The sequence below is a fragment of the Leopardus geoffroyi genome, chromosome B1 (assembly GCF_018350155.1).
Source record: "Leopardus geoffroyi isolate Oge1 chromosome B1, O.geoffroyi_Oge1_pat1.0, whole genome shotgun sequence".
Lineage (NCBI taxonomy): Eukaryota > Metazoa > Chordata > Mammalia > Carnivora > Felidae > Leopardus > Leopardus geoffroyi.
The window spans coordinates 167,500,337-167,572,425 of record NC_059327.1 but is presented as its reverse complement, the minus strand read 5'-3'; positions in this window follow the sequence as shown (position 1 = coordinate 167,572,425).

Below are 72,089 nucleotides of genomic sequence, written 5' to 3'. Positions count from 1 at the left end.
AAAAGAAGATTGGACCAATGACAAAGTTTTGGCAGTCAATAGCATATAGAATTAATAAACTTGAAAATTAATAAACCACTGCATTGATTATGTTTTTTTAATTTATAATTCTTTTATATTGTTTTTATTGCTTTACCCCACCTATGTTCTACATACAAATAGGAAATAATCACATTTATTATTTATTGAACATATGCTATTCACTAGGTGCTATATAGGATACTTTATTGCTCATTTAATCTTTAAAAAACCTTGTGAGGTTTTCAGATCCCTAGTTTATTGATGATGGAACTCAAGATTATAAATATCTTTCTTGTGTTTCCTAAGTAAACCACCTGAAAGATCTGGAATCTGGGACCACGTTTGTGTTATACTTAGGTCTATATTTGTCTATCAACGATACTGCCTGCAGTCTGTTTCTGTTCAGTTCTGTATTTTCAATAAAGAAATTTCTTCACTAAAACTATTATTTAAGAACTTGCCACCCATTGTTATGCCTGTTGTAGGTGATTAGAGAAGTTCATGTGGCTGAAAATGAATGATGTGGGAAAAATACAATGGAATCTCTTAGGGCTTTTTATTGCTTTTGAAACCTTCTTACTATTACAAGTTTACCTAAAAGTTGTCTCTCTATGCAGGTTTTACTTTGACATATTATCTTATGATACACTCAAAAAAAGGAGTCTGTCAAGATGGAGCATAGAGCCACTCTTAAGATTTTACTTTTGACTTACTATTATGCAAATCATTAACATTGATAAATAAATATTTGGAAATGTGGTTAAAGCTCCTAAAGTTCATACTTCTCTGTGTTATAGTCTGCAAATTCTGCTTAAAATAGATAATGTGCACATACACATACACGCACATTGGATACTAAGTCAATAAAAACATCTGGAATGATGCAACATCTAATAATACAATATCCAGAATTTCAAATTGTAAATCTTTATAAATTAGGAGATGGACCAATTTCATAATTAATAGGTATTCTGCTCTGTGGATGATATCTTTTATTTTGACTGTGAGCCCACATATGTCACTTCATACTTGTGACAGTGGTAATTGTCATTGACAAAGTTTCTGTGCTGCCCCAGATTCAACCAATTATTCATTTCCTCACCACCTTCCTTGCTCAACAGTGATTGAGAAACAATGACGTCATTTTCTGGAACCGCTCAATGAATAACAGGTGAGAGAATTATTAGATTAACAGAAAATCAGAGATTGTGCAACATCCAGAAAAGACTTTGTTAGAATATCCTTGGGCAATTACTACAGGAAGGTTGTCTTCTTACAGTCTAAGAATTAACTTCTAATTTGACTTTCCTAGATGCAATTTTCAGGAAGTTTCCAGATCCTTGATAACTGCATCAAGGACAAGAAGGTGTAGTTAACTAGGATGAAAGCGTCTAAAAAATGCATCATAAACTGGAAACCTATCTTTAATGACTTTTATTTCTTTGGTTAAATATAACTTTTCAGTGAAAATAAATATTTTCTTGGATCAGTGACAGATGGTTTCAATTGGCAAATTTGTTTTCTGTAAATCTGTAAGAGGAAAATAATCCCTCCTGTTTCAAAAGAGTAACAATAGGTCAAATACCAAGATTTGGATCTAATCCCTGAGCAGCTGGACTATGAGTGAATATCCCTCATCTAATACTATCTTTTAGAAAATTCTATTTGGGAAGATGTGTTGTATATCTTATTTCAAAAGAAGTCTTATTAATTTCCCACATACTGTGCAGAATTGCTTTTGGGTGCCAACTTTCTCTGTATATTAAATATGCAAGTATGTGCATGTGTGCATTTCTCTGTGTGTAAATTGACAATGAGGACACAACCACAATCCCAGAAGCTAAAATGTTCTTTTTATATACATGGTAGTATTGTAAATCATATTTTCATTCCTTTGACTTTATTTTGCAAAATTAGAAGATATCAGAAAAATAAATGAGAACTTCAATCTTGATTTATGAAATAAGGTTAGCTATTTTTTTCCCACAAAAATTAATAGAAACTAAGTAGTTCATGGACAAAATAAAACAAATTCCTCTCTAAATGTTCTTAGTTAGTAGTCTTTTGACTGTCACTCTATCATTGTTTCCACTTGGCTCTGATTTACACAAAATCCTACTGATACGACTTATACTAATATAGACTTACATTTCTCATGTAAAGAAATTCAGAAGGAGGTCATGCAGAGCTGGTAGTGTGACTTAAGTGTGCATTGGTAACTTGGTGTCCTTTATCTCTTTCCTTCACTAATTACAGCCTGTGATTTTGGCTGTCATGATCACACTGAAGAATGTGTCTCAATTAAATTCAGAAAAAGGAAAGTACCAAGGGAAGATAGGTCTTTCGTGGAGTGCTTCACGTGACTAATTATAGCTTCAAGGAAACGTTGGATAATATATATTTTAGTTTTATTGCTTTGTTAATAGAAGAAGACAAGGGAAATTAATTTGGATATAGCTTTTGAGAAATCCATATAATGTCTACTATAGTTATTAAGTAAAATGCCAACTTTTTAATTAGAAAGGAGTGAGTCACTTTCAGAAGAGAGTTGAACACTAGGGTAAAATTAAACTTGCTCCCTTGCAGATGTACAAAAATGTTTTTGTCTTATTCCTAGGTATGGTAGTAAACCATATATTTGCTTATATTTGTCTGTTCTTTATTCTGAAGACTAATACCTGTTGTAGAACCATAATAACTAAATTTTAGCTTCTCAGAAACAAAAATCACCACCTATTCATCTTTGTCTTGTAGCATGTGTCACTGCTCAGGGTATTAATAGACACCCTGTAACACTGATGGATTTAATGAGTGAATATTTTAACCACTTTACAAATAACTAGAAATAATTACTCAAGGTGATTTGGAGGGAAAATTTTATTTACCACAGCTATTATATAGGTAACATAATTTAGTTAATAATATATAGACTTTAGAAATATATAAAAAATATTTTATATTTATACCAAAATATCTTTGAAGTTATATTTTGGAGATACTCACTTTTATAATTTCATCCATCTTATCTTGCCACTCAAAATAGACCCAATAGGCCTTAGCCTTTTTTGACCTTCACAACCAGCTTGGGATTAATTTCTGCCCTTCCCAGGTCATTGCTATGCCAACCTTCCCAATTTCATTCCAGCTTTAAGACAGAAGGAATGGGCTGTAGTGACTAAAATATCAGGAGTATTTTTTTGCACTAAAATCCTAGAGGTTGGGTCACTGAAAAGATTTAATGAAAAGATGAATGAATATTTAGACCCTTTTAAATAATCAAATTTCCTACATTATTTAGTATGAAAGCCCTAGGCAATCCTCTTAGAAACTATGCATCCCCACATTTAATTTTTTTTAAATGTTTATTTTTGAGAGAGAGACAGAGTGTGAGCCGGGCGGGGGGGTGGCAGAGAGAGAGGGAGACACAGAATCCAAAGCAGTCTCCAGGCTCTGAGCTGTCAGCACACAGCCTAATGCAGGGCTCGAACTCATGGACCGTGAGAACATGACCTGAACCGAAGTGGGTCGCTTACTGGACTGAGCCACACAAGTGCCCCTGCTTCCCCACATTTATACTCCTAAGAAAGACCTATTCTGAGGACTGGAGAAAAAAGAACAACAATAATGAAACTATTGCTCCTGCCTTCTCACTTTTACTGATGAATGGAATGGTAAACTGCTAGAATATTAAGATGTAGACAAATGATATAGACTTAGGATTCAGCAGAGATATATTTAGAGTGGACTTTTTGATCCAACTTTTGCCTTAGGCTACTTATATTAAATTTGACTAGGCTTAGGTGATCCCAAAGGGAAGATTATGGAAGACAACACTAGGGATCATTGAAGTACCTGATTTTATTCTCTTTTGGGGAACATGTCCCTTGGAGACAATAATGGCCATATGATTTGTGTTAACCAATGAAATGTGAACTTGAAATGACATGTATATTTTCTGAATGGAAGTATTTGAGAGTTGTGAGTGATTATATGTGCAGTCTTACTCTGCACCTAGCAACAGCAAAAGCACCTGTTCATACGGAATGCCATGAAATCGATGCAGCCAGAAATGATAAGTCAAAACTTGGAAGATATCTGCCTTGAGGAGTCATCTAGACACAGTGGACTGCATGATTGAGAAAGAAGTTTAGAAGTTTCTGATCTTTTGTTGGTAGTACAATTAAACCTACCTTAGCTGAGCCTCTAGGTTCTAAAAAAATTGAGAAATAAGACAAAATATTGTAAAATATCAAGTTATTTTACTAATAGAATCTAAGGTGAGAGATAAAAGTCTAAGCTTGGTATGGAAGGCAAATGGACCTTTTAAATAAAACTCAAAAATAAGCCAACTCCTCCCTCATTCCAAGCCACAGGTAAAGAAAGCTCAAGCCACAACCTGGAACACCTTCCCAAGAAAGGATTAAGAATTGAGGTGATGGTGAAAAATTTGGGACCTTGATGGCAGATCCACTATCAAAAAGAAGAGAGGCCCTAAGTTGAATATGACTAGTTTATTGTTACCATTTTTTTTAATGAGGTAAAGTTATTCCATATCCCCTGGCATTTAAGAGAATAAGGGGCAGGGAAAGGCCAGGAATGCACCAGGAGCTCTACTTGTAAGCAATCAGGATGGAGTAGCCCCTACCTCCAGCTCCAGTCATAAATTGCATTCCCGTGTTTAATCTTGAGGGCATATGAACATGCTATTTCCATTGAATTAAATGGTCTTCTATTCTTATCCAGTCATCTCTTACTCCTCATTCAAATCTCAACTCAATAACAATTTCCCCAGTTAAACCTTCCCTGCCTCCTTAACTGGATCAAATTACTTTATTAAAAGCTTTTTACTGCATTATTTATCTTTTATGTACTTACCACATTTGTGATTTCATATTTATTATGTAATTAATTTTATTAGTGTCTGTCTCCCTAATAAGATTATGACTGAATGATATTATGCCTGTTTTGTTATTGTTTATTCTTTGTGTCTAGCATGGTGGAGCTGTTTCTCTCTCTCTATCTCTCTCTCTCTCCTCCTTGTCCTCCTTCCCCTTCCCCTCCTCCTCCTCTTCCTCCTCTTCCACCTCATTCTTCTCTCTCCAGAGAGAGAGAGAGAGATGAAACAGATAGAGATTATAGGGGAAGAAAAAATTCTCCTCTACCCCTTTAGAAACCCTGGCTGGCCTTAAGAATTAAACTGATGTAAGACAAATTAACGGGAGAAAAGCATACAAGGTTTATTAGAATTTTTTGTGTACATGAGGACTTCAAAAGAAAATGAGTACCTGGAGAATTTGCCAGAACATAAAGCTTTTATATCTTTTCAACAAAGAAACAATACATTTGTGAAGAAATGACGATACAAAAGGTTAGCGCTACGGGCAATATATTGTGGGGGATGACTAGGACATGTATAGGGGGAGGAGACTAGTGGAAGATAAGTCATTTTATTTAGTTAGGTTATTTGTACAGATCCATTACAGTGTCAGCCCCAAGTCTCTGGTGATAAGGATATTCATTTCTTCCTAGTACCGGGAGAAACCTTACTCATAGGAAATATTATGGCCCAGTTTCAGATAGAAAAGGGTAGATCAGAAATCCCTTATTGCATCTACTGTTTCTCAACAGCCTTCAGCTCAAAATAATGAATGTTCCAAACTTGCATACTTTGGGGATGCCATATCATAAACTCATTTCCTATATATTTCTCCTTCTATCTTTATCTATATGCATTCACATAAATCTACATACAATATACAAATATACATAGAGTACATATTTTATATATAATATGTTATTTATATATACTAAGGGTATAAAGAATGTATATGAACTAAATATTTTAAAGAGATATATTCATAATTATATAGGTGAAACAGTATTTGGAAGGTGAAACAGACATTTGGTGAAATGTCTGAAAGCAATCTGAATAAAATAACCATTTGGCAAATGAAATAAGATTTAAGAAAAAACAAGATGTCAAAAGATGGGGTGGAATAAAGCTGTGAAAGTGGACAGTCTGAAAGTAAATTATAAGGGAATACTTGTCTTCCAATGCTCTTATTTTGCTTGTAAGTAGGCGGGGGGCTTTGTTGGAATAGAGGCTAAGTTTCATGATAGTGTCTCAAATTGGTTTTGATATCGTTTAAGTCATAATCCAAATTTGGGTATACAGCCCATATTTGGGTGTAAGCTATGTGGCTACAACAAGGAATCACAAAGTATGCTGACAAAAAACAAATATTTCCTTTCTACCACCTTCCAGATATGAGTGGGTCAGGTTCTTGTGTGTGGGGAGGTGCTGTTCCACAGAATCACCCAGGGACATTGATTCTTTAATTTTTTTTCACTTAGTTTTTCTTGTTTTTACAACCTGATCAAAGCTGAGTTATTGTCACGATGATATTTAGGCCCTTAAGGAGGTATGAGTTTAAGTCCAAAAAGACTATTCTATTTTAATTGAATGATCCAAAATTACTCACAGTATGTGTCTATTAATTATAACTAGTTTCCAAGGAAGTTGAGGACTATTCTGTCTTTCTGAGCAGACAGACAGTTAAACCTCTTTTACTAACAGAGAAATCTATAATGGAATTTGGAGAACAATGAAACCATCTGCCTCACAGTCTATGTAAGAAAGATAATTCTGACTGTAAGAAACACAGAAATCTTTAAGAAATTATACTACTTTTTAAAGGTTTTCAGAAAGATCCTTGATCATAAGATTTTTTTTAAGTTTTACTTCGTTCTGAAGTCAGTTTTTTTTTTCAGAAATGTAAATAAATGTGAAATTTTATAATGCAGTTTAATGAAGAAAATAAAATCCAGGAACAGAATTATGTTATATAAAACTTGTGTTAATCCTTTCTTTAAAGAAGGATATTTAAAAAAAAAAGGCAAACAAAAAAATTTTAAGTTTAGGTAATTTGGAAGCTAGTGTTGATTTCCTCAAGGTACCTAATAGCACAGGTTTTTAAATTCTGTTAAGCAATTATAGGATTTTGAAAAGAAGCCTGAGGGATCACTTTGTGTGTGTGTGCATGTTTAGGGGCAAGGGAATGTAGCTGGTTTTTGTTTTGTTTTGTTTTGTTTTGTTTTGTTTTGTTTTTACGTTTGTTTATTTTTGATAGAGAGAAAGAGATACAGAGTGCAAGCAGGGAGGGGCAAGGAGAGAGGGAGACATGGATTCTAAGCAAGTTCCAGGCTCTGAGCTGTCAGCAGAGCCCGACCTGGGGCTTGGGGCTTGGTCTCACTAACTGAGTGATCATGACCTGAGCCCAAGTCATATGCTCAACCTACTCAGCGACCCAGGCTCCCTGGAGTGCAGCTGTTCTGAAGGAGGCTGAAAATACTGAGCTCTGAACTTCTTCCTGAGGTTTTAATTATTGCAAATAGACCTGCTAAGAACATTGGTAGATACATTTTTATATTCAAGATATATATTTCATATACATATATTTCATATATATTTATGTTAATATACATGGGAGTGGAATTGCTGGCTTGTAATCATATGTTCAACTTTTATAGAAACTACAAACAGCCAAGAAGTTTTCCAAAGTTTTTCTACAAGTTATTCATTGAAACCATCTGGGCCTAGGAATTTCTTTTTTAAAACCTTTTACATTTCAGATTCAATTTCTTTAATATTTATAGGACTATTCAGTTAATTTATTATATGTTGATGAAGGTTTGGCAGTTTTTAAGGAATTGGGCTACTTTCTCTACTTTTGTAACTTATATGCATACAATTGCTGGTAGTATTCACTTATTTTTTTTTTTTTACTAGTTATATCAATATTATTTCTCTTTGTTCTTGATAATTATCTTTGCTCCTAAGCCTTTTTTTCCCTAATGTTAATATAGCCACTTCTGCTTTCTTTTTTAAAAAATTCACTTTTTCATAGTGTACTTTTTAAAATATTTTTACTTTCAACCTGTCTATATCATTATATTTGAAGTGAAGGTCTTATAAATATAATGGGCTTGGGCTTGCTTTGGTACACCACATTTATTTTGAATACAGTTATTTCTAGTAAATGTGGCAGGAAATATATTTTCTATTCATTTTTTGAGCAGGCAAGAGAGAGAAAGAGAGAGAAGGAGAGTGTGCTGGAAGGAAGGGGAAAAGAGAGAGAGGGAGAGAATCCTAAGCAGGCTCTGTACTGTTAGTGCAGAGCTCAGTGTGGGGCTCAAACTCAGAGACCATGAGATGGTGACCTGAGCTGAAATCAAGAGTAGGATGCTTAACTGACCAAGCCACCCCGGCACCCCAAATGTGAAAGAACATAAAACCAATTTCACCAGTGTAGCATGCAGTGAGATTTTGAGAGACATCAATCTGAAATTGTAGCATATGCTTCATGGACCTACAAGGAATGAGAGTCATTCATAAGTGTTTTTTAATTTAGTGTAAAAAAAGAAGCACCCCTTAGGAATTCAGATTATGATACATATTTCATTAAAATCTTTGGGGTACTGTGATGGCTCAGTCAGTTAAGTGGACTTCTCGATTTCTGCTCAGGTCATGATCTCATGGTTTGTGAGATCAAAGCCCACATCAGACTCTGCGCTGACAGTGTGGAGTCTACTTGGGATTCTCTCTCTACTTCTCTCTGCCCCTCCCCTTTCTCTCTCTCTCTCTGTCTCTCTCTCACACACACACACACACACACACACACGCACAATTTCTCTAAATTAGTAAACATGAAAAACAAATTAAAAAATAAATATATGATAAATCCAGTGGAGAAAAATACTTCCTTAAGTTTGAAATATCATTGTATATTCAAGCAATTGATAAATTATTTGATGTGAAATTTTCTGATGTTAGATATATAATTTGGTCATATTTTGGATATTTTTTCAAATGAGTATTTGTTCTTGTTTGGACAATACCCCAGCTTCTTGATCCTTAATTACTGCTGAACTGCCAAGTTGTAACTATAGCAGATTAGTCTTCCTAGAGTGGATAAATTGCTTATGAATAGGCAACGTTTACAAATCAATTTCTAAAACCCATTTTTCATTTAGTTTAATTAATTTGGGGGAGGAGGATCATCTTTCATTTTAAGTTTGTGGTAAGTTTTCAAATTTCAAGCATTTTTCACCAGAACAAACAAATCACCTGCGTATTATTTTTATTAGGAGCCATGATTTTTTTGTCATTAATTTTCATCAGAAAGACTGAAGTTATATCAAGAATAAAGTATGCCGGCAGAGTTTCTTTAGACTCATCTTACTGCTTTTTTCAGTAAGAGATTTTTCCTAAGATCTTGAGTCACCAAGAGCAGCAATTGTTAAGTACCAGGCTGCTGATCGTATTAAAGAAGCTAAGCTGTCTTCAGGTCTCAGATAATTATTTAAGATCAGACATTTGCTTCTTTTGGGTAAGGGTTATGTTTAGAATTGGCAACCTGGGCTGGTTATTCCTCTTTGCAGTTAAAATAACAAAGTTAAATATTTAGGCAAAGTATTTATAAAGAGGAGTAAAGGGGTGCCTGAGTGGCTCAGTCAGCTAAGGGTCCGACTGTTGATTTCAGCTCAGGTCATGATCTCATGGTTTGTGAGTTCAAGCCCCACATCAGGCTCTGTGCTGACCACAGGGAGCCTACTTGGGATTCTCTCTCTCCCTCTCTTTATGTCTCTCCCCCACTCTGTCTCTCAATAAATAAATATTAAAAATGATAAAAATGAATAAAAACAATATTATATATAAGTATAGGAAAACATTGGTTATTTAAATTTAAAATATACCTAAAATCTAATAAAGTTTACTGTTGGAATTAAGATGGATAAAAACAAATGCCCTAAGCATGCTTAGGGGACAAATTTAGGATTCCTAATGGGAAGAGCTTCTGAAGAGAAAGTGCACAGATTGAGGTTCAAGTTTGCCACCCAAGCTTCTGATTGGAGACCCATGAGCAGAACACCCACAATTTGTTGGAGATCAATTATGACATCTAGTCAAAGGTATTCCCAATAATTGATGGTGAAAAGTGAGGTATGGTAAATGGAGGGCTATTTTCCTTGGTTAGTTTGCATAAGCAGAAACCCATTACAACCTCTGTTTTTTTTTCTCACAAGTTTAATATTTGCTCCTCTAGGTCTTGTCCATTTTAGTAAGTACTGGATAAAAATAAAAACACCATATTGTCAGATTTTTCTCCAGTCCCATAAAGATTCAAACACTGAATACCTTCAACTGGTATCCTTAGCTTTGCTTGGTCTCTGACCCAGATCTGAACAATGCAGGAGCACCCCCCCCCCCGCCGCCATTTTTTTCCCTATGTTCATAGTAATCTTTGTATGCTGCACTTCTAGAGTAAAACAGTACCTTTCTTTCCACTGAGATATCTGTTCTGTCTATATTCTGTTGTGTTTTCGCATTTCATTTGTCTGGAGTTCTGTTAGACAGTCAAGATCAAATTCAGTTTACAGGAGAAAGCCGTTTTCATAAGAGTAGAGTATTTTAACTCTTTTTTCATTACTATGCCTCCAGCAGATATAGCAGATCTTCCTTCATAGTAGATGGCACTAACTATTCATTGAATGAATCAACAAATAAATACCAATGTTAGTCCTCTGTGCCTTTATATATATTTTTGAGTTAAGATCTTATTCTGTTTAAAGTCAGGTCAATACTGTCTTTTAAAGATCTGGATTCCATATGTGTCTTTCCCCTGATTCTGTCTAAAGTTTTGTTCCAGACAGAATAGACAACACAAAATATCCATCTAATATAAAATGTTGTTTGCAAATTCTGTTGTCACAGTTTAATCTCCAGACTGGATACCTACGGGCATCAACTAACTAGGATTAAGTAAAACTTGCCTTGTTCCTTTGCCATATATAAGTTGCTACAACATAAAGTAGTGGAGTAAGGCTTGGTTTTGTAATAACCCGCATCAGGATTCCAGTACTGTTGGTGATACTGTAATTGTGTTGTGTCCATAGGCAAGTTTCTCCATTCAGTTAAAAAAAATAATTGTGTGCTCCAACTCCTCAGGCAATGTACTATAACCAGGGTTATCAAGATATAGTCATTATGCTTAGAGAGTTCAATGTATAATAGAACAGTCACATAAATACATGTCAAAAAAGAGAGTTTTCAAATGCATAATAGTGATTTAACACAGGATTATAAGAGGTCAAAAGAGAGGAATGTTACCCAGCCTTGAGAACTTCCTAATTCAAATTGCACCCCATAAGAAATTGCCAGTAAAAGATAGCACAGATATAAACATTTCTTGCTATATTCAGAGCTAGCATGTTAGTGTAATCTAAACTATCATCACCTCCTCTTTGAAAAAAAGAAGTTTCAAGTTTGTTCACCTAGATTTTATTGTCAGCCCAACAATCATACGACTCATTAAAATAAAATTATACCATTTTACTTTTCAAAACTCTCCCCTAGTTTCCCACATTATTTAGATTAAAAGCACTATTCCTTATCATGGCCAACACAAGTTTGGCAAAGAGTGCCCACCTGCTCACTATACCTACCATTTTCTTCATGGGCAGATCACTGGGCAGCCAGCCCCAGAATCCCTTTCAGTATGCATTCCAGGTGATGGAATTTTAGCACAATATGGACTTGGAAGCCATGTGTTAAAGATGATACTATTCTGGATACCTTAAACACCTTACGAGCAATGACACCCACCCCTCCTCATCTCCCTGATGGCATATTAGGAAAATGAGTTAAATTATGGATATCTCAGGTTTACCTATGAAACCTTCCTGAATTAACTTAACACAGGTCCCTGTTTTGTATCTTCTTTGCCCTTTTCTGCCTCATCTCCTACCATCACATTGGCCTTCCTTCTGTACCTTCATCCTCCCAAATTTGTTCCTGCTTCCGGACTTTGCTCTTACTGTTTTCTCTACTTGGCATGCTATTTCTCAAGACATGTGAGTGGTTTATTGCTTGCTTCATTAGTCTCTGACCAAACTCACCTATAGGAGTCTTTCTCTAACCAGTTCTACATTTAAAATAGCCATATTTCCATCATGCTCTGTCCTCTTTCCCTGCTTTATTTTTCTTCATAGCATAATAAAATCTCTTCATAGTATTTTATTTTTTAATTTAATTTTTAATATAATTTAATTGTCAAATTGGCTTACATACAACACCCAGTGCTCATCCCAACAAGTGTCCTCCTCAGTGCCCATCACCCATTTTCCCTCTCCCCCATGTCCCCCACCCACCCTCCGTTTGTTCTTTGTATTTAATAGTCTCTTGTGGTTTGCCTCCCTCTCTCTCTGTTTGTAACTATTTTCCCCCTTCCCTTCCCCCATAGTCTCCTGTTAAGTTTCTCAAGATCCACATATGAGTGAAAACATATGATATATGTCCTCTGACTGACTGACTTCACTCAGCATAATAGTATTTTATATATTTTGTATTTATTCATAATATAATTCCAGTTAATGAATTTATACTGTGTATTTATTTTCTTTTTTGTTTTCCTTACTAGAATTTAGTTACTTGAGGCACAGACACTCTATGTTTATTGTTTCATACATAAAATAGTATTTGTGTATGGTAGGTGATTGGTAATATCAGTTGAATGGGGATTGAATGAATATTGGTGTTTAGATGCCTAAGACATAATGATTCTTGCATTTGGAAGATCCGGGGCATGGTTTTGGGAATAGATGCCTAAGGTGAAGTAGATGTCATGGCCAAGAACATGAGATTTTCTATATTTATTTATTCAAAGTGGTTTATTGAGCACCAGGCTAATACATGATAAATTATGGGTATAGCAGTATATAAAGCAATGCCTCTGCCCTTATGGAGCTTGTTTACTAGTGGGGGATACAAAGAGCCAACAAATGCATTTAAGATGTAAGTTTTTCCACACTGACAGTAAAATATTTTATGGAAAGGAGGATTTTGTACCATGTGCCAATGTTTTCATTTTAAGTAAAGACAAACACCTGAGGGAAGATTTAATATTGAGGACAGGGAGAGGATGATAGGGCTGGAATGTATTAACCTCAAAAGAGAAACAGTTTTGAAATGAAGTCTCCAATTCTAGGCCAGAATTATTTCCAACAAATATTACTGCTCAGGGCTGGTTTTCTTCTATAGGAAGAGCCAGTAACTAGGGCTTTCCTGACATGGTGAAAAAACCACTGGACTTCTACAGGTCTCTGGAGAAAGAGCCATCATGTCTATTTATTGGATATCCTAAGGATCACAATCCCAAGATGTCAAACATAGCCTGTATAAAAATTTGTATTTAGGAAGGCACCTCTAGGCAGGAAAGAAAGCTGCTGTTTTTGCAAATGGTGAAACCAGAATACAAAACTGAAATGTATATGAATGTGAGTTTATGTTCTTCAAACTCAATGAAATTACGACCTTGTCTGCATGTGTGTGATCTCTTATTCTGCCTTCTCTGCTCATTACTTTAAAGGCTTGCGTTTTAAACCCTGATTATAGATTTGCTCCTAGCTGAGTGCATGGACTATAATGTAAACATTTATAAATGTACATTTTTCAAGCAAATTGCACTGCACATAACAGATCAAAACTATTTATGGAAATGGATTGTAGGTATTAAAGAAAATTGGCCCATATTCTTGAAAACTCAACTCAGATTTTTTACCCCCTACTATATTTAATTAGAGTGAACAAAAGTAAAATAAAACCTCTCCTAATTCTTTAGACTCATATTTTCCCCATTGATTATATATATAATGTATATTTGTGTAAGTTTCATTTTTCTGTGATTCTGGCTGCCAGTCTCCATGCTAAATTAAGCAGAAAGTTGTCCTGCTGTGCATATGTGAGTTGCAGGTGCAGGACTTCAGTGCTTAAGTAAATGTGAGGGAATTGGTGATACCCGTGGATTATTGAAAATGTATTCACTTCCCTGTTGGGTTTGAAATATGATGTAATGGCACTCAATTAAGAATGTGGATTTATAAAGGCCAAGTTTAGAAAGAATATACAGGTTTTTTAAAATTTTTTTTAACGTTTTATTTATTTTTGAGACAGAGAGAGACAGAGCATGAACAGGGGAGGGTGAGAGAGAGAGGGAGACACAGAATCTGAAACAGGCTCCAGGCTCTGAGCTGTCAGCACAGAGCCCGATGCGGGGCTCAAACTCACGGACTGCGAGATCGTGACCTGAGCCGAAGTCGGACGCTTAACCGACTGAGCCACCCAGGCGCCCCAATAGAAGGAATTTAAACTTTTTCAGGCAAAATAACTTTACAAGAGACTAGTCCCATGAAGAGCAAATACTTACTTTCATTTATCCTTTTAGGTTGCTTACTTTGATAGCATCATCTTTGGAGCTATGGATAATACCAGACCTATTCCCCACCATTAACTCTCATTATTTATGAATATATCAAAAAGAATGCTTGGAGGCACTTTGGTTTGCTGGGTTTGCTTGGGTTTGATGAGAATGTTTGAAGAAACTTCAAAACCCTTATCACATTGTCTAATTTGGATTTCAGCCAGAGCCAACTGATACTTAGTTTGGAATATATTTGATGTGAGGTAAAGTTTTTCATATACAAAAAAAAAAAAAAAAAAAAAACAGAAATAGCAAAATTAAAACTACCAGCTAAGTAAAATCGTATTTAGTAAGAGTTTATTGTGAATGTAAAAGCAAGTCACAAACTGGGAGCTCTCAAACCAAGAGTGGAATGAGGTACTGAGATACATTGTTGTAAGATATAGGAGTGAAAATGCAGAGACCATTTATTCTTTACAATGATTGGTTATAGGATTTGAATTTTTCTAGTGATAAGTAATTTGTTAAAGGTGTTTACCTCATGCCAAGTTTGAAGAACAGCTTAAGTTTCGTTTATGATTTTCAGAGGCAGGTACAAGAAGTGGCCCAAGTTAAGTTTCGCTTGTTTTGCAGAATAAGCTCACTTGAGTTTTGCTTATGTGGCTTAAATGTTTTTGCCTGCTCAGGAACTTTTCAGGTTTGTTCTCTGTTTTGTGTTTCACATTAGCACATGTAATTCTTTTAAAACATTAATAGCACCATGTCATAAACAACTTGAAATAAAGAACTTGAATCAACTTTTAGGTTTTCATTTTCCATTGTCTGGATTAAGAATGCCATGCAAAGAGAGATTTGGACTGAATCTGAAAAAATTGGGGGGGGATGAAGAATTTTGATATAATATTTGAGAGACGGTAATATCTTATTATATTTTACTTTTAGGGTGATACCAGTCTTATAGCATTGTAGAAAATAAATTATGAGAGGGATAAGATTGGAAGTGGAGAAACCAGATACGAGAAGGTTGTAATATATGTGAGTAATGTTAAGGACTTCAACTAGAGTAAAAGGATATAAAGAAAAGTAGTATCAGTAAGAGCACCTGACTGGCAAAGTCATCAGAGCATGTGACTCTTAATCTCAGGATTTTGAGTTTAAGCCCCATGTTGAGCGTGGAGCCTACTTTAAATAGAAATAAATGCATGCATGCATGCATACATACATACATACATAAATGGATAGAAGAATAGATGAATGATGGACTGACTGAATGAATAAATGGATAAACAAATAAGTAAATTTTTAAAAAGTGGCATAATTAAGAGATGTGAAGATTGTAGGTTAGGTCTGGTTGTGATTGGATATAAGGTGTAACTCTGACAACTACCTCATGGTCACTACATCGTGTGGTGAGGACTGAAAGTTATACATTATTAGTTAGGTATTAATTAAGCTTAATTAATTAGGAATATAAGAAATCATCAGTATGCTTATAAATATTAAAACTAGTAATCTCTATTAATACCTATAATAGTGATGATGATCCCAATGACAAGTGGAGGTCCCTTTTCATGGAATGAGTATTCTATATTAAATATAATATCAATGATGTGTACATTAAAATATTTGGAATCAATACATCAATAAAGCCAAGGTGTGTATCGGGGGGTGGATTTCAAGAAGCAGGATGTTGTACTAAATGTCAGCAGCTATAGAGGATTTAAATACGAATGTATGCTGAGAATTATCCAATGCAATTAATGACAAAGTTATTGGAGATCATGACAGGAAAAGTTGCTGTGGGGTGTGGGGACAGAGGCCAGGAACAATTACCTGAGGCATATTTTCGGACCTAAGGTGTAACTCTGTTTCACCGTGGTTATAGGAACACCGCTATGGCTACCAACTCACCATACACTTGTGGGATAGCTGCCTACTTGCCTAAGCACACTCTTAGAGTTGTGATAATTTTTAAAGTAGCCTAATAACTTGGGCTAGTAATCTGGCTCACTCAGTTGATTCTATGCTTGCTATCCCTTATTAACATGGAGATACCACCAGAAATCTGCATCTCTCAACCATGTAATCAACAACTTGTATTTTAGGTATTCTGAGATCTCCTGTAGTTTGTGATTAATCACCACTTGGTACCTCTAAGCATGGGAGAAGCCCACCAGGGACGTTCTCTGCATAGTTTAGCACAAATTTTGTGAGTCTGCACAATCAACTTTAGAAGCTTAAAAGCGCTAGTCATCTGGACCTAGAGTTAAATGCTTCCCTTGTGACAGTTTTAAATGGTGTGTGAGGATGTTGAACAATAAGTGTAGACCATTTTCAAGAAGCTGAGGCTATAAATAAAAGGACAGAGATAGGGTGGTAGCTAGAAGGATATGTAAGAATAAGGTAAGCAGATTTTCAATACAAATAGGACTTGAACATGCTGTTAATGCTTTTGACACATTAATTAGAAGCTTGCCTACATTTCCAGTATCAGGAAATTATAATACATTATGTTGAAGTAACCTTGTCATTTAGCTTTTTTCTTTATCTGTAAAACAAACGAAGTTTATACAAAATGGCCTTTTAAGCTCCTTTTATTTCTTTATTCCTAAACCTCTGAGTTTGTAGGCCAGTTTTTATGCAGAAGACATAATCCACATAATTTTGAAAGTTTAAGAGATTGACAACAATGATATTTATATGTTTGACAATATAGACAGGATGAGAACGTTCCCTTGCTACACATAGATTATATTAAATTAAGCTTATTTTTCCCCTCTGATTTCTATTGAGATAAAAATTAAAACCAGAGTTAAATATGGCTCTTTTTGCTTATTAACTCATTTATTTTTTTCAATTTAAGAGGAGATTACTGTTGGCTATTTAAATAATTACAATATTCTTATGTTGATGCTACTTGTGGCAATGGTTAGGAAATTTTAAATATGATTTTTTGTAATGTGTTATTGTTGACTTCAAGTTTTTGAAAGTTTCACATAAACACATTGTGAGAATAGTTGGAGGTGCTTAGGATAGAAATGTCCAAGTTAATAAACTGAAAGTATTTAAAAATGCTATCAGAGTAAGAAGAATGGCTATGAAAAGGAAACTTGGTGTATGCTTTGTCTTTTTTTTTTTTTTTTTTTAATTTTTTTTTTCAACGTTTATTTATTTTTGGGACAGAGAGAGACAGAGCATGAACGGGGGAGGGGCAGAGAGAGAGGGAGACACAGAATCGGAAACAGGCTCCAGGCTCTGAGCCATCAGCCCAGAGCCCGACGCGGGGCTCGAACTCACGGACCGCGAGATCGTGACCTGGCTGAAGTCGGACGCTTAACCGACTGCGCCACCCAGGCGCCCCTGCTTTGTCTTTTTTAAAATATGTTTATTTATTTTGAGAGGGTGGGGGGAGAGGGGAGAGAGAATCCCAAGCAGGCTCTGCACTGAACTCTCAGGAACTATGATATTATTATGTGAGCCAAAATCAAGACTCTGGTACTCAACCGGCTGAGCCACCCAGGTGCCCCTATGTTTTGTCTTGGTAAGTTTTTTTGCCCTATAAATTTATTGGACATAGCTGAAACTCACAAGGATAACTAGGTAAAGATCTTTTTGTTATACTTGGCATTGCAGTTTTGTTTTGTTTGTTTTATATCTTCGAATGAGTATACTGATTTTGGTCTTCATTGGTATAGGAAGTTCACAGGTTATTGAGGGTAAATACTGTTATACACACACACACACACACACACTTGGCTATATGTTTCTGATTGATTTAGTTAAAAATATAGAACTTAACAGAGAAAGAGTAGTTGTAGCTTTTTACTTGGTATATGTTCCATATAGGACATGACTGTGGCAGATGACTCCTGTTCAGGTATGAGCCATTTCTGAGTTGATAAAGCCAAATTCTTGCTACACCTGATTCTTTTACAATCAGGCTTACATTATGTTCAGGAACAATTAAAGCTATCTATATGCTTCCAATTAAAAATATTTTACGAAAAGTAGTCTGTGCTGATTCTTATGTATATTCAGCGTGAGCTTAGCTGTATAATTACCCAGAGAAAGTTAGAAGATTAAGCTTCTAAGGTGTCCCTAAATATTTCTACCTTCTTTATCAGTTTCTCAGCAAGCCTGTTTCCCTACGGGTTGATGTGTAATATATGCATGTGTACTCACACATAAATACATGCTGTTTAACTTGTGGATTTGTCTGTCTCTCCTGGCTGACAAAAAGTTAAAAGAGCAGACTCTTTATTAATATATTGAAATATAGTCAGAATACTATCAATATATAGAATTCACTGCAAAGGTCAACCATAGTATAAATTGATTTTCATTATTATATTAATGTATGTGAGAAAGTGGTAAGATTTTATTGTCCTCTTTGTAGAAAAGATTCAGATCTTTGACACTAATATTACATTTCATAAGGTTACATTTTTCTAGTGATAAATTAGATTCAGCTTTAAAATCTTTGTATTCAATTTAAAGTACTTTGTGTCTTATATTTCAGTTGAATTAATATATAACGGTCCTTTTTTATCTCCCATAAGTATTTTTCCAGACACTTACTTAACATACTGTGTCCTATGCAGATCAAAAAAAATTAACACTGTAAAATATCCCAAGAAATGGAGAAAATATAGTTTCTCTTTTGAAATAAAGTGCTTAGTTAGAATTCCAAGTTGGAATGAGGTGTCACTTTTCTTACATATACAGTTTCATATCACTAGTTCTTCTAAACCATAATGGGAAATTGATACAGCTTTTCATTACTGCTGCTTTCTTAAAATGAACAGTAATGTGAATTTATTTCTTTTTTTCTTTAATAAAGTTTTATTTTAAGCCAATAGGTTGCAAACTCAATGTAAGACATTGGTGAAAGTAAAAATAATTAAAAAGTAAAGTATAAAATGAATTACAGTATTTTAATCACTTCTATTATGCATAAACTTAGAAACTGTGCATGATAGTGTTCATCGTAGGATAATTAAAATCATTTTACTGACCTACACACTGACAATTAAAATGCAAAGAATAGATGAAAAATAAGGAAGAGCCACTCCTTTTCTTATAAAGTAAATTTAAGCACATAGATGTTTCTAGGAATTTGTGGTAGGACCTTGGATTGATTTCAAGTCACATATTCAAATAGTTACACAGAGGAGGAATAGGATTGCCCAAAATAAACCTAGGTATGACTAAAACAAAAGCAACACTGTGGGTCTAAAAAGTCTTAAGATCCATAAAAATGAATGAAGTGATGAAGCTAAATGAGCTTATTTGCTGTAAACTGAAGTACAGGATATTCTTAATTTTTTTTATGGAACAATATAAAGAAATGGATTTGGATTTTCTATATAGTTTTGTTCTGTTTGATTTGCCAATTTAGCTTCCTATCTAATAAGCAATTCTAAAAGCAAACATTATAGCTGTGAAATTTATTCTCTAAAAATGCCTCAGTAGAGGCTATTTATATAAAATATATCTAATAAACATTGTATGGTGTCCTAACACAAAAATGTTAAATGAACTTAAGTCTTACAGACAATGTGGAAAAATAACACTTTATTTTTATTAGTCTTTTTATCAAGCATTTCAGTATTCCTTATGTCATGCCTCTACATTTCAATTCAACCAACATTCTTTTATATCTGTTATACACTAGATACTGTATGATTCATATCAAGTAAGACCTGCTCCCACCCCAGCTCAGTGATTGGTAGGGAATAAAAATGCAATCATATATCATAATGCAGTCTTATAAATTCTATTACCTCAATATAATATCATAGTGCTACATGGACATGAAAATAAATAGGTGTACTTATAGGTGGCTAAAATATTAGTTTAAGAGTTGAGGAAAGTGACATTGCACTTATATTCACAGGTGATATGAAATATAATAATGAGTAAAGACCTGGCTCAGATTTTGTAAAGTTATATAACTCGAAAGTTGGACAATATTTTTCAGCTCACAGACTAGTGAGGAAACATAAAACAGCTATAATACAATGTGGAAAATGTCATATCCAATACCATACAAGTAAACATGGGTCTCAAGGAATGAAGAGAAAAGCCAGGTCAACTTTTTGTTAAGTATCTCTCCATGGCAAGTCCACTAGCACCTCAAATAGAGGATGTAAGAAATTAAAGTGCATTATATTTTGTTTAACGTATTTTATGCCATCAGTATTTCCAAAATGAGACCATTCCAGGAATGAAAGTTCAAAATTTGGAGACTTCTTTGCGTCTACTTACTCCTTTAGTATCTCTATAAATGACATTCCAAGATCTGTTAATTCTAATCATGCAATTTCTTAAATCTGCCTATTTATTTAATTTATAAAGCCAGAAGTATAGTTCACTTTCTCTTAAATGATTATAGAGTAGACACCTTGTTAATTTGTTCATAAACCTAATTCTAGTCCTTTCTTTAAAGAGTTGTAGATTTCCCTGAAGTCCTTTTACTATTCATTTACATTAATAGAGAATATTAAAAAGGAGTACATTTACTATTCCTTTTACATTAATTACTATTCATTTAAATTAATACCATTTTTATTTTATTTAGTTTGCTTTCTATACCAGAACTCATAGGCCTGCCTTTTTGTCTTCATTCAAAAATTTTTTAATGTTTATTTATTTTTGAGAGAGAGACAGAATGGGAGCAGGGGAGGTGCAGAGAGAGAGGGAAATGCAGAGTCTGAAGCAGGCTCCAGGCTCCTAGCTGTCAGCACAGAGCACTATGTGGGGCTTGAACTCAGGAACCGTGAAATCATGACCTAAGCCGAAGTCAGATGCTTAACCAACAGAGTCACCCAGGCGCACCTGCCATTTTGTCTTTTTAACTGTTACATAATGACTCATAGTAAATGTATACTATATTTGATATAGCTTTCGTTTATTGACAATTGTCTCTTTTTGTTTTGACTTGTCCTATAATATGAGACAGTCAGTAACTTTGTACGTGCTTCCTTGTGCAAAATTATCACATTTCCCTGGCATAGGTATAGAGGTCTGGTATTGCTTTAAAAAAAAATCTAATCAGTTCTATGAAGCTACCCTTCAAACTGTTCATCCAGTTGAAAAACCTTAGACACTCACCAACACTTGGTGATGCCAAATCTTTATTTTTTCAGTCTGATAAACATAAATGTTTGTGCAAGTTAGGTGGCCACAAAATAGATTATCCTAACTAGGAATGTTTTAAAGGAAAAGGAGGTGATGCTAACAACTTTCCTAGGGTAATAAACATGAGCAAGGATGGTTAGGGCCAAACTAGAACATATTGCCACCATAGTTAGAACTAAATTTCTAAGACCCAAATCTTGTAAGTTCAATAACTGACTAATTCTTTTTATACAACAGTATACATAAATTCCAAATCCTCCATCTAAATATATGGCCTTTCATGATCTAATCTACCTGCTTTCGTTCTTAATCTCCTATTCCATCCTTTTATTTAATCCATATGACCTACTCACCATCATTACCAGGTTCTTCTGGCCCACATGGGCTCCTGCTGTGTCTTGTCTTCCTAGTCTGTTTTCCTGCTGTTTCTACCTGTCAATGCCCTACATTTCCTTAGAGATCCAGCCTAGTTCTTCATCCTTGCAGGAGCTTTCCAAGATCTTTCTATTCAGAATTACTTTATTTCTTATTCTATTATACTTTATCATCTGTTAGTCTTCATTTTTATATCCTCTGCTTCTGCTCTGGGGATATGGCATGGTGGCATAGTGATGAATATGTGTGATTAATATGGCATTGTGATTTCAATAATAGACTTGAACTTGAATCCCAGCTCTGGGGCAAGTTGCTTACTGATTCTGACACAAAGATTCCTCCTGGATAAAATAGAGATAATAGTTCCTATCTCCTAGGACTTTCATAAGGGTTAAATAAGTAACACATGTAAAGCATTTAGCTGCAGTGCCTAATATGTATCCTTGTCAGTAATGTGACTTCTCTTAAATATTGTTTTTCACCAGTAGTTAGGCGCTGACTTTTCTGAAATTCTCTCTTTCTCATGCACTAAAAAGAATCTGAAGTGAATCTCTAACTACTGTTTCTTAATTAGAGCAAGGGGGCAGCACAATGTGAGGTTAAAAGTTCAGTGCTGGGATAGGTTTGGCTCAGGTTGGTGTCTTGAATCTGCTACCAAAAAGTGGCACTCTTCATCAGCCTTTTTCTTTTTTTTAAGTTTCTTTGCCATGCATTCTAAAATGCAAATAATAAAAATACCTACTTCGTTAGATTGCAGTGATAATTGAAGTATGGCAAGTTTCCTTCTAGCATTATACCTTGGCAGTACTGGGCTAATAAATGTTAACTATTGATAATGTACTTCAAACACAGTGACTCTAGGTCCCTCGGTGAAAAATCTCTTTCCTTACTCTAGTCAACCAACCAACAAATAGACTGAATATTTTCATTTTGTGAATGGCCAGACTGTAAACTCATCTGAAAGGTTCACCAAAATATTTGTTTAATATTGTGAAGAAAAAGGTAGTGATTTAATAGATATCTTCACAATGTATTTTTCCAAACTAAATCCAATAGTGAATGGTTTCCCTCCCAATTATTTGGACATTATCAAATAATTCTTTCTTTTCTTTTTTAATGTTTATTTTTATTTTGAGAGAGAGAGAGAGAGAGAGAGCAGGGGAGGGGCATAGAGAGAAAGGAAGAGAAAGAATCCCAAGTAGGCTCCACACTGTCAGCACAGAGTCCAATGGGGAACTTGATCTCATGATCTCATAACCTGAGCTGAAATCGAGTCAGACATTTAACTAACCAAACCATGCAGGTGTCCTACCAAATAATACTGTCAAAGGAAAAACTAATTCTGAGTGATTCTTCAGAAGTCCTTTTGAAATAGTTTTCAGATTTCTGCATTATTAAAAGAAATTTCATTAAATTATACCCCTTTTGATGTCTTGTGTTTGTAGTGTGGGTGTGTGTTGTGGTTTCTTGGAATGGAGGTAATTAAAGCAACATCAAGTTGCATGTTAAATTATAGGAAGTGATCAAACAAGTTTGTTTCTCATAATAAGAAAATAAATTTAGGAATGAATTTTATTTGAAAAAAAATATTTTAATATTATTCAAATTTAACTCTTTTATTTTTAGGCTTTAAAATGCATGTCTTGACAATTAATTTTTATTATGCAAAGTATTGTTGGATTTTAATTAATGTTGATGATGTTTTAAGTTTATGTATAATAGTTACATAAACTTAAACAAAACTATTTAAAGGAAAATATGTTACAGAATGTTTTAATATAGAGTAGGATAAAGTGACTGAATTTAGGGACATATATGTCCACAGAAAATTTTTTTTCTGGCTTTGAAACTATTTAAATAGAGTACTATAGTATATTTCTGCTTGATTTTTTTCATGTAACATTGGGATTGTGAGATTTATTTCAGTTTCCAGAGTAGCAGAATATTTTTCATTTTAACTGCTGTAATATTGATAGGTATTTTAAATTGTTTTCAGTTTGAGGCCATGAGACATATGGATGAAATAAACATTCTTGTGCATATTTAATGCGCATGTTTATTCATGCTCTGGAGAGGAGGATTACTTGCTCTTTATGATTTATTTATAATTTATAATTAATTTATTATGATTAATTTATGATTTATAATTAATTTTAGGTTATGAATATGGTCAGCTTAAGGAGATAGTCTCATAAAGTTTATCGAAACAATTGACCCATTTGCCCACCTATGAGAAGTTTATAAGGATTCAAGTTAATTCACAATATAAAGTATTAGTATTAGCATTATTTTAAGTTTTAGCCATTTTGGGGGTATGCTGCAGTATATAATTGAGGTTTTAACTTAATTTCCTTTACAGGTAATGACATGAATCCTTTATATGACTTTATGAAATTTGAATATCCTTTTTCTATAATTTATCTTGTTTTAGATTTATTTGCTGAAGTTATTTATATATTTTCTGGATATTAATCCTTTGTTGGTTATATATATTTCAAATGATTTTTTTTTCAATATGTGGCTTTAGTTCTCAATCTCTTGGTCTCTTTTGACAATGAGTTCCTAATTTCAATGTAGTCCATTTTATCTATTTTATTCCTGTAAGATAAGTGATTCTTGTGTTCAGTTTTAGACAACTTTGTGTACTATCAGGCCATAAAAGTATTCTCGTGTTATCTTATAGACATTGTAAGGGTTTATCTTCAATATTTAGATATACATTCCATTGTGTATAGTATAAAGTAAGAATTCATATTCATTATTTACTGTATGGATGTACAATGGATACAAGACCACATCCTACTTCTCTGCAGTGCCGTCTTGATAGTAAATCAAGTGTCTATCTATGTGTGCATCTAATTCTGGAGTATGCTGTTTTATCAATTATTTTGTCTACCTGAACCACTATAACAGATTCTTAGTATACTTCTATAATAAGCATTTACATTTTGCCTTTAGGACCTAAAACTTTATTCTTCATCTTTAGATTGTCTTGATTATTCTTTTCCATGGATACTTCCTTAATATTTTGAATAAGTTTGTCAAAGGAAACCTATTGTGATACTGATTTGGGATTACATTCAATCCATAGATTAATTGGGTGGAAAAGGATATCTTTATAATATTGAATGTTTAAGTTTATGAAAATTGAACTCTCCTGCCCTACAGATTTCATAATTGAGAATACAACATTGATTTGTAGGATTTCATTTACGTAAAATTCAAAAACAGTTAAAAGTAACATACAGTGACAGAAATCAGAATAGTGTTTACCTCTTGGAAGGAAGATTGACTGGAAAGCAGACTTTCTTGGTAGTAGGAAACTTGGTGGAATAAGAGAGAGAAATGTATTTTAAAGTTTACACCACTATATATACATTTGTAAACCTCATAAAACAGTGTTTTTAAGATTTATAAGTTTTACTTAACATTTATATATTTTTTTCTTATTTGCTGTTAGGATCAAAATTCTAACAATGTCACAGAGTTGTATTAAAATGTTTTCTTTTGAGGAACCTCTTGCACTGCTGGTGGGAATGCAAACTGGTACAGCCATAATGGAGAACAGTATGGAGGTTCCTCAAAAAACTAAAAATAGAGCTACCCTATGATCCAGCAATTGATACTGATAAATACTATTAGGTATTTACCCAAAGGATGCAAAAATACAGATTTGAGGTGGTACATGCACCCCGATGTTTATGGAAGCATTAACAACAATAGATAAACTATGGAGAGAGCCCAAATGTCCATCTACTGATGAATGAATGAAGAAGATGTGGTATACAAATGTAATGGGATTTTACTCAGCCATCACAAAGAACAAAGTCTTGCCATTTGAAACAACATGGATGGAGCCAGAATGTATTATGCTAAGTGAAATAAGTCAATCAGAGAAAGACAAATACCGTATGATTTCACTCCTATGTAGCATTTATGAAACAAAACAAATGAACATATCGGAATGAGTGGGGAGAGAAGAAAGGGAAACAAAACAGAGAGACTCAATGGTAGAGAACAAACTGAGGGTTGATGGAGGGAGGTAGGTGGAGAAGGGCTAAATGGATGATTGGTATTAAGGAGGGTACTTGTGATGAGCACTGGGATTTTTCTGTAAGTGATGAATCACTGAATTCTACTCCTGAAATCACTATTGCACTGCATGTTAACTTAAATTTAAATTAAAAAATGAATAAAATATTTTCCATTTTGGTATAGAACCTAAATTCTATGTAGTATGACATTTGTACTAATATTTTTTTTTAATTTTTTTTCAACGTTTATTTATTTTTGAGACAGAGAGAGACAGAGTATGAACGGCGCAGGGGCAGAGAGAGAGGGAGACACAGAATCAGAAGCAGGCTCCAGGCTCTGAGCCATCAGCCCAGAGCCCGAAGCGGGGCTCGAACTCACGGACCGCGAGATCGTGACCTGGCTGAAGTCGGACGCTTAACCGACTGCGCCACCCAGGCGCCCCTGTACTAATATTTTTAAGATACTTAACAGAAATTCAGTATTGATATCGATAAGCCTACTGATTTATCAACATCTTACACCAAGATGTTAGCAAAAGCTATATAGAGAAAAATGTAAATCTTTTTTTTTTACTCATTCTTAAAGTGTCCATATAATATTGCTATGATCCCTGAAACTCTGATTTAATATCATCCTATAACATTGGTTATCCCACTGAAAATGTACTAGTAAATTTACTAGTACAAATTCCAAAGCAAATTTGAGTCACATCTTTCCATTCTTTTTTCAATATCTTATTTTAAATAGCTATTTCAGAACAGCTTATCAGTAGCATTTGCATATTTTTAGCCAGTCATAAACCTGTTTTATTACCCAAGTTCTTTCAATTAAATACCTGAAAATCCTCGTTAATATAGAAATAAACTTTACATTTAGGATCAACAGTGCTTTTGAGACAAAAAGTGGTTTGTTTTGCTTTGTTTTGTTTTTTCAAAGGAATTTACTATTTGGAGTTTTAAAAGAGTGTTTTTTGTTTTTGGACTTAGGAATTACTTTTGGAAAAGTTTTGAGGTTTGCAAAAATATATGAAGAAAAAAAAATCTGTTTCCAAAATACATGAATAATGAGCAGCTCAAAAATTGTACTTAGATCCACAAACCAAAATTCCATTTGCATGAATTTCAAAATCCTTATTACAGCTATGTTCTACCATGCTGATTTTTCATCTGATTAGTAACACATTAATCAAATGAATATTTTTACAGATCTGAAAATGGTATAACAACATGGGGCATAACTATAAGAGAGAAATCCTGTAGGACTGAATAATTTTTCTTACTAACATACTCTCATATTTATAGCTACTTTCCTGTGTGCAGAAGGTGAGGGAAGAAAATCTCTAGGGTAAAATTTTCCTCTAGAGCCTTAGCTATAATTCAGGATGAAATTGCCACCTTTGCAGAGTTCAAGACCTAGGGGGAATAATTTCTACGTGGAAGATATTTCCATTCCTTTCAATTCATTGGTAGTACTGTTGATATTCACAGTCATTAATAAGAAGTATGCAGAAGGGATATGGGTGGAGTGGAAAATAAATGACTCTATTTCTTCTAATATTAATAGTTTTGAATCCTTTTCTCCTTGCAAACACTTTTCCAAAATTCTGTCCCATCTTACACCTTTTCCAAGCACTTTTCTTAGAAAATAGTTATGTTTGCAGAAATACCAGGGGGGGAAATAAAGTATGTTGGATGCAACATAAGACAGGCAGCAGGCTATAGAAATTGCATTTGATTAATGCAATTATGGTCAATAGTAAATTATGATTAATATGTTAAGGTTATTCAAATTTTAAAATAATACTATATAATGCATTCTTTATACAGAATATATTCAGTGTTATATTTGTTTTCAAATGGAGTCAAAATTTAAAAAAACTAGAGTCACAAATATTTGATATTCATAGGCTACTTTTAAGTAACATTAAGATAAAGCTAAATTAAGAAATGAAATCAGTGATGCATATAATGTATTTAGGTTGATATTTTCAGCTATTATACATTTTCAGAAATTTTATTAGTCAACAATGGGCAAATAACTTATGATCTGTAAGCTTTGTTTCTTCTTGTAAAGTTAACATAATCATAGGATTTTCACCATAGGCACATGCCTTACAAGCTTTTAAAGAAAAATACTTATATATACATATAAAGCTGTTAGCACAAAGTGAAATAAGTGAGAGAAAGACAAATACTATATTATTTCACTTATATGAGGAATTTAAGAAACAAAAAGAAACAGACTCAACCACAAAGAACAAACTGGTGATTGCCAGAGAGGAGATGGGGGCCAGGGCCAGGCAAAATAGATGAAGAGGGTTAAGAGATACAAACTTCCAGTTATAAAATAAGACATGGAGAGGAAAAGTAAAGCATAGGGAATACAGTCAATCATATGGTAATAATATATACTGATACATGTTGACTACCCTTATTGTGGTGAACATTGAGTAATGTGTAGAATTGTCGAATCAAGAGAAAGACAAATACCATATGATTTCCCTTGTGTAGTGTTTAAGAGAAAAGAAACAAGCAAAGGAAAAGAGAGAGAAACCACAAAACAGACTCTTAACTAACAAAAACAAACTGATAGTTACCAGGGAGTGAGGATGGGGGATGGGTGAAATTGGTGATAGGGATTAAAGAGTACACTCATCATGATAAATACTGAGTAATGTATAGAATTGTTGAATCAGTGTATTGTACATCTGAAACTAATGTAGCACTGTATGTTAACTATGCTGGAATTAAACTAACTAGGTAACTGACTAAATAAATAAATAAACTCCAAATTTTAGCTAGGCATATAGCTACTTGGAAAAAGACTACATTCTCCATCCACACCCAAAAAGTCAAATCAATATGCTGTACATCTGAAACAAATCTAACATTGCAGATCAATTATTCTTCAATGATTTTTAAAAAGCTGTTACAACAGACTCTGACACATAGTAACTACTTAAAAATACTTACTTATTTGCTGGATAACTTAATGATATCTTATAGTTTAAACAAGTATTTAAATTGTATAATTTTCAGAAAAGCCACGCCCAAGTTACAACTAAAACTAAACTAGGTCTATGCTAATTACTTTAGAATATAATAAAATTTATTTTAAATGATATACCCTTAATATCTTTATTTTCTTTTTTGAATGTCAGATCTAAAAGATGTTCAAAATCTTAATTCAATGTGGACTTCTTTTAGAGTACAGAAAAAATGTATCTCATTTAACTAAGAAAAATACTAGCTTCTTGACTTCTATAATTTATACATAGAGCTATTTATGATAGTTTAAGCACTTATTGAAAGTTTGTTATTTACCATTAATCTAATGCCCATATAACAATGAATAATGTAATGAAATAATTCAGGATTTAATCCTTGAGTAAACCCTGAGGGAGGTTGTTGACCAAAATTTTAAATATGCTTAGCTCTTACCTCTTATTTAAAATAGCATCATTTGTGTAGAGGAAAATGTCTTCAAAATCCATATAATTTTCTTTATTGAAATAACTGTAACTTATGGTTTATAATAAATAGTCGTTAAGCATGTATCTGGATTCCACTTCCATCTTTTCAACAAACACATCTCCCTGAGCACATTGACAAGTTATTGGCATAATTTAACAAACTTATTAGTGACTCTTATTATCTGCATCTTTTTATACATTTTCCAGCACATTTGGTAAATATTTAGCACCATTTCTTGAAAGTTATATAAATACTCTTCCTTTTATTGCTTTGGTAGAATCCTCATTTCTTAGAAGAGTTCTAAGATATAGTTAGTAGTAATGGTAGTATTAATATGAATTCTTACTATAGATACATAGAGAAACAAAGGGAGAGAAAGAGAGTGACTTTCTATGTACTCAGCAATTTGCAGGTAATTGCAAGCATTAATGCAGGCATTAATTTATTTAACCTTATAAAAACTGTATATGAATCATAATGGTATGACTATTAATTAGTGAGGGGGTTGGAGTTTATTTGGATTGACCACATCATACATATGCACTTAGGGAAGGTAGGTAGTGAGAGTGTGAACACAACTCTTTCTGCCTCTAAGTCACAGATATTTTTTTTTTTTATAAATTTTTTTTTCAACTTTTATTTATTTTTGGGACCGAGAGAGACAGAGCATGAACAGGGGAGGGGCAGAGAGAGAGGGAGACACAGAATCGGAAACAGGCTCCAGGCTCTGAGCCATCAGCCCAGAGCCTGACGCGGGGCTCGAACTCACGGGCCGCGAGATCGTGACCTGGCTGAAGTCGGACGCTTAACCGACTGCGCCACCCAGGCGCCCCTAAGTCACAGATATTTAACCAAGATACTTTATTGCCTCAGAATGTATCACCTAGTTTTCTCCAATATTCAAAATCTTTGTTTACCATGCAACACAATCCAGAAATCTAGAAAAATATTTTTGTGACCTCTCCAATTGTGGATACATTCTCTTAATATGATTTTGATATATGTGTCCCCATTTCAATAAATGCTGCTATAATTCACCTAGTTTTTGAAGCCACACATTTAGATCTATGCTAAGTTTCTCTCTTTAACGAACACCCAAAATTCAATGCCCCTGTTAGTCATGTATGCTTTTTTTTTTTTTTAATGTTTATTTTTAAGAGAGAAACAGAGCATGAGCAGTGGAGGGACAGAGAGTGAGGGAGACACAGAACCCAAAGTAGGCTCCAGATTGAGCTCTGAGCTGTCAGCACAGGGCCCAACATAAGGCTCAAACTCACAAACTGTAAAATCGTGACCTTAGCCAAAGTCAGACGCTTAACTGATTGAGCCACCCAGGTGCCCCATGTATGCTGTGTTTTTAATCCACAGTACACATCATTGTACTTCTTTTCCTCTCCAACACTGTAAACATATTCCTAGCTAATATTACATCTCTACTGTATCTTCTACTCTATTGTTCTACTCTTGCCTTTTTCAGTTCATTCTCCACCCCACAGGCAGAATTAATTTTTAAAAACCTAGAGATAATTTTACTCTGTTGCTCATGTTCCAATTGTTTTAAATTGCACTGAGAGGAAAATCCAAATTCCTTAACCTGACTTATCAACCTGAAGTTATTTGACCTTTGGTTAGAACTACAAATTGTTTTATTTTTTCTCTAGATCATCACATTTTGTTCATTGTGAATTTATTTCTGTACCTGAAACATGGCAAGCTTCACTCAAATATTGGGATTCTTTGTTCCTGTCACAAGAATATTTTCCCCCATGTTTGCTGCTTGGCTGAAGCTTTGCTGCTTCTTTTCAGTTATAGAAGCCCTCCCTGCCATATAATTGAAATGATCTTTCTGCATCACCAATGTGATTTTTTGAGTACCTACTTAAAATTCTGCATTATCTCTCCGCTGATTTCATAATAAATCCTAGATTAGCATGGCAAGATATTTTATGAGATAATAAGTGTTGAACTTTCTTTTCCCATTTCCTGTAGTTCTCTTCAACACTCCAGTTTATTTCAGCCAGCCCTGAATATTGCAGTTCCTTGACTATTTACTGATGTTTCAGCCCTCAGTACTTGCATACTAGGTAACTAAACAATAGCTTTGGTGTTTTTGTTTGTTTGTTTTCTTTTGTAGAATTATTTGTCTCCAATCCATTTGCTATAAACTCCTTAAAGAAAGAAGTCTGCTCTTAAGTGGGTATAAAGTTTCAGTTATACAAAATGATTAAGTTCTAGAGATTTGCTATGCAACATTGTGCCTATAGTTAATAATACTTTATTGTACACTTACACATTTGTTAATGGGATAGATCTCATGGCAAGTGCTCTTAAAATAAAAAGAAAGAAAGAAGTTTGTTTTCTATGTTTGTCAAAATGTGTGGTATAACATAGGAGATTGACATCTTTTTAACAAATTAATAAGACTTTATGAATCCCTGTATTGCCAAATGCCATCCCTAAATTATAAGGTATATTGAAAGGTAGCCTGGCTATCTTCCTCCTACTCTATCTTTTATATTTACCAAGCTTTATGAATGTATTTCCTAGTGATCATGGATTCTAACTACATAGAAATAAACAGAAAGGTTGGAAAAATTTGTCATTACTCAGAGAATTGGATGATGCTGTTAGAATGTGGAGGTATTGTTAAGGAATTATTTTAGATGCTTTTTGAGCATGGCTGAAGAACAGTTTGGACCAGTGGTGAGAACTTTGTGAGATAGCTGTCATGCAAATATCATCCTCCACTCTACACTGTAGTTTTGCTCATTTGACTGTTTCTTTTGATAGAAAGTTCTTAACTTCCTAGAAGCACAGAATCTACCAAGACTGAATTATGAACAAATAGAAAGTCTGAACAGACTAATAACAAATAATGAGATTAGAGAAGCAACTGAAAACCCCCCAATAAAGAGAAGCACAGAACCATATGGCTTCACAGGTGAATTTGAAGAAATATTTAAATGATTAATGTCAGTTCTTCTCAAACTCTTCCAAAATATTGAAAAGGAGGGAACACTCCCAAACTCATTTTATGAGCCCAGCACCACCTGATACCAAAGCCCATAAAAGGCACTACAAGAAAAGAAAGTTACAGAACAATATCCCTGATAAACATAGATGCAAAAGTTATCACCAAATACTAGCAAACTGAATTCAATAGTACATTAAAAGGATCTATTTTCTATGATCAAATAGGATTTGACCCCAAGCTTCAAGGATGTTTCAACATATGAAACTCAATTAATATGATACACCACATGAACATAATGAAGGATAAAAATCACATGATTATCTTAAAAGATGAAGGAAGAGACATTTAATAAAATTCAAGAAGCCTCCATGATAAAAACTCTCAACAGACTAGATATAGAAGGAATGCACTTCAAAATTATAAAGGCTATATATGAGAAAGACAGCTAACATCATAATCATTCATAAAAAAATGAAACTTTTTCCTCTAAGATAAAGAACGAATAAGGATGCCAATTTCTGCCACTTTTATTCAACATAGTACTGGAAGTCCTAGCCAGAAGATAAATTTACCATCCCTCTCCCCGACCAAAACATCCAGTCAATTGTATTTCTGTCTTCATATTTAAAGTTTGTCTCTTTTAAGCGATATGAAGTTGACATTTTGAAGAAGAGAAAAAGGGAAGAGTATCTGGTATTCCCTGGGACAGTACTTGGAACAGTTAGTGCCTATTCCCATAAACCAGCCTGAAAAATTGTATAACTCATGGACTTTGGATAGAGTATTAAGAATTGTATTACCTTAGTAGTTAGCCAGGGGGGGAAGAGTTAGCTAATAGACTAAATGCTGCTCTGATTCAGCCTAACAAATCTTAAAACCAAGACGCAAAAGATCAAACCGTATTTAAGCTGCTTAAATATTTCCCAGAACAAAGTGAAAAAAATGGGAATATAAAAATATCCAATTCTCAAAAAGTTAAAACTCATAAGGGCTGGCATTCAATTAAATTACCAATCATGCAAAGAAGCAAGAAAATAAGACCTGGAAAAAAAAGAAACATTAATCAAAACTGACCAATAACTGACACATGAAATACACTCTCACTGGTTTGCTTTCCACATATTCAAATGTTAAAGGAACAATTGAACTTTGTGTTATTTTGCTAGAGTCACCATAACAGAGCATCACAGACTGGGTGGCTTAATCAACAGAAATTTATTTTTTCATAATTCTAGAGATTAGAAGTCCAAGATCAATTTGTCAGAAGGATTGGTTTCTTGACAGACTTCTCTTCCTGACCTGTGAAAGGCTCCCTTCTCATAGTGTTCTCACATGGCCTTTCCCCTGTGTGCATACATTCCTGGTATCTCTCTCTCTCTCTCTTTTTTTTTTTATCAGAACACTACTCAGATTGCATTAGAGCCCACCCTAAAGGTCTCACTAATTTTTACTTAATTACCTCTTTCTAGGCTCTATCTACAAATATAGTCACTTACTGAAGTGCTGGGGTTAAGGCTTAAACATATGACTTTTGGGGACACAGTTTAGTCCCTAATAAACATGTAACATAAAGAAATGTAATGAACAGGTTACACACAGAGACATGTTTTCTCTCTCTCTCTCTCTCTCTCTCTCTGTGTATGCAAATTGAACTACTCAAGATGAAAATTATGTCTGAGATGAATAATTCAATGGAAAGATTAAGGGAAAGTTTTACGTTGCAAGTTATATCAAACTGAATAAATTTTATGGAAAAAAGTAATATGTTGAAAGATATAAGCAGAAATGATTTAGAAGCACAAGTCAATTCTTATTGTTTCACTCTTGACTTATAAGGGGGAAAAATGATAAGTAAACAGTTGATTACAGAGAAGGTATTAAAGGCCAGCCTTTGGTTTTCTGGAACATAGGGTTTTATGACAGCCTTGTGAATTCATCTCTCAAAGCTGGGAAGAACTCACTTAGAAGGACACTTGTTTATCTGACTAATTCAACTTTATTTAGAAAATGCCATGTGCTCTTTTGGAATAAGTAGCTTCCTGGACTGGGGCCAACCTAAGTTTCAATTCTAGTTCTAGCAGTAACTTGTGAAAATTTAGTTAAGCTGCTTAGTATCTTTGAGTCCTACATTTTTATTGCTAATAAGGATAATCATACCTAACTCGTAAACTTGTGATGTGGATTAATAAAGTGAAATGATTTTGAAAGTCTAGACCAATGTCTGGTATAATTAATTTACTTTCCCTTAAAAACTGGGGTAAAAATGTCCAGGAAAAAAATCTTGATTAGGTAACATAAAGAACATTAAGAAACACGTAGCGATTTCCAAGTTAGGGAAATACTTATGTTCCTGTAAAATATCAAACATATAAAATAAACTTGAAACTTTCAGAAAAAATATAACTATTATGTTATATGTATAGTTAAATTTGGGTAGTTTTTTTATTTTCAAAAGATCTTTATGAGGGAAATATACTTAAAAGAAACAAGTTATAAAGTATAAGAATTAAAGTCATCAATATAAGAATTAACATCATGGGTAATGTCTTCAAAAACAAAGAGACTATTAGGCACATATATACATACAACTACCACGGAATAAAGCACAGTGAGTTACTAAAGCTAATAGAGGTGAGTAGAACTCCACCTTACAGAAGAGCTAATAGGTTATCTTAAGCTTGAAAAGAAAGAGAGGATCTCAGTTTTAATTGCGGAGCTTAACAAATAGCTAATTTGAATATTAACATATCAAAAGCAAAAGCTTCCTTCACCTTAGAAATAGAGAGGTTGAGAAAGTTTAAGGTCTTCTTGGCAGGTCTTACTTTGAGCCAGTCAGAGAGACAGTGTTGGGTTCAAACCATCAGGAAACAAAACCAAACATAAGATGTTGGCAGGCCCAGAACTATGGAAACATAATCATCATTTGTAAAAGACTAGACTAGGGCCTTTGCTGGCAGAGATGCCTAGTTCTGAGGAAAATTTAGAAATAAAGAATCTAGCAAAGATAATCTGCCAGTCCTGGGAGGGGTGTGGTGTTTCCATTTGTGTTGAATAAATGAAAATGATGAAAGGGCCAAAAGCTTGGCATCATTACCCAGGGTGAGGTATACTAGCCAAGGTTTTACTTTTATATCCTGTCTTTTATCATGGTAGATAAGAATAACAAACTTTCCCTATAATGGACAATTTAAGGAGTCCATAAAACATGATTTATTAAAAGCCTTTCATTTGGCTACATCCCCATCATTGGAGTCAACCTTCAAAATGAATAAAAATATTCTGGTCTGAGGAACAGAAGGCAAAGCAATGACTCTAAAGCACAGGGACCGAGAGAGAGAGAGAGAGAGAGAGAGAGAGAGAGTTGTGAAGAAAATGGAGGTAAGCCGAAATACACTTGTTAGAGCAGTACGGGATGTGATACCTTGGGGTGAGGTGAAGACGCCAGGGATCTGAGAGCCCCCAGTGTCAGATGTGTCATTTCTAACAACATGGCCAACAGGCATAAGTATGTGGTCAGATGTGGCTGGGTGACAAAAGACAATTGTGATGTGGTCCCCGGCCTTCTGTTCATGAGAAAGAATGACCAAGGGGAGATCACAGTAGTGCAATGATTTTCTGCCAAACTGGTGTTTTTTTTTTTTTAAACATTTTTTTTTCAACGTTTATTTATTTTTGGGACAGAGAGAGACAGAGCATGAATGGGGGAGGGGCAGAGAGAGAGGGAGACACAGAATCGGAAACAGGCTCCAGGCTCTGAGCCATCAGCCCAGAGCCCGACGCGGGGCTCGAACTCACGGACCGCGAGATCGTGACCTGGCTGAAGTCGGACGCTTAACCGACTGCGCCACCCAGGCGCCCCAAAACTGGTGTTTTTTAAGGCAGAAAGTTGATGGAAATGGCATTGTCTGGGTGGTAGTTGTGAATGAGGTCTTACAGCCCATCTCTTGACATGCTGTTGTGTGTGGTGTGAGGGAAAGAGTCTCATTTTGAGATACTTTTAAACATTCTGGCCAGTTAAAGCTAGGAGGAGGAGATGCATCCAGGCTGACCTCAAAACTTAATGTTCCAAGGGTACGAGTGGCAGGGCTTCATAGGATGAGAAGTGGAAGTGGCTGGGGTTAAGGTGCTTGAGGACCAATGGAAATTGTCTTAGGGATTGACTATTCTCACAAGAAATGTGAGAAGTAGGATGACCTATAGATAATTGTGCTTTGTTGCTGCATCTTCCTGGAATACTTCCTTTAACACTACATTATGTTCTGTGGGAGATTTGATTTGCTTCTGAGTTTCTTTTATCAGATTTTATCTGAATTTAAAATTAGCAAAACTCCCTCTATTTTTCAGCATGTACTTTAGCATGTAAATCCACTTGGACTCCTAGAGTCATCTCCAAATAACTCTCTTAAGCATCCTATGTGAGTGGCTGTACACGAAGAATATGGTTAAAAGAATATCATTCTCCTATCCCTAGTAAATAGTACATTTTCCTCCGTGTGTTATTAAAAAAATAGTGCTGTCACCAGAGTTTACAGTTGTGGCTTTATAAACTAACAATTTACTGACACCATATTATCTTGCTTATGGTAGGTTACTCGGGAAATGTAAGTGTTGTAACATTTACTACAATTTACTGTACTTTAAAAGTGTCTTTTTAAAATGCCTCATCTTCTTGTACAGTGTAAATGTACAAAGGAAATTCAGTAAGTGCTGTTGTATCTGTCACTGTGAAATAGGAACTCCCCAAATAGCCCCTAATATTTTCTCTTCTCTGAATATATTTATATAGCACAAATGATCATTTTAGCAGCAAAAATTGAGGAACATAATTCTTAATGTCACTGAAGACACAACAGATTGCTTGTCCTATGTGGACACATCCTATATCCATTTACTCCTGGAAGTATGCTTTATGCAAAAATTTGGTTCCCAGACCTCAAGCGGAACATTTCTTTGAAACTAGAAACTGACATATGAAATGATGAAATATGGGCCAATAGCCCTGGGGATTCTCTTAATTTTTTATTTATTCATAAAATTCCTTGGGAATTCTTTGTTGTTGTTGCTGTTGTTGTTGTTGTTGTTGTTGTTGTTGCTGTTGCCATTTTCAATTTGGACAGCCATTGGGGAAGAGCTGAAAACAAATCTCATTTAAGCCAATACCCATCTTTCTTATTATTTTACTCCATTTTCAGCTGTTTCTTCCCTTCAGGAGATTATTCTCACAATTTATTCTTTTGAGTTGTAATTAAAAAACCAATATTTCTACTTAAGCAGTTACACAGGAATTCATTATATGTGCATAAAATTCTTAAAAATTTTTATATTGTAGCATTTTTAATAAATTAATTATTCTAAAAATATGTGTATTACTATTTTTGAAGCCTTTCTAGGTGGTAAGTATAGTGCTAAATGCCTATTTGTTTTTGTTTTGTTTTGTTTTGTTTTGCTTTTTAAGTAGTAGTTGATAGCAATGCAACTAAGATTAGTTTAAGCAAAACTAGAAATTTAGTGGCTCAAAGAAATCAAAACAGGTCTGAAGATCCAAGCTCTCTTAAAGACAAAGGTAGAAGGTTAGTCTCATTAATGGCTGATATCTAGGATTTAGCAGCTAGCAAGACTCTGTCCTGATCTTTTACCTCTAAACCTTTATTCATGTCAGATTCTATTTCCCTGTAGAATGAATTTTCTCCATATGATATGAAACAATCAATGATAACTTCTGGCTTTCACAAATTTATCTTAACTCCAAGGGAAGAATTCTTTTTTGGCTTTAGTTTGAAAATACTAGAGAAAAAACTGTGATTAACCTACTCTAATTCAGATGCCTACCCTGTAAGACAAATCAGTGTAGAGTCTGTGTCGTATATTACAAAATTGAAGATTATTTTTTTCTTTGAGTTTATTTATTTATTTTGAGAGAGAGAGAAAGAACGTGGGTGAGAAGGGACACACACACAGAGAGAGAGAGAGAGAGAGAGGGAAGGAGGGAGGAGGAGAGAGAATCCCAAGCAGGCTCCATACTGTCAGCACAGACCCTGACATGGGGCTTGATACCAGGAACCTTGAGATCATGACTTGAGTCGAAATCATGATGGAAACACTTTGGGTGCCTGGGTGACTCAGTCAGTTAAGCATCTGACTCTTCATTTCAGCTCCAGTCATAATTTCACAGTTTGGTTTGTGAGTTTGAGCCCTGCGCTGAGCCCCACGCCTGCGTCAGGCTCCATGCTGACAGTGCGGAGCCTGCTTGGGACTCTCTGTCTCTCCCTCTCTCTCTGCTCCTCCCCTGCTTGTTCTCTCTTTCTCTCTGTCTCTCTCCCTCTCTCAAAATAAATAAACATTAGAGAGAGAGAGAGAGAGAGAGAGAGAGAGAGAGAGAGAGAAGGACTCTTAACCAACTGAGCCATCCAGGCACCACAAAATTGAAGATTCTTATTTAATCAAAAATTCGGGGAGTGTGGAGGTGTTTAACAAAAAAGTATTAGGTTGACTACACATAGCTGTCTAAAAAGTAGTTTATACACATTTTCAGTTACTTACTATTCTATGTATTATCACTTTTTAGCCAGATGAGAAAACTGAGGATCAGAAAATATTAGTTGATATGCATGAGGACATATTGATAAGTAACTGAGATTTGATTCAGGTGACTGCCTTTAATGTTCATATTTTTATCTGCTCCAATATTATGTATAAAATTAATATTAAATGCCTCACTAAAAATTCAGCAGTAGACTGCTCTGCTAGTCCTGATCTTCTAAAAACTGAACCTCAGGCAAGGATTAAGGTGCTCATACCTCATTTGGAAGATGCAGAACAGAACAGAACAGCAAGTAAAAGAGAAGCGATGTAAGGAAAGTAAGAATCAGTGCAAAAAAATGTGATACTTGCTACCCTAAGGCTTCTTAATGAGCTGTAATGATGAGAGCAAGTTACAATCAGATGCATTTACTTGGTATACAGAACTCGGGAAAGAGGACAAGAAACAACTATCTTGTGGGATAGTCTATGGAAAAGAAGAAAGAAGGGAAATGTCTCTGCCAAACTCCTTTTTTTCCTCCTATTTCCCATTGATTAAACTTTGCCCCATGGAAAATTAACTTTCCCATTACATCTAATTTGTATCATAAAGCCACTTTAGTGACCATTCAGTATTTCAAACACCACAAATGTTAGTACTGCATTTCATCCAACGTTGAAAGTGACAAGAAGAGACAAACAAAACACAGAGTGTAGCTATTTGGCTATGCTCTGATGTCCAGGAACAAGTGACTATGCCATGGTTATGGCAGCATGGTCCAGGAGTGGAATGATGCATTCAGAAGAAAAGAGGCAGTTAAGAGAGACTGAAGAGGCACATAAAATTTATCAAGTACAGTCTATTTCTTGCACTGCTTGAATCACTTATGCTCTCTATTATATAAAGATTCCATTTTAAAATACTGAGCCTTCATTTTGTTTTTAAAGAATAACAATGTCCTTACTCTTTTCGTCACAGGAGAAGGGCAACATTCTGCAAGTGAAAGGTCAGTTATAATCTGGAAGACTCTAGTAAGAGGGTTAGTGAAACAAGATACAGTCTCTGCTACCCGATCTACTCTTAAAGTCGTAATTAATATTAATCATTTATCTTCTCATCTACCCATTATAGATTCTCCTCATCTTCTGCAACATTTTAGGTGGTCTGGTTTATGTTACCCAGATCTTTATTCTTCAGCTTTAGAACTCTTCCTTGTGCTTCCCAGATTGTACTGTGGTTATTATTGCTTATTGATGGTTCTCACTAAACATGAAAACACAAAGAGAAGAACCAGTATGTCAGCTGATTTCTGGACATATTTATCCTAGACTTCATTAAACTCTAGTTCCATATGTAATCAGGATATATTATTTAGGCTAGTTCTGTAAGTGCTTTTTAAAAAAGTTTATTTATTTTGAGAGAGAGAGAGAGAGAGCAGGAAAAGGGCAGAGAGAGAGAGTGAGAAAGAAAATCTCAAGCAGGCTCCACACTGTCAGTGTGGAGCCCAACATGGGGCTTGATCCCACAAACGATGAAATCATGACCTGAGCTGAAATCAAGAGTCGGTAGCTTAACCCACTGAGCTACCCAGGTGCCCTGTGCTGTAAGCCCTTTATTCACATGTTGTGCCACTACATGAGAAGCTTAGGGTGATCCAATAGTAGTCACAGCTTCCAGTTTAGAAAGTCTTTTATTGAATTCCCTGGAGAAAGTATATTTTTTCCTAGGAAACGGGGATTTATTTTTGTATTTATTATTTTTTTAAATTTTTTTATCTAGCAGAGGTCATAATTGTAGAAAAGGGAAGCATGGTTTCCACAGGTGCATGAACAGTGTTATAATGTGTGATAGGGCTTAACTGTGGGTGGGGCCATTCTTAATCACAATTATTAGTTCCCAGGGCAATGTATTGTAGCAATAGGAGACATAGTAATGAATCTCCATCATTGGTTCAATCATTATATTGCGACCTGAAGGACAATGCCCTAACTCAACAACTGTTTCCCACTTTGGACTTGTTGACTATATTTTCAGAAGACTGTTCCATGATTATAATAGATCAGTTGTTTCTGTATCATGAGCCCATTGTCACATGCTTTTGCTGTAATATGGATCCCTTGGACTTAGGGAATGTGGGTAGTCGGTACCACGTGAATGAAATTTTTAGTAAGATCTGGGATGGTGGTTGTGGGTGATAAGCTTAGGAATCCCCCGGGCTTACACCAATGTGTTGACAAGGCATAAAGAAATACAAAATCATAAAATGCTCACACCGGAGTTTGGGTAAACAAGATTGGCACCCCAAAAATAGGGGGTGCAAAGATATCCAGAGAATAGGGAGGCACAAAGGTGCCAGGAATAGGAAGGTTCAAAGGCACCCCAAAATAGAGAGGCGGTGCAGAACCCCCAGAATAGAGAGGGAGAGGCAAAGGCCTAAAATAGAAATGGTGCAAAGGAGCCCAATACATGGGTATATGAAATAAACAAGATTAGATATTCAGGGTGGAAGCACCCCCAATTTAGTACTATAGCAGAAAAGCTCTTTCACAGGAGGATAGGGCCAGGTAAGTTGGTGAATTGGACTACGGACCACTGTGCTGCAGGCAAAGCAGCCCAGAGCAGAGAGGGTTAACAAAAGGTGCCTTGTCAACCCTGAGGTCACATGTCCTACCTGTCTCATCCCCTAGGCTAGGTAAGATAAACAGAGGTGGTGCCTCATGTCCACTGTAAACAACCTTCCTCCCTACTGCTGGCACCTGGATTTTGTTTTATATTAACCCAAACCCCTAACCCCAAATATCCTCAAGACCCCCTCTCCCTCATGTCCACAAGTTAATGTTCACAGATCCGTTGTCTCTTTGTGCACGTCTATCGCCATGTTTGTAAGCCTTCTGATCCTAATAAAAACGGGACAAGGGCCCTTACTTGGGGCTCTTGTCTTTTCCCAGACATTGGCCATCTCTCGCTTTAATCCTGCGCCTGCTCTTTTACTGGCCAAAAGAGAACTTTAGACTTAGAGTCTATGACAGGTGGTGACTGTAAAGACATTGTAAATAAGAAAGGAAAACCTATATCTGAAGATTTTATTAAATTCTGTAAGAATACACTGTAGTCTTCTTCTTTTCCTCCCCCTGCTCACCTTGGTGATGAGGTTTAGAAATTGTCCTGCAGTACAATGCTGGTCTATTTATCCAAGAAATGGTGGCTTGTTAAATGTTGAGCATTGGTGTCTGCTGCTGGCTGGTTGGGTACTCACCAGTGGCAGAAAACAGACAATATCAATGTTGGTAAGGATATGGAACAACTGGAATTCTTATACGCTGCTGGAGAAATTATAAAATGGGATGATTACTTAGGAAAACTAAGTTAATAATAAATTTGGCAGTTAATAATGAAGTTAAATATATTCCTACTCTATGATCAGCAATTCCACTCCTAGGTATTTATTCTAGAAAATATAAAGTAAAGCATATATGTGAAGAAAGATTTGAAAAAATGTCCATAGAAGTTCTACTTATAGTATCCCCAAACTAGAAACAACAAATGCCCATCAACGGAGAATGGATAGATTGTGATATATCCATATAATGGAATATTACTTAACAATGAAAAGCTGACTTAGGCAACAACTTCAATGAATCTCCAATACATCATGTTGACTCAAAAGATTACATAAATATGACTCCATATATCTGAAATTCTAGATCAAGAAAACTATCCTATAGTGAAACAAAGGGTATCAGTGGCTATTTAGATGGGATTGTGGGGGTGGTGAAATTGATTATAAAAGAACTTGCTGGGATGACGGAAATTTGCTGCGTCTTATTAGGGTACTGCTTACATGTGTACATTTATCTAAACTCATCAAACAGTACATTCTAAATCTGTGTATTTTATTGAATGTAAATTATACCTATAAAAGGATTAAAATGAAAAATGGGATCATAAATCCCCGCCAATTGTTGCATTGGACATTGCTGGCTGGGTATGGGGTGGGAAGCAAAAGAACATTAAATTCATGTCTTTTTTATTTCAGTTGTAGATTATTAAACTCATGGCTCCATGATTCACCCTTGATTTATACTGAGGCCCAAAGCGGGCTAATGACTTTTGCCCTAACACCCCAGAGCCAAGCTCAGACAAAGCCAAAATTCTTAATAGGACATTTGTGTAGTAACAAGAACAGTGAATGTGATTTAAATGGAGAATAAATTGAAATGAGCTTAATCTCATAATTATGCCCTGAAGTGTCTGTAAAGGGAAGGAAGAATGGTTCATTAATATAAAAATTATTATTGGGTAATCATGAGTATTCATGGAGACCCGAATATAATTTTAAATGCTCTTTACTTTACACACAGAATCTCTAATCAGTAGATCAAAGTCTGAATCTCTTGAATATCTGATTTTCCCTTCCATTTTTTCCTAGGATAACCCATCTGCACCTCCATTGTCTACACAAATCTGTATGGGGTCAGAAATTCTACTCCTTGTGTATTGGACATCCTTTCCTGGGGGTAGGAAGGGAAGCAAGAGATTTTTTCCAGTGTGGATTACAAGGAGGGGAACTGGGAGGGGATTTTGGATTCTTTAGGACTTATATTCTAGTAGGGTTCATTGGTACTTCAGAGTGAAAACTTCACAGGTCAAATCATGCTTTTCTTCCTAATTAATAACTACTTCCTATTCATAACTTGGTATTTTTATGTCAGCAGAGTTCTTTACTTTCTTTTTTCTATTTAACCAAAGACCTGCTTCCTAAAAATGCTGGAGAAAGCAGAAAATAATTAAGTGGGTTGAAGTGAGAGTTAAATTAAAAAAAATCTGTGCTGCCTTACTTATTCTATAATAAAAAAGCTTTCAGGTAAAATGAGGTTAAATGATATTGTATTTGATATATTTTTGCAGTTCATAAAGTAATAACATAGAAATTATTAACCTTGAAAAGTGTTTTTAGCATAGGGATTGCTTTGTGCATAAGAATTTTAAATACTTGATGGAGCACCTGGGTGGCTCAGTAGGTTGAGTGTCCAACTTCAGCTCAGGTCATGATCTCACAGCTTGTGAGCTTGAGCCCCACATGGGGCTCTGTGCAGACGTTCAGAGCTTGGAGCCTGCTTCGGATTCATGTCTCCCTCTATCTCTGCTCCTCCCCTGCTCATGCTCATGCTCATGCTCTGTCTCTGTCTCTGTGTCTCTCTCTCTCAAAAATAAATAAACATTTAAAAATTAAAATAAGTAAAAGGAATTTTAAATGCTTAGGTTGCCTGAGTAAGCATCTGACTCATGATTTCGGCTCAGGTCATGATCTCACTGGTTCATGAGACTGAGCCCTGCACTGAGCTGCCAGCACAGAGCTTGCTTAGGATTCTCTCTCTCCCTATCTCTCTCTGCCCCTTCCCTACTCATTCTCACTCTCTGTCTCTGTCTCTGTCTCTCTCTCAAATATATAAACTTTATAAAAAAAAGAATACAAGAATTTTAAATGCTTGTCCAATTAAAAAAAAATCTGAATGTGAATCTTTCTGTCCAAACAAGAAATTGGGATCATAAAAATAAAATATGGATTTTATATCCATATTTATCAACATGCTTGATTCCCAGGGTCCCATGAGGCAAGTAAATAAGCATACTAACATTACATTTCCATTCTGTATTCAAACTGTAATGGAGATCAGGCAAGATATTAATAAAATAAAGTATAGTTTTTAATTTGATGGTTACTAACCAGCTGCTTCTGCTTGCTTACCTGACTACTGAATAATATAAAATTATAAATAAAGATAATATCTGTAATATAGGAAACTGAAGATCAGTTAATGACATGAAAACCCCTGGAATGAAATATTGCTTGCTGAGGAATTGTTGACTGCCTATTTAGGCTTATATATTGAAAAAGCAGTATAACCTGGAACTAGAAAAAAGAAACAAAACACAAGGCCTACTGTCATCTCTGTGCTCCTATATCAAGAGTGAAACTTGATGGTTCCTCCTTAATTATGCAGGGACATACTTCCAACTTGGTAAACACTTACAAGGAAACAACCTGGTCAAAGTTATAAAGTAATGTGTGTTGTTCCTTGTAGAATACCTCCAGAATGTGTTCTAGATTATGAGTTAGGAGGCAGAAGGGGAAGCAGGAAGAGAGCAATCTGAGGATTGAAATTTTTTTGTTTTTGTTTTTGTTTTTCTATTTTTTTTTAAAGGGGCCAGTCAAGTGACTTTTTTTTTTTTAAACGTTTATTTATTGAGACAGAGAGAGACAGAGCACGAACGGGGGAGAGTCAGAGAGAGGGATACACAGAATCTGAAACAGGCTCCAGGCTCTGAGCTGTGAGCACAGAACCCGACGCGGGGCTTGAACTCACAGACTGCGAGATCATGACCTGAGCTGAAGTCGGACACTTAACCAACTGAGCCACCCAGGCGCCCCTTGTTTTTGTTTTTAACTTTAGCTTCTACCAAACACACACACGCATCAGGGCATCCTGGCATTAGGACAGTTCTATTTCATCAGTCATTTGGGACCTCACCAATGGAAACCATCAACTAGGCTTTTTAATTTTTTTTAAGTTTATTTATTTATGTTGAGAGAGACAGAAAGAGCGTGAGTAGGGGAGTAGCAGAGGGAGAGAGGGAGAATTCCAAGTAGGCTCTGGGTGGTCAACACAGAGCCTGATACAGGACTTGAACTCACGAAACTGTGAGATCATGACCTGAGCTGAAATCAAGAGAAGGATGCTTAACTGACTGAGCCACCCAGCCTCCCCAAAGCTTATGAACTATCCATTAGATAGCATCCCTTCCTAAGAGATACAAATTTTAGATCCTGATAAGTCTATATAAACTACCCTCTTGTACAGTCCTGAAAGAGTAGCTACTTCTTCCAGTTGCTATCTCTGCATTACTTCATTGTTCTTATTCCTATTCCTATTCCTATTGGTTTCAGTCCTTCAGTAACTATATAACAGTCTGTCATATTAAATTGTTTAAATAATGTGTCTGGTTTCTATATTCTTTCCAAAAGAGACAAGAACATTTAACAAGGGTAGGAAAGGGTTCCTTGAAATTATTTTTTTCAGTGAGATTTAAAGAAGTACCTCCAACCCAAATCAATCACCTGATCTTTAGACCCACTGCAGCACTGCTTATTGAAATCTCCCTTTTTAAGTTCTATAGGTGTCTCAAACCGATAAGATTAAAAATAAAATTAATTTTTCCTATATTTTGCTCACTACAATCACCCTTTCCTCAGTCTCCTATATGACAATGGGTGGCATCATCATCTACTTATTCAAATCAAATATTTAAAGAGTGTTATTAGTGCCTCCTTATTCAATCAATCGCAAAGTGTATGATTTCTATCCTTAAACATCCCTAAAATCTATTCATTTATTTCCATCATCAATTACTACTTTCATCATATTCCTTGATGGGACTGTTATAAGAGTTTTCTAATTGTACTTTTTGACTATAGGTTTAGCTCATAAAATTATTTGCCACTTTAGGAAAAATGTACTTTTGGGACTTCCTCAAGATAAAAAGCTCATGCACAGTGAAAGACTACAACTAATTGTTGATTGCAACACAAATACTAGGTAAACTACAGAATGGGAGAAGATATTTACAGATGACATATCTGATAAAGGATTAGTACTCAAAATCTGTAAAGAAGTTAAAAAACTCAACACCCAAAAAACAAATAATCCAGTGAAGAAATGGGAAGAAGACATGAATAGACATTTTTCCAAGGAAGACATACAGATGGCTAACAAACATATGAAAAGATGCCAACATCATTCATCATCAGGGAAATGCAAGTCAGAACCACAATGAGCTATCACCTCACACCTGTCAGAAAGGCTAAAATTAACAACACAAAGTACAGATGTTGGCAAGAATACAGAGAAGGGGGAACACTCTTACTCTGCTGGTGGGAATGTAAACTGGTAGAGCCACTCTGGAAAACAGTATTGAGGTTCCTCAAAAAGTTAAAAATAGAAATACAGAAATACCCTATGATTCAGCAATTACCCTGCTAGGTATTTATCCAAAGGATAAAAAAAATACTGATTCATAGGAGCACATGCACCCAGATGTTTATAACAGCATTTTCAACAATAGCTAAATTATGGAAAGGGCCCAAATGTCCATTGACTGATGAATGGACAAAGAAGAGATGATGATGATGATGATGATGGTGTGTGTGTGTGTGTGTGTGTGTGTGTGTGTGTGTAATATTGCTCAGTCATGAAAAAAAATGAAATCTCACTATTTGCAATGATGTGGATAGAGTTAGAGAGTATTATGCTAAGTGAAATAAGAGAAAGAGAAATACCATATGCTTTCAGTCATATGTGTAATTTAAGAAACAAAACATCTTGGGAAGGAGGAAGAAAAGAGAGGGATGCAAACTCTAAGAGAGTCTTAAGATAGAAAGCAAACTAAGGGTTGCTGGAGGGGAGGTAGGTGGGGGATAAATGGGTGATGGGCATTAAAGAGGGCACTTGTGATTAGCACTGGGTGTTGTATGTAAGTGATGAATCACTGAATTCTACTACTGAAACCAATACTACACTGTATGTTAACTAACTAGAATCTTTTTTTTTTTTTTTTAATTTTTTTTTTTTTCCAACGTTTATTTATTTTTGGGACAGAGAGAGACAGAGCATGAACGGGGGAGGGGCAGAGAGAGAGGGAGACACAGAATCGGAAACAGGCTCCAGGCTCTGAGCCATCAGCCCAGAGCCTGACGCGGGGCTCGAACTCACGGACCGCGAGATCGTGACCTGGCTGAAGTCGGACGCTTAACCGACTGCGCCACCCAGGCGCCCCTTTTTTTTTTTTTTTTTTTTTTTTTTAACTAACTAGAATCTAAATAAAAACTTGAAATGAAGCAAACAATTTGCCACTCTGACTTCACCACACATTTAAAAGTATTTTTGCTTAAATCCTTTAAATAAGCTTCTCATTAACCTAAAGTTAAAATGAATCTTTCATGACATGGTAACTGCTTACCTTGAGAAATCTTGGCAGGAAACTGTATTTTATAACCCTTCACGAGTCTAACAGACTGCCACAAGCCCAGAGAAAACTTAATAATGATTTTACAGAGTTTCAGAATGAATGATTTAGAACTACTGTTTTCTGGTTGTACATATTTCTATTATTAATTAGACTTCAAAACCACTCTTACAAAAATAAAGCATCTCATGAGTTTATAATCATTCTTTGCCTAAAAATGGCATCCTAGGAAAGTCAACCTGTATGGACACACAGTGTGTCAGAACTGTACCAAATCTATGTTTGACTCTTTGAGTGTCGAATCAGAAAGACCCATACGTCAAAGTTTTTAAAATGACAACACAACTGGCGTAGAACTCTCCCTGTTGGGGAAATTTACACAGGCTGCCTGGGTTTGAATCTTAGCTTACTGTCCATGTGACTCTGGGCAACTCATTGTGTGCCTGTATGTATTAGTGTATTCATCTATAAAATGGGAATAATAAGAACATTTACCACACATGATTTTTAGACATTTAAATTGGTTAATATATGTAAAGCATTTAGAACACTGCCTGGCAAGTGACAGGTGCTTGATGTTATCATTAAACCATGTGTATCTATATATAGCCTTATGTAACTATTTAGTATATAAGTATATTAAAATGCATAATAAACAACCAATTCTCAATATCCATTTTAGTCAGTCTGTCAGAGGAATTTGACATCGTTGGTCATTCTCTACTTCTCTACACATTTTCTTGCCTTGGCTGCCAAGTCATTTCCTTCACTTGATTTTCCTACTATTTCTCAGGCTTCTGCTTCTTAGTTATTATTGCTGGCTTCTCCTCATATTCCTTTCTTCAAAGCTTAGGAACATTCTAGAGCCTTGTTTTGTTAAATTGGAAATAAGCGACACTGGATTCTCTAATCCTGGGTCTCATTATGTTAAGCCACCTCACTTAACCCTGTATCTACTGTCTTGACGTTTTTGGGGAACCAGTCTTTTTTGTAGTTAGTATAAACTGAACATATGTCTTTAGGCCCAGTGAAATATAAACCACCAAGGGTAATTATTGTTAAGTTAGAATGATATAGAATAGAATTATGTTGCATTTTATCTCTAAATTTTATTAACCTCTTCCTGTGCCTTATATACGTCAAAGTATTTATTTTGACAGTAAATACAGTGATAATGTAAGTGAGAGTAAGATCTAGTAAGTGAAAATTGTTTTAACAGAAGGAAATGCATACTATAAGAGAATAATGATAATTCTGTATAAATCTCTGTGCTAAAGTATTTTCATGTATGACTTTTAAGATGGTCTAATTTGCATTACAGTATAGTCATAATCATGTTTCAATTAGGAAATTCAACTATGTGTGCCTAGTGAAAAAAATAAACCAGAGAGGGAGGGTGGAAGAGGGGTATAAGCAGAGAGAGAAATGAACATAAATGCCTGAAAATAAGTGTGATTTAGATATGAATCCAATTCAGAAGTTGCAATTTCAAGTACCTAAGTATCTCTCATAATGTAAGCTTCTCACTATGTTCATTAGTTTATTGCTAAAGCACCAACTACTTCATCTGATGCTTAACTTTATAGCTATCCATCCCAACTTTATAGCTAACCATCCCATGCTGTGTTAGCTTTAAAGAGGACTATTATGTCTATCTTCAAATGATTTTGTCATAAAGAAAATTTGAGAGAATTTTTGGCCATTTGCAAAGTTTGCCTTTTCTTTTTTTTTCCTTTCCAAAAGGAAAAAAAAATCTTTAAATTTAAATTCTAAGTAGTTAACATACAGAACAATCATGGATTCAGGAGTAGAATTCATCACTTACATACAACACCCAATGCTCATCACAACAATTACCCTCCTTAATACCCATCACCCATCTAGTTCATCCTCCACCCATCTACCTCCTTCAACCTTCAGTTTGTTCTTTGTCTTTAATCGTTTCTCATGGTTTGCTATCCTCTCGCTCTTCCTTTTTCCCCCATCCCATATGTTCATTTGTTTTGTTTCTTAAATTCCACATATGAGTGAAATCATATGATTTTTCTCTTTCTCTGACTGACTTATTTCACTTGGCATAATACTCTGGTTCCATCCATGTTGTTGTAAATGGCAAGATTTCATTCTTTTTGATGGCTGAATAATATTCCATTATATTATATATATATATATATTATATATATATAATATAAATCTGTACACCACACCTTCTTTATCTATTCATCAGTTGATGAATATTTGGGCTCTTTCCATAATTTGGCTATTGCTGATAACGTTGCCATAAACATCGAGGTGCATGTTTTGCTTTGAATTAGTATTTTTGTATCCTTTGGCTAAATACATAGGAGGGCAGTTGCTGAATCATAGGGTAGTTCTATGTGGCTGGGGGATGGGCTACATGGGTGATGGGTACTAAGGAAGGCACTTGTTGGGATGAGCACTGGGTGTTATATGTAAGTGATGAATCACTAAATTATACTCCTGAAACCAATACTACACTGTTTATTAACTAACAAGATTAAATAAAATCTTGGAAGAAAACAAAAGAATATGAGCTTGGGAGCTACAATGTGTATACAATATACACTGATTGCCTTTTTACTGATATCTGTATTAATCGATTTTGCTGCATAAACAAATGGTCCCCAAATCTCAGTTACTTACATTAATAAGCTTTATTTACATTTACTTACGTTAATAGCTGAAGGGGACTGTAATTTGGCTATGGCCATATTGCTGCTGCAGAACTCTGGAAGAAGGAGTGTCTCCATGTAGATCACCCGTCTTACAGCTCATGCTCTGTCTTCAAGCTTTCAGTAGACATGTTTTTGGTCACATCTGCTTCCTACTCCCTGGTCAAGATGTCATATGGGTGAGCCAAAACTCAGTGAGGCAGGAATGTATTCTCTTCCCACAGGAGGCAAATCACATGGTAAAGAGAAGGATGAGATAATCTTACAGGGAAGGGAGGGAGAAAATAATTGTAAACAAAAATATAGGAGTCTACCTGCCATTTGTCACCACGTGTTAGACTGGCCTGGTTTTCTTCAGCCTCCAGGTACTATTTTACAACAGCCACTGCCATCCATTTGAAACTTACTGAATGGAAATTCTTTTGAGTTTAGGTATCTGAATGCATTTTTCATCTTCTTCCTGGTAGGTCTCTCCCAGCTTCTGTTTTTGCCAATCTGCCCTAGAAAACATAATTTTCATAGTGTGGATAATACACCTGCATTGTCAGGAACATTGTAGGTGCTATTTCTTCTCTATTCTGTAATGTCTCAGTCATGTCTACATATCTGACTGTTCATTCTTTACATGAATGAAACGTTTCCTCAAGGAAATAAGGGAGGAGAAAATTATACTGGAGTCTTGGGCCATATATATAAAAGAGATTTCAGGGATTTTAACTCTAATGGATACTACAGACACAAGATAACTATGCAGAGAAGGGTCATAAAGTTTATTCACAGTATAGCCCAGATGTGCATAGAAGATGTGGCTCTTTAATACTTTCTATAATTTATGTGGTCTTCATAATTTCTTACTGCTAGTAATTGGGAAAATAATTAGACTTACCCATTTTAAAATTAATTTATTCCAAGAATGGAAATAGTCCCTTTTAGATAAAATACAGTTTCATTAGGGAAAAAAAAAGGCTCAGTCTATCATAGTTTTTAGTATCCCTCTCCCTCTGATTTTCTGTTTCTCTCCAAAACTTGAACCACACTTTGAGCTGCACTGCCTTAGAGAAGTTTACGTTTCCCTGTGTGTGCTAGTAGAGATATAAAAGAATATTTATAGAAGTATTGTTTGTAGTAACAACAAAACCCTTTAAGAAGGATTAACCTGAAAAATGGATACATTGTTTGCATGTTTATATGGATGTATGCTATATATCAGAGAAAATATGAAGCCTAGCTACCTCTATTCATGAGGCTTACTGCAAAAGCATAATGTGAAATGAAAAATGCAAGTCATTGGTGGGATTCTGGGAAGATGGCCGCAGCAGCAGCCTAAGTTTTCAATCTCTCCAAACCCCTCTATTGAAAACAGAGCAAGCAGCATGGGGAGAAAAAAAAACATGCAGAACATTTAAAATGTTACAAAGTGACAAGATATTCCCACAAGCCCCAACATAAAAGCAGGAGGAGACAAACCACCCAAATCCATAAAACCTGCTATTCTTGTCTGTGTGAGAAGAAGGAGGTAGCAATGGTGAGGTGTCTGTCAGCCCCGAGAAAGGGACAACCTCAAATAAACAAGATATATTTGCTCAACAATATAAAGAAGGAAATTTAAGAAGCTGGAACTTGGAGGGGTTTGGCCCCTTCCTGTACTGGGTGAATGCAAGAGACCTGTGGTCAGAGAACTGTGAGCTGAAGTAAATTCACAAAACTGAGTGTTAGAACTCCCAACAGAATCACACAGCAATTGGAACTTTCCAAGAGCTGAATAACAATTGAGAAGTAACAAAAACAAAAGAGAAGATCTAGACCAAAATTGAGTGGGACACAGGGTCCAGAAATCTCAGTGAGTAAGCCACCATATATTTGAACAATACAAAAATCAGGACCAAGAGTTTATTGGAGATACATAAACTTTTCCAGTCTTGCATTACTCTAAAACTTTAGGAAAGCTAGTTTCATATAAAAAGAAGCAACAGAAATGATCCAACTCAAATCCTATGCAAAATTATTATAAGGAAGAGAGAATGAGGAGCAAAATAACATCCTAGAGAGAATGGAGAGTTCCCAAAACATAGGAAACAGTCACCTATTATTTAAAAAAGAGCTAAAGATATGAAAAGTTACCTAAGATGTGAGAAAATCATTAATTATGATTTTAAAACTTAAGAGGTAAGTGACAGATCTCAGGAAATAAATACAATAGAAGAAACATAATTTCACAAAGGAAATATAAGGAACCCAAAAGTGAACCCTTAAGAGAAATACAAAGTGAAACCGAAGGAATGTTTAAATGGAAATGGAAGAAAAATACAAAGGAACTTTAGAGATGGTGATAAATATTGAAAATCATCAAAGAAAAGGCAAAAACAAAACTAAGGGAATCAAATTATACTGAAGTGTATAGTTTAAGAAAACTTTCTCAAAATAAAACTGGACCTACATTTTTATAATTTTTTAACGTTTATTTATTTTTGAGACAGAGAGAGACAGAGCATGAACGGGGGAGGGTCAGAGAGAGAGGGAGACACAGAATCTGAAACAGGCTCCAGGCTCTGAGCTGTCAGAAGAGAGCCTGATGCGGGGCTCGAACTCACAGACTGTGAGATCATGACCTGAGCCGAAGTCGGACACTCAACCGACTGGGGTCACCCCGGACCTACATTTTTAAAAAGTACACAGTGTAGCTTAAAATATTGACAGAATGGCCAACATCAAAACATCAAATCTTTTCCATGATTTCAAAAGAAACAATTATTTTGACATATAATAAAATTATGTTATTATTAAAATTTGACATCAGTATTTTATGCCAGATGAAAATAGAGTGACATATGTAAGACAGTTAAGAAAAGTGTGGAAGAAACAAGTTTTTTTCAGCAAAGGGTACTGGCAAATTGTTATGAATATGCAAGACTCAGGTAATATTGTTCTACTAACTGTCCTTGAGTAATCTACCAAAAAAATGATTTTGATCCAAATGACTACAGATATTGACAAAAGATAAATGTTGAGCATTAATTTTATAATTACTTATAAAACTAAGGCTAAATAAGGATGAAGAAGGAGAGAATGTCATGATGGTTATATGTTAAAATAATATAGATACAATACAATTTTAAAGAATTTAACGTTTATTTACTTTTGAGAGATAGAGAAACATAGCATGAGCAGGGTAAAGGCAGAGCGACAGAGAGGGAGACACAAAATCTGAAGCAGGCTCCAGGCTCTGAGCTGTTAGCACAGAGCCGGATGCAGGGCTCAAATTCATGAACTGTGAGATTATAACCTGAGCCAAAGTCAGACTCTTAACCAACTGAGCCACCCAGTCACTCCACACTGCAATTTCTTAAATGGGAAGGAATAGAGAGAACATATGCAAACATATCTTTGAAAATGTTTTCAGTAAGCACCATTGATGGTAGGATTAGTGTCAGTATTTTGAAACACTGGTGTGTGTCACATGGGGTTAAACAAATGAGTAATTATGGATTATTCTAATTTTATCATACCTGTTGTTCTTAAGTTCCAGATTTCTGGTGTAGAATAAAGGAGATACAGAGGTAGTGGAGATGGTAATTAATTAAATACTTATAATCTTTCATATGAATTACAAATAATAAGATATTCTCATAAGGTAATTTATAAATCTACACACAGATAATCTCTATTTTTGTCAACCAAAAAGGTTGATACAATGAAGACCTTAGAAGCAATGAACATTACTAGCATCTAGATTCAGATCTTCAAACACCATTTCTTGCTAAAATAAACCAGTCCTTGGGAAAATGTCTGATCCTGGGTCATCTTGTCATACTACATGGTGAGAAAACCATCAAAGAATATTAGGGTCATTTCAAAAGGAATCACATATTCATTTGAAGAGATTCTCACTGGAAAAGATGGGTGATTTAAGTTTCAAAATAAAAAAAAGTAATGGGTAAAAAGGTATAAATATGTTTAAATCTATGAGTTTGCAATGCTATTAAAAAGCGTAATCTTCTGGGGCCCCTAGTTGGCTCAGTCAGTTAAGTGTCTGACTTCGACTCAAGTCATGATCTCATGGTTCGTGAGTTTGAGTCCCACCTCAGGCTCTCTCCTGTCAGTGCAGAGCCCGCTTCAGATCCCGCCCCCCACACCAATCTCTCTCTCTCTCTGTGCCCCTCCCCAACTCATGCTTGCTCTCTGTCTCTCTCTCCATCTCTCTCTCTCTCAAAAATTAATAAACATTAAAAATGTTTTTTAAAAAGTCATTTTCAGAGGAAGATGATAGGAAACAAATTATTTATTTGAATTTTAATAACTTAAGGTAAATGAGGTTATATTTCTTTTTTTTTTTAATATATGAAATTTATTGTCAAATTGGTTTCCATACAACACCCAGTGCTCATCCCAAAAGGTGCCCTCCTCAATACCCATCCCCCACTCTCCCCTCCCTCCCACCCCCCATCAACCCTCAGTTTGTTCTCAGTTTTTAACAGTCTCTTATGTATTGGCTCTCTCCCACTCTAACCTCTTTTTTTTTTTTTTTTTCCTTCCCTTCCCCCATGGGTTTCTGTTAAGTTTCTCAGGATCCACATAAGAGTGACAACATATGGTATCTGTCTTTCTCTGTATGGCCTATTTCACTTAGCATCACACTCTCCAATTCCATCCACGTTGCTACAAAAGGCCATATTTCATTCTTTCTCATTGCCACGTAGTATTCCATTGTGTATATAAACCACAATTTCTTTATCCATTCATCAGTTGATGGACATTTAGGCTCTTTCCATAATTTGGCTATTATTGAGAGTGCTGCTATAAACATTGGTGTACAAGTGCCCCTATGCATCAGTACTCCTGTATCCCTTGGATAAATTCCTAGCAGTGCTATTGCTGGGCCATAGGGTAGGTCTATTTTTAATTTTCTGAGGAACCTCCACACTGCTTTCCAGAGCGGCTGCACCAATTTGCATTCCCACCAACAGTGCAAGAGAGTTCCCGTTTCTCCACATCCTCTCCAGCATCTATAGTCTCCTGATTTGTTCATTTTGGCCACTCTGACCGGTGTGAGGTGATATCTGAGTGTGGTTTTGATTTGTATTTCCCTGATAAGGAGCGACGTTGAGCATCTTTTCATGTGCCTGTTGGCCATCCGGATGTCTTCTTTAGAGAAGTGTCTTTTCATGTTTTCTGCCCATTTCTTCACTGGGTTATTTGTTTTTCGGGTGTGGAGTTCGGTGAGCTCTTTCTAGATTTTGGATACTAGCCCTTTGTCCGATATGTCATTTGCAAATATCTTTTCCCATTCCGTTGGTTGCCTTTTAGTTTTGTTGGTTGTTTCCTTTGCTGTGCAGAAGCTTTTTATCTTCATAAGGTCCCAGTAATTCACTTTTGCTTTTAATTCCCTTGCCTTTGGGGATGTGTCGAGTAAGAGATTGCTACGGCTGAGGTCAGAGAGATCTTTTCCTGCTTTCTCTAGGTTATATTTCTGATATATAGAAGATATGAAACATCCATGATCTAATCTAGGATTTAGATAATATAACTTTGGGGCCTTGCAGTAGGAACAAAACATATACATGTATAGGTAGTGTGGTGTTGGTTAAATTATGGCACCCCAAAAGATATATCTATAGCCTAACTTTCGGGACCTATGAATGAGACATTATTCGGCAAAAGGGTCTCTGTAGATGTGATTAAATTAAGGGTCTTGAGGTGAGATCATCCTAGATTCCTGGGATGGTGTGTAAGTCCAATGACAAATGTCCTTACAACAGAAGAAAAATGAAATAACACAGAGGAAAAGTAGTTGTAGATATAGTATTTTCACTTCCCTAAAAATCCTTGTGCCCTGCCTATTCATATTTCTTCCATCTCCCATCCCTAGCAACCACTGAACTTTTTATTGTCTGCACAATTTTGCCTTTTCAGAATGTTACTTAGTTGGAATCATATGGTCTGTAGCCTTTTCAGGTTGGCTTCCTTCTTTGGTAGTATGCATTTAAATTTCCCCCATTTCTTCTCGTGGCTTGATAGCTCATTTCTTTTTAGCAATGAATAGAATTTTATGTCCTGGATTACCACAGTTTGTTTATCCTTTAGCCTACTGGACATCTTGGTTACTTCTGAGTTTTGGCAATTATGGATAAAAATGTACATGGGTATATATCTGTGTGCGGTTTATTGTGTGCACATAAATTTTCAAATCCTGCAGGTGTTTATGAAGGAGCACAGCTGCTGGATCGCATGGTAAGAATAGTTTAGTTTTCAAGAAACCACCAAAATGTCTTCCAAAGTCGCTGGAATGTTTTGCCTTCTACCCATAATGGACAAGAGTTCCCGTTGCTCCACGTTGTTACCAGTATTTCGTGTTCTCAATGTTCTGGATGTTGGCCATTCTAATAGTTATGTAGTGGTATCTCATTGTTTTGATTTACATTTTCCTGATGATTTATGACGTGGAACACCTTTTCACATGCTTCTTTGCCATCTGTATATCTTCTTTGGCGAGGTGTCTGTTAAAATTGTTAGCCCATTTTTAGACTGTGTGGTTTGTTTTCTTATTGTTGCATTTATTAATTGTTTGCTGTATATTTCGAATAACGGTCCAAAAGGACTGATTTTTTTAAGGTTATTTATTTATTTTGAGAGAGAGAGAGAGACTTAGCACAAATGGGAGAGGGGCAGAGAGAGAGGCAGAGAGAGAAAATCCCAACAAGACGCTGCACTGTCAGTGCGGAGCCCCGTGCAGGGCTTGAACTCACGAAACTTGAGATCATGACCTGAGCTGAAATCAAGAGTCAGACGCTTAATGGACTGAGCCATCCAGGTGCTCCTAAGAGAACTGATATTAATTTTTAAGGGGAACCTGGGTGGCTCAGTCGGTTCAGCATCTGACTTTGGCTTAGGTCATGATCTCGCTGGTCCCAAGTTCGAGGTCCCAAGTTCAAACCCTGTGTTGGGCTCTGTGCTGACAGCTCAGAGACTGGAGCCTGCTTCAGATTCTGTGTCTCCCTCTCTCTCTGCCCCTCCCCCGCTCATACTCTGTCTCTTTCTCTCAAAAATAAATAAACATTAAAAAAAAAGAACTGATATTTTTGCAGATATATATATTTTTCCCAAGTCTATGGCTTGTTTCTTCATTCTCTTGATAGTGTCTTTCACAGAGCAGAAATTTTACATTTTAATGAAATCCAGCTTAACAATGATTTCTCTAACAGATTGTATCTTTTGGTGTGTATCTAAAAAAATATCACCATACCTAAGGTCCTATATTATATTTTATAAGTTTTATAGTTTTGTGTTTATATTTAGGTTTGTGATCGATTTTGAGTTAATTCTTTTGTGGAGGGTGTAAATTCTGTGTCAAGATTTATTTGTTTGTATGTGGATGTTAGTTGTTTAGGAACAGTTTGTTGAAGAAACTCTCTGTTCTGTTGTATTGCCTTTACTCCTTTGTCAAAGATCAGTTGATTATATTTATGGGGGCCTATTACTGGTCTCTCTATTCTGTTCCATGGATTTTTTTTTTTTTTTTTTTTGGCCTATTCCTTTGCCAATACCACATTGGACTTGCTACTTTCTGCTTTCTTGTGTTTAGTACTAGCATGACTTATTTTTCCCATCCATTTACTTTTAATCCATATGTTTCTTTTTATTTTTAGTGGGTTTCTTGTAGACAAGATATAGTTGGGTGGGGTTTTTGTACCCACTCTGATAATCTCTTTCTTTTCATTGGTGCTTTTAGACCACTGGCATCCAAAATAATCATTTATATAGTTTGACTAATATCCACCATGTTTGTTTCTGTTTTCTATTTGGTGCTTTTGCACTTTGTTCCAATTTTTGTCTTCTGTACTTTTTCTGCCTTTTGTGGTTTTGACTGAACATTTTATTTGATCCCTATATGGTTCCTTTCTTATCATATCAGTTATACTTCTTTTATTCCTTATTTTTAGTAGTTGCCCTAGGGCTTGCAACTCATCCAAGTCCACTTTCAAGCAGCATTAATGTACTTCGCAGATAGTGTGAGTACCTTTAATAACCAAATAATCCTAGTTCTTTCCTCTTAAACCTTAAACCTTGTATCACTGTATCATTCATTTTACTTTACTTATATATAAGCATACACAAGTGTAAGTATGTGTGTACATACACAAACACACACAAATATGTATACATACATATATACATATAAATATATGTATAAAACCAAATACATTATTTTTAATTTCAAAATGCATTCAGTATTTTCATTTGTGTTATAATGATTTTTTTATCTCTTGTATTTCTGTTTCATTCTTAAGATTTCCATATTTCTGCTTCCATTGCCCACTGTTTTTGCATGCTGTCCATTTTATCCATTAGAGCCTTTAGCATAGTAATCATAATTGTTTTATTTTTTTAATGTTTATTTATCCTTGAGAGAGAGAGAGAGAGAGAGGAGAGACAGAGTACGAGCTGGGGAAGGGCAGAGAGAGGGAGACACAGAACTGAAGCATGCTCCAGGCTCCACACTGTCAGCGCCGAGCCCGATGCTGGGCTCCAACTCACGAACTGTGAGATCATGACTTGCGCCAAAGTTGGAGACTTAACCAACTGAACCACCCAGGCGCCCCTAATCATATAACTGTTTAAATACCCCTGTCATGTCTTGTTCTGATGCTTTCTCTGTCTCTTCAAATTGTACTTTTTGACTCTTGGTATGCCTTGTAACTTTTTTTTTTCTTGATAAGTGGACATGACCTACCCGGTAAAAAGAGTTATTGTAAAAAGGTCTTTAGTAATGGTAAGATGTGAGGGGTGGGGGAAACACTTCATCGTCCTGTTACATCTCATTCTTTTAGTAAGCCTATGTGTGTGAACTGTGAACTTCACATGTGTGTCTCAGTCCCCCCGCCCCCACCCCCACTTAGGTGGGACAGGATGTTTAAGACTGAACTTGGATATTTCCCTTTTCCTGTGTGGAGTACCAGAATTGGCTGGAATTGGATATATCCCTTCCCTGGATCAGTTACGTTTCATAATACCCTAGAAGATTAGGCTCTGGTTAACTAGTTTCTTCTGAGGGCAGGCATTGTTAAGAAGAACACAGTTTTCTTTATTTTTTTTTATTTTTTTTTAACGTTTATTTATTTTTGAGACAGAGAGAGACAGAGCATGAACGGGGGAGGGTCAGAGAGAGAGAGACACAGAATCTGAAACAGGCTCCAGGCTCTGAGCTGTCAGAACAGAGCCTGATGCGGGGCTCGAACTCATAGACTGCGAGATCATGACCTGAGCCGAAGTCGGCCGCTCAACCGACTGAGCCACCCAGGCGCCCCCACAGTTTTCTTATATATTTCAGAATGGTTCCTTTTCTCCTCTTCCTGCCAGAAGGGGATTTTTCTCTGATATTTATTGTGAACCTGGTTCAGATCTTGTAGTTGAATCTTACAATACTGGGGGAGCCCCATATGATTGCATCCTCTGGAGTTTTTAACACTCGGAGTTGTCTGCACTGATAGCATTTTCCATTCAATGTATTTTAAGAATTTGTGAAGAAACATCTGAGCAGTGGAGATTAAAAACTGCATTTTTTGGGGGCGCCTGGGTGGCACAGTCGGTTAGGCGTCCGACTTCAGCCAGGTCACGATCTCGCGGTCCGTGAGTTCGAGCCCCGCATCAGGCTCTGGGCTGATGGCTCAGAGCCTGGAGCCTGTTTCCGATTCTGTGTCTCCCTCTCTCTCTGCCCCTCCCCCGTTCATGCTCTGTCTCTCTCTGTCCCAAAAATGAATAAACGTTGAAAAAAATAAATAAATAAAAATAAAAACTGCATTTTTTTTTTTTTTTACTTTAACTTCTATTTAGTTAACATGCAGTGCAATATTGGTTTCAGGAGTAGAATTCAGTGATTCATCACTTACATGTAACACCCAGTGCTCATCCCAACAGGTGCTCTCCTTAATACCCATCACCCATTGAGCCCATTTTCCACCCACCTCCCTCCATCAGCCATCAGTTTGTTTTCTATTGTTAAGAGTCTTAAATTAAATTAAAAATAAATAAAAACTGCATCCCCACTCTGTAGACATGTAAACATCTGTTAGTCCAACTATACCAGGAATATAAGCCTGTAGCCCAAACCTACCCCACTGCCCATGTTTTAAATTGTAGTAAAATACAGATAACAAAAATTTGCCATCTTAACCATATTTCAGTATTGTTTCGGCATTAGGTACATTGACATCGCTGTGTTAACATCATGGCCAAACATCCACAGAATTGTTTTCATCTTGGAAAACTGAAACTCTGTACCACTTAAAACATAACTCCCCTTCTCCCCTTCTCTAACCCTTAGAAGTTGCTACTGCACTTTCTGAATCTACGTATTTGGCTATCTCATATGAATCAAATCATCTAATATTTGTCTTTTGTGATATGCGTATTCTACTGCAAAATATCATTAGGCTTCACATATGTTGTAGTATGTGTCAGAATTTTCTTTCTTTGTAAGGTTGAATAATATTTCATTTCGTGTATGTGGGTTTCTTCCACATTTCAGCTATTGTAAATAGTGCTGCTCTGAACATGGATGTACGTATACTTGTTTGAGTATCGGCTTTCAATTCTTTTAGGTATATACTTAGAAGTGGAAATCCTGCTTCATGTTAATTCTATTTTTAATTTATTTTTTTGCCTTTCTTTTATTTTGAGAGAAAGAGAGACAGCACAAGTGGGGGGAGTGGGCAAAGGGAGAGAAAGAGAGAGAATCCCAAGCAGGATCCATGCTCAGCATGGAGTCCAATATAAGGCTTGATCCCATGATCCCATTCCAGGGATCATGACCTGAGCCAAAATCAAGACTCAGATGCTCAATTGACTGAGCTACCCAGGCACCTCTCTATTTATAATTTTTTAAACAACTAAGAAATGCTCTTTTTCATACATTTATGAAAGTATCCCTTGATGGTTGATTGCTATACATCAAACTCTAAAGTAATCACCTAAATAACAAAACAAAGAGTTATAGCTAATAAACCAGCAAATGAGATACAGCAAAAGTATAAAAAGTACAAAAATGACAGAAAAGGAAGAAAGCAGAAACAAAAAGTGTATGGGAAAGAGAAAACAAAAATATGATAGAATATACCTAACTGCACCACAAATTACATTAAATATGGATAGTCAAACACAACAAGTAAAAGATACATATATTTTATATTACATAAAGAAATATGACCAAACTATAAGATTCCTACAAGAAACAAACTTTAAATATAGAAAGCAAAAATAACTTAAAGTAAAAGGATGGACAAATATATATAATGTCAATACTATTAAAAATTACAGCAGTGGCTATATTAACTCTTGATGAAATAGATTTCAAATCAAAGGATATTACCAGGGATTAATAAAGCCATTTAATAAGGAGGAAAATCAACATTTGGTAGGATACAATAATCCTAAATGTTTGTGTACCTTATAGCAGACCATCCAAACACATGAAGCAAAAATGTATAGAACTATACAAAAACAACAAAGAACTGCATAGAGAAATAAAGAATTCACAATTATAGTGCGTGATTTTAATTTATGCCTCCTAATAAATGACAGAGTGACTGGCAGAAAATAAATAAGAATATAGAAGGCCTGAAAAATCCTATCAACAATAGTATCAACATATGAAATGCTCAGGAATAATTCTGACCAATGATGTGCAAGGCATGCATACTGAAAAACTAGAATCATGGAAGAGAGAAAGAAAAGAAGACAGTGAATAAATTGAATGATATACCATATTCATAGGTTGGAAGACTCAAATTGCTAAAATGTTAATTCTCTCCAGTTGATCTATAGATTCAACACAATCCCAATTAAAATCCCAACAATTTTTTATAGAAATTTACAAGCTGGTTTTAAAATTCATATGGACAAGGATGCAGAATAGCTAAATGTTTTGTAAAAGAAGAAAAAATTTGGACTCCTATCCAGAATATAATGAGTTCTTATAACTCAGGAAGTAAACATGTTACCCAATTAAAAACAGAGAAAGTATTTAAAGTGACACTTAACCCAAGAAAGTGTAAGGATGAAAATAAGCACATGAAAAAATGAGCAATGTTGTAAGTAATTAGGGGAATGCAATTAAAACCCAAATGAGATACCACTACATTCCTATTAGAATGACTGACCATACCAAATGCTGATGAAGATATGAAAGAACAGGAGTTTTTATGCACTTCGGTTATGGATGTAAAATAGTACAACTAAATTGTGGAACATTTTGGCCGTTTCTTAAAAAGTTAAACTTATACCTACTATATGGTCTTGCCATTCTACTTCTAAGTATTTACTCAAAGTAAGTGAAAACATGATCATACAAAGACTTGAACATGAATGTTCATGACAAATTTATCTGAAATACTTAAAAGTTAGAAACAATTGAAAGGATTGGCTGGTGAATAAATTCATAAATTAAGATACATTATTACATTAGAATAATACTCAGCAATAAAAGAATAGACTATTGATATATGTAACAACATGAATGAAGCTCAAAATAGTTATGCTGAATAGAATAAGCCTAATTAAAAAATAGTGCATACTATATGGTTACACTTATATAAAAATCTGGAAAATGCAAACTGATCTATAGTGATAAGAGGTACATCAGTGTATATGGAGGGATTCTGACGGGGGGAGGAGGAGGGATGGAGAAGTAATTAATTATAAAAGTACCTAAAGAAACTATTAGGGATGATGATTATGTTTTCTATTTGGATTGTGGCCATGATTTCAGTGGCATGTACATATCACCAATGCTTTTATTGTATGTTAATTATACTCCAATAAGTTGAAAAAAAGAAAAGAACAATGGAGTAATTGATCACTTAACTCTTGAGTCCTAGAAAAAAATTGACTGCTATATTACAAAAGTATAATCATTACGTTACATAGGTATTTGTGATGTTAATCTTAGCTACTGTCTTGTTTGATCATATGTATTAGCTCCATTCTTTGAGAACATTTGCCTTTATTCTATTTTGATTATTTCAGCATAACCCTCAATCCTTTTCTTACTCCCTACCTCCCATCTTTTCAGTGTTACCAAGTCACGTATTTCTACTTCATTTTTTAAAATTCATCAAACTTTTGCCTTATGTGTAGGGAATTCTCTGATCCTTGTGTCTCATCATGTCCCAAATCCCATCTCCTTTATTTAGATTACATAGGCTTAGCTGCATTTTAATTCTCCTGCATTAAGCCAGAAGAAAATATTTTGTTCAGCCAATAGCTTTAGTACGGGCGGAAGTGATAAAAAAATGTTCTCTAAATAATTTCGAAGGCAGGTCATTGTGACCAGAGGATTATGGCATTCTCAATGATTGTTCAGCCTGCACCACGTGGCATTAGCAATATACTAGTAGGAAGCACGTTGTTTCTGCTTGCTTTTTGACATTGGAATGGTCTGACATTTGACATCTTGCCATTTAATTGTCAAGAAAATTCTGAGCTGGAAAATTTGTCTTTTAGCATTTTACTGGCCTTCTGAGACCCAAGTTAAATATAATGGCTTATTTTCTGAGTTTGCTTCTTTCTGTTCAAACTGTTTCTGTCTTTCCTGGAAAAGTGTTAGAGTTTCTTCTATTATTTTTTTTCTTCAAACATGTACCAGGTAAATATAATTATATTTTTTAACCGATGTGGGAGAGATGCCAGTTAAAATTATTATGAATAATGCACTTGTATTTGACGGAAGGCTAGAGTGTTAGTGTATGAAAGAAAAGGACATTATAAATAACCTTCAGTTTCAAAATGTTATTAAAATAATTTTTGTCACTGAATGGAGCAAATACTTGAGGAGATTGAATATTATCTTGAACATAAAATTCTTTTGGAAAAAAGATCCTACAGTTGTTTCTATGTCTGTTGAAAATTATCCTTTTCATATAGTATTATGGGTAGCTACCACTAAAAGCCTACTCTGTAGGAGTCAACTAGTCTAAAGTCATCAAATCCTTGCAGGAGTCTTGAATAGAAACTCATTTAAAAAGTTTTTTTTTAATGTTTACTTATTTTTTTTTTAATTTTTTTTTCAACGTTTATTTATTTTTGGGACAGAGAGAGACAGAGCATGAACGGGGGAGGGTCAGAGAGAGAGGGAGACACAGAATCGGAAACAGGCTCCAGGCTCTGAGCCATCAGCCCAGAGCCCGACACGGGGCTCGAACTCACGGACGGCGAGATCGTGACCTGGCTGAAGTCGGACGCTTAACCGACTGCGCCACCCAGGCGCCCCTAATGTTTACTTATTTTTGAGAGAAAGAGACACACAGAGAGACAGAGAGACAGAACGCAAGCAGTGGAGGGGCAGAGAGAGAGGGAGACACAGAACCTGACGCAGGCTCCAGGCTCTGTGCTGTCAGCACAGAGCCCGACATGGGACTCGGACCCACAAACTGTGAGACGATGACCTGAGCCGAAGTCAGATGCTCATCCTACTGAGCCACTCAGGTGCCCTTAAACTCATTTTAAAGTAGGGTGGGAAGTAAGAAAACTTCTTGTCCAAGATATTTCATAGGGTCACAAATAGTTGTAGAATTCACAACATTCATATAAAACATTTCAACAATAATTTTTAAGTTTAATTTATTTATCTTGAGAGAGAGAGAGAAAGAAAGAGAGGGAGAGCACGACGGGAGGGGCAGAGAAAGAAGGAGAGAGAGAATCCCAAGCAGGCTCTGCACTATGAACACAGAGTCTGACATGGGATTCAAATTCACCAACCATGAAACCATGACCTGAGCTGAAATCGAGTCAGAAGCTTAACCAACTGAATTACCCAGGTGCCCCTCAATAATATTTTTCCTCAATAATAATTTTTAAGAAGTTAAGACTCAATCCATCAATTCCACTTCTGGGTATTTATCTGAAGGGGAAAAAATCACCAGTTTGAAAAGATAGCTTCATCCTTATATTCATTACAGCATTATTTACAATAGCCAAGACATGGACACAATGTAAGAGTCCATTGATGAATGAACAGATAAAGAGAACATGATTTAGGGCGGCTGGGTGGCTCAGTCGTTTGAGCATCTGATTTCGGCTCAGGTTATGATCTCATCATTTGTGAGTTCAAGCCCTTCATTGGGCTCTGTGCTGACAGCTCAGAGCCCGAAGCCTGCTTTGGATTCTGTGTGTGTGTGTCTCTCTCTCTCTGCCCCTCCCCTGCTTGCACTCTGTCACTGTCTCCTTCTTAAATATAAATAAACATTGAAAAAAATAGAAAGAGCATGATATATATATATGATATGTATATGATATGTGATATATATATATGTATATATGCATATATATATATATATATATGCAATCAAAACCCAACCCTGAAAACTTCTTATGACCACTACTACTTATTCTATTCCCCTTCCAGTTTGGAATGGATTAAACCTTCAAGGTGATTTTGAAATCATAAGTAGATGATGGATGACTGTCCTTTGACTTTGGATTCTCAATAACTGCATGGCGTAGGGCAACATCACTAGCTCTAAAGTACATATATTACTGTTATCAGCAGAGGAAATGAACTTCTATTGTGTCTGATCCGTGATATATTTTTGGATCTATTTCCTGAAGCAGATAGTCTATCACACAAAGACAGCACAGTAACTGGCAAAAAGTTTGTGCTAACTAAATATTTTAGAGTAAGTAAATACTTATTTTACTCCAGCAGTCAACATTACTCATAAAAATTAAAATGGATGGACATTCCTGCTATAGTTATGACTATCAGAAAAAGTGAAATCTTTGGCAGTATTGCTTAAAATTATTCCAAAAATTCTAAGAAATACTATTCAGAAAAAAAAAGAAGTTAAAGATATAGTTATTGGAAAGAAAAAATAACATTTATAAGTACATGATATCATTACTTAAAAATATCAGTGGAAGAAAAATTAATAAAAATAAAGGTATAAAATATAGCTTTTAAAAATCAATGTTAAATGATAATTCTACAAATATGGAAACTCATCAGAAAACACAAATTAAAATATTTCACTTGCACTAAAGGTAAAAAATTTTAAATACTTAAGAATAAGCTTTAATAAGAATATATCTTGAAAGTTTTGGGAGATTAGTACTTAGAACATATTTTATTGTGTGTCAAATTTGTATCAAAGCATATATTAAAAGGCAATTAAAAACCTAAACAAAAACTTAAATAAAAAACCTAAAGAACACAAATTGTAATAAAGTAAGAAAAGTATCCTATATGAGAAGACTGACCAGTACAATAATGCTTATTATTTTGCATAAATCAGTTTGTCAAGTAAACGCAATTAGTGTCACCTCAGTCTGCATAACAATTTTGGGTGTTAAGGAGATGTAAAAAATAAAATGGAATAAAGTATAAGACGGAGAACCTATGAGCTTCTAATTGAGTAGAAGGAAATAATAGTGCAAATTATTTATTTCTTTAATTTGTGGAAACAAGGCAATGAAAATTTTTATACGGGTATTTAAAGCAACTCATTATTGTGCAACAAAGCTCCTTACAACACAGCAGCAGCTGTGGAGACATACATAACTACACAAGGTCTGGGATAAGACATGGAGAGAAGGAAGTGGATAGGGACTTTTTGCTGAAAATGAAGCTGAGAGTTACTTTCTACAGAGATATTAGGGAGAATACACTGATATTATACCAAAAAGCACTCAAGGCTTGCTTTATAAAGATGATTAGGAATCTCTAAGTCTGCCCTTTGAGAGTTGTGTACTGATGTCAAATGTCATGGCTATAAAGAAAACTGGAAGAAAGTACAATGCCAATTCATTTAATTTAATTGATATTAAAATAATTCATCAAAAATATGTGTTATGGAGGTGCCTGGGTGGCTCAGTCTGTTGAGTATCTGACTCTTGACTTCAGCTCAGGTCATGATCCCAGGGGCATGGGACCAAGCCCTGTGTGTTGGGCTTAAGATATTCTCTCTCTCTCTCCCTGCCCCTCTCCCCACTCACGCTCTCCTCTCTCTCAAAATACAAATAAAAAAATTGTGTTACGGTAGATACTATTTTTCCATAATTTTAAATATGAGTTAATTTGTAAATCTACATTTAAAAACCTAAAATTTACATTTACATTTCCTAGGTTGGCAAACTTCAGGCCTAGTAGGTAAAAGAGAATGTGAAGTTCTGATTGTAAGGTGGGACAAGGGAAAATGGGAGAAAATCTGCTAAATGAGCTGTAGCTCTATCCATTCTGAGGAGAAATAAAAAGAAAACTGTTACATTTTTAATCATAATTGTGTTAATAACTCAATTAAGTTGATTTCTTTAAGCTAAATCTTAGCTAGACCAAAGTTGTGTCATTTTTCTCTCCAGTGGCTAAATGGTATAGAAAACTACTGAAAAAAGACTGATTATAAAACAATGCAAATCAGCAATACAGAACACTTTGGGGACCATTTCTTTATTTTGGTGAAGGTTTATGGGTGTGTACATAGCCCCATTTGCAATCCAAGATTTTGCAAACAAGCAGCTATAAAAGGTGTCTCAGGCAAGAGAAAACATGTTCACTGTATCACGTGTAAAGGCTTTAAAAACATTCTTTCTTTGTTAACCAACAGATGTAGAAATTGCACAGGTAGTCTACTGAACCATTCAGTAAATTATACTGAACCATTCTAATTACCATTTAATGATTGTGCTTAAAATTGAATTTATCAAAGATAAGCAATACTGTCGGTGTTATACCTAGAGAGAAATTTTGATTGTGGATCAATTTCCTAATATGCTGGAATAAAAACATTTCATTGACTGAGAAGAATACATCAAAAGATTCAACCTGGATCACTTTCAATAATCATACTTTCTCAAGCATCTTGATTTTTTTTCTGTATAATGTTTATTACTTTTCCTTATCTGTGTCATTTCTCATGGGTGCATTCACAATTGTGTTCTTATACGAAATAAAAGTTGGTGTAATAAAGAGAATCTTAAATTTTTTTGATATCTGGCATTTAGATGTCGTTTGGCTGCTTTGCAGCTCTTGGATTGGGCACCTAACCTGACTCCCTGAGTGTCAAGTTCCCCAGTTTACAAAATGAGAATTGCCCACAGGTCTCCCAGTGTTACTGTAAGGGTCTATGAGATGGCTGTTAGGAAGTTGTTTTATTAATGATAACATGCTATATGATTACAGGTAAGTAGTAATATATTTAGTGGTGAACTCTGTCCATATGACCTTGTGCCTGCATTTCTCAGTAGTCCTCACACTGCTTGTGTTCATCCATCCATTGGCCTCTGGAGAGTCATGCCTGATACAAGGTATTATTGTTGCAGGCTCTGTTTCTTCTTTCTTCAGCTTGGAGACACTTGGCTCCAAATGGCAATTGCCTGCTCCAGTGGTCTGCCAAAGGATACAGTTTCCCAGCAGTGAGTGTCTATGCAGCCCTGTTTGAAATTCTTCCACAGCAAATCTTAAGAATGTCTCATCAATCTTCCCCGCCGACAGTGATTCTACTTCAGGCCAGGGCACAGGAAATGAGGGGGTATCTTGCTGGCACGGAATCTGCACACATGTCCTGCCTGGAGGATCTGTGCTGCAGCCTGTGGAGTTGCAATATGGTTGAACTGAGCTCATTCTGAGAAACCATTCTAGCTGGTCCCGGCAAGTTCATAACGCCAAGCTTGGCACAGGGCACTTGCTAATTTATGTGCTTCTTATGGGCTTATGAAGCCTAATAAAGTGTTGATCTCTCTGTGAATATTTAATTAAGCTTTGAGTCTAATTGCTAATTCGTAGAACAAAATGGTGAATATCAGATTGTAGAAGACTTTATCTTTAACTTGAGGATAATAAACGTAACTGACATTTATTGAGCACTTATTATGTGAGATATTTTAAAGTGCATTATAGGTCATAGGTTATTTTTTTTCCCATAATCTATTAGTATGCAGGTTTTCGGACCAGGAATTTAAGTACCTGGGGTTCAATGAATGCACCTCAAAGAGCTAGCAAAAAAATTTATACCCTAAATTTGAACCAGAAAGACCCGTCTCTGAACCTGCGCTATTTATTAATCACTTCATCATTATGCCTTCTAATCATTTTGGTATGCTACCAATGGAGAGAGATCTAAGCACTGAGTTGAATACTTTAAAAGGAAATAAAAACTTCACTTGAATTTCTCTTAACTTATTCTGTGGTAACAGAGAATGAAGGCCCCAGACCTCTTTCTGGGACTGTTTGTCTTGAATTTATGTGGATGTATTTGAGTGTGTACTTCGGTACATTAAAATGTATAATGCCACTCATTTTCCCAGGAAAGTTGTCTCATTCTTTTTGAGAAAGGGGGATAAATGAAGTAGTGCATAATAAAATAGTATAATATTATAACCACTTTAATACGGTGGGGTAGCATTTAGGGGAGTTTAACCACACACTTAAGTCAAATTGGGAGAGGGTTCTCTTTCAATTCGTCTGTAAGACCAAGAGCGACTATCACATCAGACACCTTAATATCCCTTGACCTACAGGACTGGGGACGAGGAGTTAACATAACCTAGGTTAGTAACAACATCTGAATCTCTGTGTAACATCAGGAACAGTTATTGGAGACAGAGTTGTGACCATGGGAGCCTTGAAGTAACAGTAACAGCACACAGTCATGTAGCACTTTCTAGAGGCAGAACTCGTGCTGAGAACAGCAGTCATAAGGTTTTCCAGGACGCAGCACAGCAGACATCAGCTCCAAAAGAGAAGAAATGTCAGGATTATTTCGTATAACATGTGAACAACTTTAACCCTGAAAAAGAAGGGGAGGGATTAATTCAGTCGGGTTTCTTGGTATCTCATCCTGGAGTTCTCAAAAGTAAAATCAATTTTGTTTTCTTTTTTATCTTATATTAACTAAACATTTATCAACATTTTCTTCCATTTTGGGAAACCAACATTTATGTCTATGTAAAAGGGAAAATGGGAGGTGGGAAATCTACATGCTATTTGGCCTATTTTCTTGTTTTTGTATTAAATTAGATTAATTTATCCAGCACCATGAAGCTACATTATAATCACACTTACTTGTCGTGATGTTCAAGAATAATCCACTTGAAAAGATCTAAGTGTGCCATCTTCATACAAGAAATAGTATTTAGTATGAGGACAACATTCTTGTTAAATCAATAATATTACTGACAACTGGATATGAGCTTTAATATATCTCTATTTTTCAATGGTAAGAGTTTTGAAGCTATTATCTAATTCAATTCAGTTCAATCCTTTTTTCTTTTTTATTTCACTTATTTTTTGTGGATTGGGGTATAGAATTAGTTGCTGTGGGTGTATAGCATTATGCTTGGTTCGTGGAGTTATAAGAAAAGTTATACCTTGGAAACAAGATCAACATTGATCAGATGTGCCCTTATATAAGTACAAAAACTATGGGGTTTTGGAGAAAGGAAAGACTGGCTTTGGATAGTTGGAATCTGGGAGGAGACACCCTTTGAGCAAGAATGTGTTGATCAGTATGGATTTCCCTTCTAGCTATGGATTAACCATCTTTAGTAACTATATAAATATTAATCGAAATCAATCTATGGAAGTATACAGAACATCTGAAGCTAGATTGGAATACAAAGACTTCAAAAACAGACAAGTGGTTTTGAGCATGAATACCTTAGTAATGTGAGCTGTGATAATCACAAAACTCTTTTAAACAGGAGTTGTTTTCTCCTTCATGAAAGGGAGACAAAAATAATACGATCCTGACTTATATGGCTGGTGCTATACTGAGGTTACTTAGTAATATGGTATTGTTAGAAAGATATGAATTGCAAGAATATAAATGGTAATTTATAGATTACCACTGAAATTAGATTATTAATTTAATTTGTGTAATACATCCAGTTTTAAACAATAAAACATATTATGTGACTATTAAATAAGAAAATAAATAGAACAAAGCCATTAGAGTCAGAAAAGATGAGAAAAAAATTGGGCACCTTCAGACTTTATGACTACTACTGTAGTAGGCAGAATTATGTCCTTCAAATATTTTAATCCCCGCAATCTGTGAATATGTTATATTACATGGCAGTGGGTAATTTAAGTTGGGATGGAATTAAAGTTATTAATCAGCTGACCTTCAGGACCTAGTCCTAGATTATATGGGTGTGTCCAATGTGATCACGAAGGACCTTAAATGTGGATGAAGGAGTTAGAAGAGTCAGTGTCAGAATGATATGTAAAACACACTCAACTGGAAGAGAGACTTGAGCCAAGGAAAGTGGGTGGCTTCTAGAAGCTGTAAAAGACAAAAAAGAGAGTATTGTCTAGAGCATCCAGATTACATGGCCCTGTTGACACCTTGCCTTTAGCCCAGGAAGACCTGTTTCGGACTTACGGCCTTCAGAACTGTAGCATGTAATATGTTGTTTTAGGCCACTAATGTGGTAAATGTTTATAGAAGCCATAAAAACTAAGAGAAACACCATGTCTGCCTTTTGCACCATCGCATCCCCAGCATTTAGCACACTATCTGTACTCAGCATTTGTTAGTTGAAAGAAGAGCTGAATAAACTTATTTAATTTTGAAAGTATCACTTTGTCTTTAA